The following is a 66,270-nucleotide window of genomic DNA, read 5'->3' on the forward strand; positions in this document are numbered from 1 at the left end:
ACACTGTTCTGAGCTGCTGGGTCTGTGACAGCTGGTTACACAGCAAGAGGAACGGATGTATTGGGTTACAACGGTGTGATGTGTTCCTGCTGTTACGAGCAATGACATTAGGTTACATTAGGCATCATTGAATATGGAATATATTTAAGAAAAGAAAGTGTAATAAAGTTTTGTTTTCATTGCCGAAGGCAAAAGGCCAAAGCAGCCAAAGGGCTTCTCTTCTGGACTTTGGTGACTGTATTTGTCAGGGTTCTACCGGAGAATCAGGACCAGCAGGATGTGTGTGTAGGGCTAGAGATGGGAAGGGGGTTGGGGGTTCCTCTAAGGAATTGGCTCATGTGATTGTGGAGACTGGTTAGTCCAAAATGTGCAGGGTGGACCAGCAGGCTGCAGGCCCAGACAGGAGCCGATGAGGCTTGAGTCCAAAGGCCATCTCCTGGCAGAATTCCTTCTTGCTTGGGGAAGTCCTGTTTGTTCTGTTAAGGCCGTGAACTGATTGAATGAGGCCCAGCCATGCAGTGGAGCATAATCTGCTTTACTCCAAGTCTACCCATTTAAATGTTAATCTCGTCCAAAAATCACCTTCACAGGAACCTCCAGAATGTTTGACCCAGTATCTGGCCGTCATGGCCCGGCTGAGTTGACACACAAAATTAGCCACCACACCAGAGGATGGGCGGGGTTGTGAACTGCTGACAGTACAGTGGCCCCAGCGTGTCTTGGGCATGTCGCCCATGGGGTGGGCCTGTCTGGGAGCGGGGCTTCAGGGCAGGAGAGTACAGAGGTGGGCTGAGGAAGGGGCAGCTGGCCTCTCCACCTGGTCTTTACCCATGAGCTCGGAGTTTTCAGTGAATGCCGCCCCGTAAGAAACACTTCGTGGAATGTGTCTTTGTGGATTAAAGGAAGAGGCCGAGTTTTGCAGTCTGGGTGAGAGTTGGACCTTTCGGGAAGCGGGCATTTAGTTTTGAATGAAAGTGCAGGATGCATCCATTTTTATATGACTTGAAATGGTTCTTAAACTTGTCCGTGTATCACGGTTCCTTTGGATGGCAATTGGGACAGTCGACTGGGACCGCTGCAGAGTTTCTACCTGATTTCTAACGAATTTCCAGGTGATGCCGCTGCTGCTGGTCCAATGTTTTACGTGATGAAATAGATCTGCAATAAAATGGGGATGTTTGGGGCACCTGGGGGGCTCAGTCTGTTGAACAACTGGCTCTTGGTTTCAGCTCAGGCCCTGATCTCGGGGAGGTGGGATCCGGCCCCCTGTCGGGCTCTGCGCTCAGCAGGGAGTCTGCTTGTCCCTCTCCCTCTGCTCCTCCCCCGTCATGCTCTTTGTCTCTAAAATAAATACACAAATAAACACAATCTTAAAATAGGTGATATCCAAGTGTTTGCATGACTGCATTTTTTCAGGGTCCCTGTGCCTTGCCGTCAGAGCCTCTCTGCTTTATCCAGCAGCTTCTGTGGTTCCGAGTATGGACACAGGGTGGTGCCATGTGCCCACGGAGTCACCCTGGATCTCCCAGGTGCCCGGGGCGGCTTTGAGTGGGAGGAGTGTGCAGGTGGCTGGTCTCTCCTACCCCAACCCCCCAGGGACAGTAGGGTCAGGTCAAGGGCAGAGATAGGAATGTGCTGGGTGTGGGTGAATGAAGGAGATGATGGTGAAGAGGCAGGTGACAGGGGTACTTGTGTCCTCCAGAGCCCTTGGGAGCTCTTCCTGGGGCCACTCCTGACCAGGACAGGCTGGAACAGGCCTGGCTTGCCTTGATCCCTGGGCCCTGCTCCCTGTCCAAGCCCTGGTTTCTCCTGCTGTTACAGGGGACTCATCTGACCCTGCACCCTCAGAGCTTGTCACTTTCTTGTTCATTGTGACCCCCCCCAACTTGGTCACCACTCTTCTCCGTGGGTCATCTCATTTTCCTTCCAGTTGGAGGAGGAGAGTCATTCAGGGCACAGAGCAGTGCTCTGCGGAGGCTCAGTGTGGCCTCAGAGCAACGAAGGAAGAGGCCAGACCAGGGTCCCCACTCCAGCAGCGTCTGTGTGCTCGAGGCAGCAGGGTCTGCCTAGGGTTTGGTTTGCACAACTGCTTCCGGGGACCGAAAACCCAGCCAGGTTGAGGTCTGCATCTGCGGGTGGGGGAGCCCCCAGGAGCTATGTGAGCACAGAAACAGGGAGCGCAGGTTTGTGCTCGGAGAGGCTGGAAAGCTTAGGCTTGTGGGAGTGGATGCGAAGGGGCTGAAGGCGAAAGCTGGGGTAGACGGAAGCTTGAGGGAGAGGCCTGGGGCTTTTCTCTCCTTTGGACCGCAGTCCCCTGCCCTCCGGTCCTGGCCTTCACCAGGGCCTCTCCATGTAGTAGCCCCCAACTCCTTCCACTCCTGCCACCCCCCCGCCCAGGCTGGGAGAGCTCGGGCGGAGAAGGCCTTCCTTAGAGCCAGTCCTGGGTGGTTGGGGACAGCAGGATTTCTCTGTGAAAAAAGAAACGCCGTAGGCTGCCTGATTGATGGTCTGACCCACGGTCTTATTCTTGACTGGACCCCAAAGGTATAATTAAAGGTTTAGGCGGAAGGGATTACTCCAGAGGAGGGGCTGAGCCCCCCTGCAGCCTGAGGCTGGCATCCGCGCGGGACTCAGCGTTGCCGGAGATAACATTCAGGACACACTCCCTCCTCCAGCTTCTGAGGGCTCGCCTCCTCTCTGGAAAACCGAGACAAAGGAAGACGGTGGGAGGCGGGGTGGGAAGCCCAGAAATGAGCCCCACATTTAGAACAAGTGTGGTTTCCAGGGAAGAACACATGTTAAATTACGTTTCCCACGCTGCATGCTGAGACCAGCAGCTCGCCATTTCTAACGAACAGACTGGGTGTGATCATACCCAGTGAGGGTGGTGACCATGGCTGAGTCTGGGCTCAGGTGGCCTGCTGCCCCCCAGCTACTGGCCTGTGTCCACGCTGATCAGGTCTGGAGACAGCTGAGGAGTTCGCTCTGGGCTGTGGACTTACCCCCGGGCATGGTAATCTAGGTCATTCTGACAGTAGAATGAAACCTGCCCTATTCCTTCTCGTCGGACTCAACTGGGTGCTCCTCAAGACAGGCCAGTGCTGGCCGTGGACCGGAAACCACATTTGTCCCTCCGACCCCAGCCTGTCCACCACCCCGACCCAATTCTCCTTGTTTCCCTACCCCAACCAGCCTTCCAACATTGACTGGAACCCCGCCAGGCACCCACGGTTCTATGATGACCCCAACAAAGTCCTTGCCCTCATGGGGCTTGTATCCCAGCTCTGAAAGCAGACCGTCAAGAAGGTATGTCTGAGGAGAGGTCAACAGAGCAGGACCCGAAGGGTTTAAAAGCATGTGGCGAATGCTCCAGTGTGGGGTGGAAGTGAAGGCAGGGGCCGGCACTGAGGGTTGGGGAGCAGGTGAGGCAAGGTCAGACCACGCAGGCCTTGAAGGCCATGGACAGGAGGCGAGGGGAGCCAGGGGCGGGGCTGAACATGGCAGTGGCAGGAGCTGGTTGCTCCCCAAGGGCTGTCCAGGCTACTGGGTGGGGCAGTGTCCGAGGACACATTCAAGGTTGGCCTGGGTGAGGGTGGTGAGTCGGTTGGTGGGGTGTGGCGTCGTTGGTGACCTGGTGTGGAGTGTGAGCAATGGAGGGAAATGAGGGTGATGCTCGGACATTTGACGTGAGCACCTGGGAAGGGAAAGGGCAGGCGACAAACTGCACGGCCTCGGGAACTCCACCAAAGCTGGGGACAAGGGTCGGCCTCAGTACACCCTAAATATCATGACTGAAGCAGCTGGGGTGTCACGGCCGAAGGAGGTCTGGAGAAGGTGGATGGAGAGATTGCAAAAATCCTGGGGCTGTCAGGGATCAGGCAGGCTCTGCATGAGTTGGAGGGAGGGCCAGGGGCTCGGCCTCCAGCAACCAAGGGCAGAGGGCTGGAGAGGCTGCTGGGGACTTGAGCATCTGACTCACCCCAGGGGCCCAGGGCCGCTGTTCTCCTGGAGGACAGTAACTGGGTTCCACAGCGAGTCACATCTGGTCACTTCCATTATCTCAGGGAAATCAGCAGCAGGGTCTCTGATAAGGGTGTGTGTGTGTGTGTGTGTGCGCGCGCGCGCGCGCGTTTGTGTGTGTGGGGGGTGTTGGTTCAGAGAGAAGGTGTGAAATAGTCTCGCAGAGGAGGAAAACACACTGTAGGTGTTTGCTGTGGGAAGAATTGAGTAAGTCATTTTCTGCATAAATAAGGGAAGAGAGGCGGGGAGTCTCCGACCTCACGCAGGGCAGGCGGGCAGTTCGCAGACCAATTACCCCCGGGGCCCGTGGGCATCGGGACCCAGCACATTCGGCCCTGGGAGCCTGTCCCCACAGGTGGGCCCAGAGGCAGGGGCCTAAGTGCCCCCTGGCCCCTGAACTCGCCCTTGCCAAGTGTCTGCTGACCTTCCCACCTGTTTGTCCACAGGGCAACTGTGAGGGTCTCCTCCGGGAACAAAGGCTGTCATGTCAGCGAGCACAGCAGAGAGGCCGCTCAGACCTACCACGTGCCGGGTCTGGGAGGAGCAGGGCTCTGGGAACAGCCGGCGTCCATCAGTTAAGAGTTGGAAGGCTGGGCAGCCCCGCCAGGAATCCCTGAGCTAGAGAATTTTAAAATAGCTCTGCACGGGGAGGTCATCTGACCCTCCAGATACTTAAGGTGCCCTCTTGACTTACGTCACTTTCCCCCTCTTGCATTCTCAAGCTCTTTGACTTCCCTACTCCTGCTTCTATGTTGAGGGTCGTTGTCACCGAGAAACGAAGGCCCTTTGCCGAGTGGGCCAAGCCTGCCTGTGCCGAGAAGAGCTCGAAGCCCCTCGGGTGCCCCAGCAGGGGCGGGGCCTGGAGGCTGCTGGCCTGAGGCTGGCTCTCACCGCTTCCAAGCAGGAGTTCTCTCTGCCAGGCAGCGTGACAGGAGGAGACAGCTGCAGCTCCCCCCTTGAGCTATAAAAAGCCCCAACACCCGAGTGAGCAGAGGGCACGCCAAGCAGATACACGGAACTTAGCTGGACTCCGGGGGAGCTCGGCTCCACTACGATGCTGAGGTTACCCTGTGCCCCCAGGCTCCTGCAGGCCTCTCTGAGGGCCTGGGTGGTTCCCAAGGCACATGTCTCCACCAAGCCGGCCCGAACACCCACGTCTCCCACGGTAAGTCTTCCGGTGCGGAGGGGTGCTGACCTGAGCAGTGGAGTGGGGCGTCCTGCACTGTCTTGGGAGACGAGGTGGGTTTGGGGGCAGGACCCAGGCTGGTAAAGGGGAGGAGGGATGTGTTCTCAGGCCCGTGGCTTCTAGAGGCGATCTCGTGCTAGAACACAGTCCTGTGGCTGAGACACCGTCCCTACTCCAGGAAAGAGGTCCTTACATCCCTCACCTGGAAGTTAGGCTCCCAAAGCAGCTGGCAGAGTCAGTGAGGGGACGGTGGTCTCTGTTTGCAGGCTCCCACTTGCCTTCTGGCCAATGAGGGTGCTAAGAGCTGAGCTGGAAGGGCAGTCGGTGTGGACGCCAGCTTCACTGTCCATTGAAGGGGACGGTGGGCTGCTCTGAGAGTCCATGAGAGCACAGGCAAGAACACAGAGCTCAGTCATCCTTGGGCTCTGGGACAGCAGACAACTACCTCTGTGTTAAGCATCAGTAAAACAAGGTCTAGAAGGTCAACTGTTCAAGGTCAGACCACGGGTGAAGCAAAGATCTGAACCCAGCTGAAGGGCCCAGTTCTGGGCCAACGTTGTTCTGAATCTGCTGGAAGGTGAAGTCAAGAGGAAGAATTGGTTTCCAACCCAGCATCTGACTCTGTTTTAGGGACCAGGGAGGGATGACTGGGCCCAGGCTCCGTTTCAGGAGGAATCCGAGTGGAGGCGAGGTGGCCAGGTGGGATGGCCTGTGTGTTTGCGTGTGTGCGTGCACACACGTGCACATGCGGTACGGGGAGTCCGTGTCCTCCACCCAGCTTCTGAGCAGGACCACCGTCTAGGGAAAAGGCCCCGCCCTTTTCTCGTATGACCCGAATCTCCGCCGTCTCTTCCGCCCCGCACCGCACCCGACACGCACATGCTGTGCCCAGGCAGGAGTTCAAGGTCGAGGCACAATGGCCTGGCCAGGCAGGCTCTCGGGGGCAGGGGTGATGGGAAGAGGTTCCGCTGCAGAGACTGGAGCCCAGGGCGGTCAGTCTAGGTCTTTGCAGAGGCCGTCCGCACGGAGGACTGCAGTAGTCCCTGTTCATGCGGACTTTGCCCCCGACACACAGGAAGTCTGGGCTGAGCTGAGGGTCCCCCAGGAGCAGAGGGGGTGGGGCAGGTCTCTCTGGACCACTGCTCTGGTGAGAGAAATCCCATACTGCAGGGCCAGGGGAAACAGGGGCAGGCGGACAGCCTTCCTCAGTGACCCAGGAATGACCTGATGTGTCATGGACTCACACGTGCTTTCCTTGACCCAGGAGCAGGCCATTGGACTCTCTGTGATGTTCCTCAGCTTCCTGATTCCCGCAGGCTGGGTCTTATCCCACCTGGACAGCTACAAGAAAGGCTCCGCGGCGTGAAGGCTCTGCAGCTCGGGCTCCAGGCGCACGACGGAGAATTGCATTAAACCCCTCCTCCACCTAGTGCTCCCTTGGTGGTTGTGTGATTTGTGTACGAGCATCCCCGTCTCTGGACACAGCACTGGGTGGAGGGCTGGTTGGGACACCTGGGCCCCAGAAGCCCCTGGCTGGGAGGGAGTGGGTCAGACACCTCTGTCAGAGGACAGGGGAGCCCTCGTCTGAGCCCCATGAGATAGGACTTGCTTCCTTGGCCCCAGTGCCCTGTATGTGTTGAGCCGCCCTTGTCTCAGGGTAGGAGAGGAGGGCTGAGGCCAAACCCCCACCTAGCCCCATATCCCATCTCCTGCTTTCTGATCTCTGAGGCCCAGGCTTGACCTGGGAGCTAAGACTGAGGAAACAGAACCACGAAGAGGACAAAACAAAGGCGTTTATTACATTCTCATATGACACAAGAGATGTTCCCACAGACGGAGGTAATGGAGATGAGCCTCCAAGTGGTGTCCCCACGCACTTTCAGGCTACTCCGTCTCATTCCTCGGGGCACATGTACACTCTTGCCTGCCTTGTCACGGGAGACCCGTGACCCCTCCCCACCATGGGCTATGGGAGACACCCACAAAGGAGGCTTCTCTGTGTGGCCAGGCATCCCGGCAGCGACAGTCCTGTGTCCACAGCAGGGAGAACAGTCCCCACCCCACCCCCACCAAGTGCAGATGTTCCCGGTGGCCACAGACGGGGAGGCGGGGGACTAAGTGAGGATGTCGTGGGCCTGGTGCTCCACCAGCATCTCCATGCTCCTCACGTCGGTGCACCAGAACTCCAGGCGGTCCTTCATCCCCTTGATCTGAGGCAAACCAGGACCACACGGGTGTTAGGACACTTAGCAATCCCAGGCGTCCAGCTCCAGCTAAGTCTTTAGGGCAGGACTAATCAAAAGGACCCCAGAGCTGGGGGAGTGGGCTGTGTGAGAGGGCGTGACCCCAGTCAATTCTTATCGCAAGGACATTTAAAAAAACTTGCATGAAAGAAAATAGGCAAGAACAGAGGAAATCCACAGGATTAAATTTCCAGCCAATATGGACACGATGGATCTGAGCTCAAACCACAGAACTAGGAGCGCATTTGACCAGAGTACCAATTTTAAGATTAAAAGGCATCGTCAGCACAACAGCACTGTAATTATGATAAGCTTTTAAATGCAGGGTTCAAACCCAAGACTTGTATTAAATTAGGTTCTCTGAAAAACCCTTACTCCCCACAGCAGTAACATATTCCCCGAAATCTCGTCAATACAGCTTTCTTCCTAACTGGCTTCCGTCCAAGCGAAACTAAGACAGCAGATACCATCCAAACCACCCCCAGGGGTGAACGATGTGTTACCTGCTGCAGATCCAACACTCGGGGCTGCACCCAGGTCATGTGAACCCGCTTATCCACCTCGTCAATGCTGCCTTTCACCAGACCCACCGAGAGCGCCTTCATCACCAGCAACTCCACCTGCGCAGAGAGGAGCTGACATGAGTCACCCCGAGGCTCTAAGTGTGGGGAACGAGACACCGTGCCTTCTGTGGTGTGGAGTCTGGGGAGCAGTGCTCATAGGAGCTCCGACCTCCCCTGGGTCCAACAACTGTACCTCGTTCACAGTGATTTTAGCACTTTTGGCAATTTCTTCAAAAGTGAGTTGTCTGTGATTGGCAGGTCGTGTGAAAGTCATCTGAAAAAAAATTTCTTGTTAACTATGTTTCCAAATAAAAATTGTCCGAGAACCGGCCGATAGGGATGATTTTGTCAATACTTGCTCCGAAAGCACAGATCTTATTCCTATCCCACAAATTAAACTTTTCCTTAACACCAGCCCTGTACGTTTACTGGGAACCGGCTTCACAGCAGCTGTCCGCAAGGGTCAGTATTCGCGCGCAGAGCAAGCGCTTGAGGCCGTGAGTCAGGGCTGTATGTGAGCTGGAGACAGTGTGGCGGCCCAGAAACGTAAGGGCCGTTTCCTCAAGAAGCTCAAATTCTGACAGGACAGACAGGAGCGTGCGGAGAGGCACGTGCGCTGTGACCGTACGACGAGGTGGGAGCTACTTCAGCTCAGACGGTCAGGGAACACCTCTCTGAGGAGGGTCATCCGAGAGGAGACTCGAATGGTCGCAGAAGACAAAAGGAAGGTGGTGGAGAGGGGGTGCGGCAGGAGTACCACTACGAGAGGCCGGGAGCCCGCGGGACCCGGTGGGCTCAGATGCAGGGTCCGGAATCAGGGCGGTGCCCGCGCGCGCTCACCTCCATGAGGCACAACAACTGGATCTTCCTCAGAAGCTGGGCTTCGTTGGCTGCTAAATCAGGCTGAGAAGCAGAAAGACATCAGTTACGTGACCTGCACTTTGAAATTCTTCCTACAACAGATGGAAGGAAAAGAAAGCCCGCACGTCCAAACACGGTTACTGCGGGGTCGCGGAGGCTCACTTTTCTCAGGACGCCATTGACGGCTGCACCCCCGCAAGCCCGTGCTCCCACCGAAGGCACGCGCCAGGCGGTGGATACTAACGCCTCAGACGCCAGGGGGCAGGACCCAGGCACGGGCGCTGCAAGGAGACTCTTGGCACAACAGGGCGAGGACGGGCCCGCCCCGTGCCTGAGTGCGTCCCAGTGTGCCGCCTGCGCGGTCCGCTCCGTGGAAATGGGGCCTCCGAGGACCACGGCCCTTAGGCTGCAGGGAGCTGCTCTGAGCGCAAAGACGTCAGAACTTCTGCAGAAAAACGGCACTGCCGTGACGACCGGAATATGCCTTCCACACGACCCGCACAGTCGCCCACAGGTAGTTCACAGGTTACTGCCGAGCAGAGACCAGAGAGAACGGGTTCCCGGACTCAAGCACGGAGGAACCCTACACCGACACAGGCGGCCCCCCACGGACACTTCTGGCACGGGAACAGACGGGTCCCTCTTCAGAGAGCCCTCTGCCCCTGGACACGGGCTCTCGCCACTCAGACAGACGCTGCCGGCAGCGCGCCTCGGAAGCGGTCCTTCCTGCCGTTGCTCCGGCCGGCCGGCGCGCTTCCCACGGGGCGCACGTTCTCGGGGACCAACACACAGACCACAGACCACAGCGGAGAGCTGGGCTTGCTTTCTGCCTCTTCACAGCCCACTTACATCTACTCAGCTCCATTATGTGTGAATTCTGCAACTTTGTTTTCAACTTTGAGAAAACTGAAGTTTCAGAAAAGTACAAAAACAATAATCCCTATCACTATGAACAACTTCGTGATATTTCCTTCTAATAATTTAAAAAATAAACTTACTACAAAAGCTCAGGTCCTCATTTACACCTCTTCTCCCTAGTCCACACCTCCCAGAGGCTCCTCTCCTCGCCCAGTGCCCTCGCCCCCGCTGACCCCTTTCCCTCTACACCGACCGACCCCACCACCCCCTGCATGGACCACTCCCGTTCCGCACAGATGGCCTTGCCTTCCCAAACCCTGGGCTGTCCCTGGCTCTCCTCACTCATTCACTTTGGCCAAACTGACCCTTGTCTGTTCAACAAATGCTAAAAGCCTTTTCCTCTGCTCAATATCCTCTTCTCATACTCTTCACTTGGCTAAATTCTGCTTACCCCTAAGATCAGACACAGAGCATTACTTCCTCCGGGCCCTCTGCGACACCTGTCCGCCAGATGGCACTCCCCTATCACACTCTGTCGGCAGCGCTGCACACCACCACAGCAACGGAGGGACTACCGTGACTAGCCACTTAACCACCTGCTCTGAGAGCAAGACTGGCCTGTCTTCATCTCCTGTCTCCCTAGTGCCTGGGGCGTAGAGGGAAGGTAAATCACTGGACAGGTGCGGGCTGAAGGAGAGCTAGGGACGCCGCAGGAGCGCTCAGCCGTTCTTCCTACGACTGACCTGCTGGCCCCAGGCGGTCTTCAGCGTCTGGAACCTCTCTACGTTGCCGCTGTTAAAGGCATAAAGGGTGTCAATCAGCCACTGCCGGTCGGTGGTCCTCAGGGACTCCAGCACGGGGTGCATGAGCTGCGAGGAGGACATGGTTAGCCGGCAAAGAACCGTCAGTCGCCCCCTTGTTAAGAAATCTGTGCCCAGGGTCCACTTACGAGTTCTCCAAAGTTAAAAACTCCCTCGCCAAGAAGTCCCGCTAGTCCCAGCGTGAAAGCTCTCTCCTGCTGCTCGGACACTACGGCAACAGCACACCTCCAGTGACACCCCCGTTACGAGATCAGTCCTGTTTGGCTTTAAAAATCTCATAAAAAAGTAAAGAAACCATTCCCTGTAATGGTTCTATCACAAAGCCTTAATGGGTTTTTTAAAAAACTTTTATCTCTTTTATTTATTTTATTTTTTAGAGAGGGAAACTGGGGAGGGGCAGAGGGAGAGGCAATCTCAAGCAGGCTCCATGCCCAGCACAGAGCCCGACGCGGGGCTCAATCCCAGGACCCTGAGATCATGACCTGAGCCCAAACCAAGAGTCCGACGCTTTCAAAGTTCTGAGCCACCCAGGTGCCTCGTTAGTCATCTCTTAGCACTGGACTACCTCAAGTTACACCTGGGACCACGTATACAGGTTCTGTGGGGAAGACATTCACTCGTTTACTTATTTCCACCTAAATATGTGACTCTATGTACATTTTCAGCTAATCGACTTCCTGGAAGCATTACCTCACATTTCTCTTCACGTCACCTCATCTAGCCTCTTCACGATAGCGTGAACGTACTTCCCGTTCCCACACAATTCCCCACTCTCCTGTGTTCCTTGCTTTTTCCAGGATGCTTTTCTTGAGATGCAGGAACTAACACTGCACTGCTGTGTTTAAGGCATTGCTGGTGTCCACAGCTTCCTCAGTGAACCGTGAGAAACATCTCAAATGGGCTCCCACACTCCTTATACTTTCCCCAAAACTTATCATTCACTTTCCTTCCATTCCTCAGACCCTTGAAGGACTTCTCTAAGGTACGCCCCTGGGTCTCGTTCAGTTTTCGCCACCAGATCCTCAGGTGCAGGGTCTCACCGCGCCCTTCAGGCTGCAGAGGCCAAGATACTGGCGTCGCCGCACTTCTCGCAAAGGCCTCTGGTTCAGAGGACAGGGGAGACTTGAGGAGGACCAGCGAAGGGCGACAGGGCACAGCCTCGTTGTCACCTGAGCTAAACGCCCACGGCAGACCTGGGGAGGAACCGACCCTTGCGTGGCTCTTCTCCACCCTCTCCCGCCTGGGCCTTCCTCACCGAGGGATGCACACGCCAGAGCAACTTCTGACAGCTGCTGGTGTGCCTCCAGAACGTGCGCCTTCGACACCGACTTTAACGGCTCCGTGTTACCTGGCAGATCCTTGATGTCGACACAGCCCAGAAACCGCAGGGCATCTTTGTAGTAGGCGGCGTGGTTTCCGACTGTTTGGTAGTATTTACTGGAGAGGTCGTAGAAACGGCTGTGAACTGACGTCACACCAGGGAGGCTGTTGAGCATCTCTTCAACATCCTCAATTGTTTCCTACGTGCAGGAAGCAAGATCGCCCTCCTTTTTAACTTAAAGCACTTTTAAGGTAATATATGACACAAAGACTGATAGGATTACGTTAAAATGGAAAATTCAGCTCATCCAAGACACACACGAAAAGAACAAAAATGAGCTACAGACTGGGCGAAGGCATTTACTGCACATGGACACACCCGAGAGTACGGCCAACACCCTAGGAAGAACTCTTAACAAACCAACAGGAGGAAAGCGACACAGAAAAAAATGGGCCAAAGAAAAGATAATAACAAGCAATTTACAGAAGTGGAGACATGAATGGAATGGTCACTAAAGCCCCAATGAGATGGCCTTTCACCTCCACCAGACTGGCAAGAATTAAACAGCCTGAAAACACCAAGTGTTGCACTTTGGAAGTGCTAGTATGGTGCTGGGGAGTGTGGGCCATCTTGTGGAAAGGCTTGACCACATTTGGTAAAGGCGCATGGCACACACCTCATTACACCTGTGCCCTCACCTACAGGCACATGTGTTGGTGTGATTCTGCCCGTGTATACACAAGGCACCGGGCACAGAAACGCTGATAACTAACAGTGCTGTTCGTGACAGGAAGAAACCCTGAATCCCTTCCACAGGAGACTGATGCCCAGGCTGCGAAACAGTCACAACAGTGTAACACCCGATAGCAGCAAGAATGAACGGCCACGCACCAACACACAGACTCTCCAACCTCACACCAAGCCAGTAACTTAAGACAATACTACACGTCACCTGACTTATACCCAATCCACAGAGCGTCAGAAGCCACACAAGCACGAGGAACACCAGACCCGCGCACGAGAGCACTGCTGGGGCAGGAATGTGCTCAGAGGGCCCCACGGCTTCAACTGTGCAGTGCTGCCTCATTCCTCGACAAAATTCTTTACATGGTATTTTATGGCTTTCAATAGGTCTTAAATATTTCAGAACAAAATGTAATAAGTATGCACGTAGGACAGGACTGGGAAGCAGTTAAGAAATAAGAAGTGTTCTTTTAGGACAATGAGAATACCAACACTTACCCAGTATTTTCTTAAATACTGTGGTTACCAAAAAAACCAAACCCAAACTCAAACTCAAAACAAACACAGGTAGTCTCTGGTTCAACAAGGTAGACTGACCACATATAAGTTGGTCTTACAGCCACCCATACCCACATCGGTCCCCCAAATCACACTAAAATGGAAATAAGAAACAGACAGGGATTAGGAGGCAGAGAGGGTCAGGAGCAGCCTGTGACCTGTCGTGGTGAGTGGGCTGACCCTGGTCCACGAGGGCCCACATGGACAGTCTGAGGCGGCCTGGACCCTCCTGCTGACAGACGTGCCCAGGGCAGTCCTCTTATGTTAAAGGGTAACAGGCCTCATAGCAGCAACTGATTCTCAGTGGTTTTGAAAAACAAAACCAAAAGCAGCATGCACGCACGCACGCCTGCACGCACAGCATGACGGGGCAAAGAACTGTCAGCACTGGGAGTCCGAGGGAGGGTATGTGAGAGCTCTTGGTGCTGTGTTTGCAACTTTTCTATACTTTAAAATCACTTGAAAAGGTAAAATGGAGAAAAAGGATTTTCCCCCTAAAACTCTAAACCACTTTGTAAACCAAAGACCAACCTCTATTATGGCAACCTTACCTTCGTGACCTGTAGGTCCCCGATGTTTAATTTTAGAGCCCCAATCGCAGTTTTACACAGGATCACTGCCTCATCGCTGCTCTTCACCTACAGACGTCGAAACAAGGGGACCTGAGAAGTGTGAGCAGGAGACGAACAGAACATCTGCACACTGGCTTCACTTGCGTGACCAGAGATGCACTGGTCTCTATAAGGTGCGTATGGCAAGTGTGGACACAAACCTGTGAGTCGCACATGTTCTCAAGATTTGACTCAGACTTCCTATTTACCTTTTCTCGAGTCTTTTCCAGAAAAGTAAGAGCCACACTGGGATCTAGAAAAGGCAGAAGAACAATGTCAAAAGAACCACCAATAGAGTATCCTTAGAGATTAGTTCCTACCAACCACAACACAGGCGGGATAATCTTTAGGTTTAGATCATCAAATATAACATAAATGTATTGTAGAATCTGGTATTTTCTTTCAAAATGTAAAAGTTCAATAATCTTGTATTTCAAAATCATTTTAATTGCCATTTGGATCTGCTCCTTTATGACACAAAGTGAGACTCACCAGTCATCTGTCTAACTACGTGAAGAATGATTTCAACCAGGGACAAAGGATTCACCCTGAAATAAAAAACACCAGTCTATGATTGTCGTTAAGCATCAGTGTTTTCATGTTTAAAGTCAAAAGCTGACAAAGGTGTTTTACCTGTGTTCAAACTCACTGATGAAGTTTTCATAGAGCTGTGGAACCAGAACATGTAGAGTAATTACAGGGTGTCTTTCATTCTGCAAAATCAAACATGACCACCAGGCCCGCCACATGGCGGGCACTGCGGAAACGGTGGTGGAATGACAGGAGACCCACATATGGGTTTATTAATCACCAACGGATTACTGAAGAAAGCTATGATTTTTTTTTCCTGGTAATTAGACCCCTGACCTTTAAGAATCTCCGAGAAACCAATTCCTATATTCTTTCTCCAAAGTATTTTAGGAAAACAGACTATCAGCTTGAAAGACTCAGTAACCTTCAGATTTTAGAGGGTTGCAGCCTATATGACCAAATTTATTAGCCATTCAGCAAACACTTGAGTACTTACTCAGACTCTTTGCTAGATACTATAGACACAGGATATGTAAAATGAAAGTCTGGCGTTCAAGGATTCCTGACCTAATAGAGCAGACTTATAAACAAATAAACGAGAGTACCATGAGTTTACAGTCGAAGAAAAAACCCCACATGGGTGGATCAACCAAAAGGAGAGTTTTCAAAGGTTATTCCAGAAATGGTGATAACTGAGTTTTAAGGAAGGAAGAACATTAGAGAGCTGGACAAATCTGGAGAGGAGGCATGGAGTTGGGAGAACATTCCGGACAGGAACAAACATGTGCAAAGCACTGAAGAAACCCTGCACCGTGTTTTAGGAGCACTTCTGAAGGGCACAGACGGTGGGAGGTACTGGGGCTTTTCCTTGTCCTGAAGGTAAGCCCGAGTCAGTGGAAACACATGATCACACGTCTACTTTATAAGCATGACTGCAGGCAGGGAGGGGAGGGTAGGGAGGGAACAGACGGAGGGACAGAGACCAGCCGAGGCTACTAGTCAAGACAGGAGAGTGAGGGAGTAACGGCAGTGAGGGCAGATGAAGGGTCCGAGAGATTCGCTGGTCACAGGGAGGGGGAATGGACAATGACCTCTGAGGTTATCGCTGGATAACTGGGCAAAATGCAAAGAGGGAGCATCCAGATAGGGTCAACTTGGATAAGGAGAGTCTGCGATTCCTCTGCCATGTGAAGACAGAAAGAGGGAAATGTCCCGGTGACAGAAAATGTGGTGTCTGCGCGCACAGAGTGTGGGATATCATTTAGCCATAAAAAGACAGCACGGACGACATCGAAGGGCGTTCTGCTTAGTGAAGTTAGACAAAGAAGGACAAATACTGTATGACTCAGTTCCACGTGAAATCTAAAAAAACTGAACTCACAGATACAGAGAACAGACTGGTGGTTGCCAGAGGCAGGGGATGGGGGGTGCAAGAAATGGCTGCAGGTGGTGAAGATACAAATGTCCTCTCATAAGATAATTAAGTCCTAGAGACAGGCTACAGCAGTGACTACAGTGAACAACACTGTGCTGCATATTTGAAAGTCACTAAGAGAGGAGATCATAAAAGTTGTCATCACAGGAAGAAAAAAAGTCTAACTGTGAGATGGATGTTAACTAGACTTACTGTGACCATTTTGCACCGCCCCTCCAAATCATCACACTGTACACTGTAAATACAGTATTACACGTCAATTTCTTCTCAAAAAAACTGGGTTAGAAATGCCCCTAAAGCATCAGTTAGTTATTTAAATCTGGCAACCAGCACAGGACGCCTGGGTGGCTCAGTCGGTTAAGCATCTGTCTTTGACTCAGGTCACGATCCCAAGGTCCTGCACTGAACCCCGCATCAGGCTCCCCGCAGAATGCAGAGCCTGTTTCCCCCTCACCCTCTGCCTGCCACTCCCCCTGCTTGTGCTCTCTCTGTCATATACATAATCTGGTACCCAGCAGAGAGCCATCTAAATAAAAGGGCTTTTTCATTACAAAGGACTATTTCAAAGATATCTTTTTCAGTAACAGAGCATTCTCAACTTTTCTTTTTTTTTTTTTTTAAAGATTGTATTTATTTATTTGACAGACAGAGATCACAAGTAGGCCGAGAGGAGGAAGCAGGCTCCCTGCCGAGCAGGGAGCCCGAGGCGAGACTCGATCCCAGGACCCTGGGATCATGACCTGAGCCGAAGGCAGAGGCTTTAACCCACTGAGCCACCCAGGTGCCCCTCTCAACTTTTCTGATACCTGTTATAATTTATGCAAAAACCCCTCCAAAGGAAAAGGAAACTCGAAATTACTACTGGTCACTTCAGATTCATGAACACTATGTACTGAAAGTTCTGTGGGCCGAGTCTCAACAATTTTTAAAGGTTTGCTTGCCCACTGAAACAGTAAACACCAGTCTGCTGACCTGCGTAAATGTTATGTTACAAGTGGGTTGAGGGAATATTTTCTGGGTAGAAAGTGATTTAAAGACAAGAAAGCAAAGGACAGAGATGAATCACGAATTATTCATCGCTATGACATAGAACCTTAGGGAGCAAATATTAAGAGAGCTCTAATTTGTAATTTTCCCACATAATCCAGAAGACAGAGTGTCCAGCAAAATCTTTAGGTTTACCAATGAATACAAGTTCCTTTGAAGTAGTAAAATGTCGAACTGGTGGGTATAAAACACAAGAAACTCTTAGGACCCCAGGAGTAAGCTTCACTGTGGGTGCGTATAAAGTGGTGTATCCAGGGCGAGTACCTCAAGCCATCAAGAACTAGTGCTGGGCTCCAATGCAGGTATAAATCTGATTCACTCAGAATCTGAGAGAAAGGCATCAAAGAGTAAGATTCTAAGAAAGATTTTAAAGAGGAAGCTACCAGTGATCAAACTGGGGGGGTCTGCAGGGAGTATGGGGAAGGCTTGAGCAGAGAATTTTGTTTTTCTTCCCTGTTGACAAAATTCTAAAAGTGCTCACTACAGAGGATTCCCCCCTCCAAGCCTCCCCACCTCCAAGTGAAGCACGAAAGAGGCTCTACCTTCCACACCCCCCAAGACAAAGCATTTGGGCAAGCAAGCAGGAATCAGTGGGTGAAGGAGGAGTGATGACCGTCACCTGTAAGATCCCTGCGGTTATCCTCCACTATTTCCTGCCCACCCCCCACCGACCTGAGCAGCAGTCTCCAAAAGTACAGTACTGAAAAAGAAGGTCTACGAACAATAAGATACGGGGCATCCTGGGCTAGAAGACAGCGTTTTAGGCAGCGACTTCAGAAGAAGTCAGACTGTATTTGAAGCTACTTGTGCCACCTACTAGCTGTGATCTGCGGCAAGTTACTCACTCTCTTGGTGTTGGCTTCTACGTCACAGGAACAGGGTCACGGCAGTGCTCTCTCCCCGTGTTGTTGTAAAGAGTACATGCACGACACCTGACACCGACGGCTGAGGAGCTGTACTGCATTAATATGAAGCCCACCTACCATTTTTAAAAGTCCTTTACATTTATACCATCTGACCTAGTGTGGCAAATCATTTACCTTAATGAGGCCATCTCCTTGGGCAAAGCATGGGTCCTGCACAAAATCAAGCACCTGGAGCGTCAGCTGATGCCATAACCTGAAAAAGATAAGGCCCTCAGACCCCCAAGCTAGTATCCGGTCCTACCAAGCACCAAACAGCATCTCCTGTGTAACAGGAAGAAAGCTAGAGCGGATGCTAACAGGCCTGAGCTCTTCTCCCGGAGAACCCTTTCCAGATGACCTCGACTTACCCTGAGGTGGGACTGAAAACAAGGATTTGGGATCACACGCAGCTACGCAGAAATCCTGGCCCTTCTACTCACTACCTCAGAGAAGGAGCTTAAAGTGAGCTTGTCGCCTCCACTGTCAACGGGGTGGACGAAGCATTAACCGGGCAGACGCGTCCACCCTCTCGGAAAGTGACAGGACGCTGGAAACAAAGTCCGAGTTCCAAGAAGGCGAATGAAGCGCTAACAGCAGAAGGCAGCTGAGCATCACCCGACGCGTACCCACTGCCGAGCGCCAGGCCGCCGGCAGAAGTCGCGCGGGAGGCGTGCTCCTGCGGGGCAATGCCGGCATGTCATTCTGCGCGCGAGGAGCGGCTGGGGGTAGCAACGACGCGCGTCTGAGGAAGCCCGGGCTCCGCGGCCTGAGGCGCGCAAAGCCCAGCACGGAACGCAGCGGGAGGCAGGCGCGAGGGCAGGCGCGGCCGAAACCCAGGGTGTAACAGCCGCAGAAGCAACAGGGGAAACACAGCGGCACGGGGCTCCCGTCTCTCCGCGGCCGGCCGCTGCGGAAGACGGCGCAGACCCAGCCGCACGGCGGCGAGGCCGAGCCGGAACCGGCTACGCAGGACGCGCGGCGGCCCGACCTCGGAAAGCGTGTTTGCTCGTCCGGCTGCAGTCGGGAGCCTGCCGCAGCCCCTCGGTCAGGAAGCCAAGCAGGCCTGGGCCCCCGCGCTCCGCCTGCGGCTCTGCTCCGCAGTCCCCGCGGGCCGTCGGCCCTCTCCGCCCTCAGGCACCTCCGGCCGGGCCTGCGCCCACTCTCCGCCCTCAGGGCCGAGCACCCTCGGCCCCTCAAGGGCCCGCCCGGGCCCCGGCGCCCTCTCTGCCCCGCTCTCCCAGCACTGGGCCCCGGGCCCTCGGCGGCGCGCTCACTTCTTCGTGTAGAGCTCCTCCAGACGGTGCCACACGGCAGCCTGGCCGGGGCCGGAGCTCTGGCTCTGCTGTAAGAAGCCAGGAACGTCCTTCATGACGGCAAGAAGGCCGGGGCCGCTCGCACGACGGAAAGGCTCGCCGCGGGGATGGCCGCCGGAAATGCTCACTCACTTCCGGCGCCGCGTCGCGCGAGGCAGGCCGGGAGCGCCCGGGCGGCCGCGGCGCGCGCTGGTCGTCCGGGTAACCGCGCCTGCGCCGCGAAAGAGGCTCGCTCCGGGGTTTGCGCCCGATTTCCCGCGCGCTCCGCCGCGCCATTCCACGGTACGAGGGCCTGGGGCCGGCCCGGCCTCCGGCCAGCTTTGCGGCCTCGGCCCTGGTGACGCGCAGGCTCTCATCTCAGATGGGGACCGTGGTGACAGCAGCGTCTGAACCGGGTCTCGCGAGGACGGACTGAGACTGCCGTGAGCGGCCGGAGCCAGTGCTCGCAGAGTTCGCCTCCCCCTCCCGGCTGAACCGGGTGGGGAGGTGGGAGAGGCGAGGGCCGGCGCCTGGGCCTGTCTCCGGGGCGAGAGGCGGGACCCCGAGGGGCTGGGACGCCGCCCCCGCTTGGCGTCCGTCCACCTGGGCTGGACTCGTGGCCCTTGGGGACAAGGTCGCGAGCGCGCGGCGGCGGAGAGTGGACATGGCCTGGTGGGCTCGGCCTGCGCTTTCCGCCTTCAGAGCCTGGGGCCCGGCAGGTGAGGGGCCTCTCGGCGCGGCAGGGCGGCCGCAGGGGTGCGTCGGGGCGGGCGGGGCCGGGGGAGGCGAGCGCTCGGGCGCCCGCGCTGCTGGGGCTGAGCAGCGGGCGGGGTTCGGTCGAGGCGGGCGCCGGCGTCCGGTGTTCTCCTTGCGTGGTCGCGGGACACTGCAGAACCGGGAAACGTGGGGTGCCCGTTCCTGCAGCTCAAAGGACATTCCAGAGGTCAGCATGGCAGCGGGTTCCCGGCTCTCGTCTGCACGTTTCGGGCGCGTGCGGGCAGCGCTCGTGTGTCCTGTCGACACTCGCTGCTGCTACTCCACTTGCGGAACGTACGTGCTTCCGCGGTCGTTCATGCGGACCTGCAGAATTCTCGTTTTTTCTTTGCGTGACTGTTTTCCTGCGAACCACCACATCCGCCCCAGCAAGCGCTGCCCCGACCCTGCCTCGCCGTACCGGGAACGGCTGGAGTCGCGGGGAGGGACCTGTCGCTGCGGTCCCGCAGGGGCAGGGCTGGGTGGAGCCGGGGCCTCGCGGTTGTTGACCATTCAGACCCGTGTCACCGCCTGTTTCCGCGGGGCACTGAGGGTCCCCCGCCGACTTCCCAGGTTGGGCGCGAGCCACGGGATTCCCTTCTATTGATGCTTCATAACGTGCTTCCTCGTTCTGTTCTGGAAACCCTCTGTGATCCGGTTATTACGGGGGACACTGAGGGACGCTGTCTGTGCTCACTCTGGGGTCAGCGCCTGGGTCTAAAGGTGTGTGGGTTTTCATTGCCCCCGACAGGGACTGTGCAGCTCGCACTTGGCTGGCCTATGTTCGTGCCCTTCTCGGCAGTAATTGTACATTTTGGGATCTTTGCTGTTAACTTTAAAAATAAAACTTGATTTGCCAAGAAAATGGGTGTGTTCAGGAAGAGCAGAAAGTGCAATCCAAGACGAGAGAGCTATGGCAAAACCATAGACAAGTTCCATAAACAGAAGACAGAAATGCCCTTCCAGAGAGGAAGGGGAGTGGGGCTTGGAAGACCGTGAGACGCGACCAGGCCTCCGGAATGAACTGGGAACTGGAAGTGTACTGGCTTCTCGTTGGCTGAGCCGCGCTCTCCTTGGCTGGGCTGTGCTCTCATTGGCTGAGCTGTGACTGGCTCTCATTGGCTGAGCTGTGGCTTGGCTGGGCTCTGCTCTCATTGGCTGAGGTGTGCGGTCCCTGGCTGGACTCTGCCCTCATTGGCTGGGCGGTCCGGATGGACGCCGCGGCTTCTTCCCGCGGGGAAGGCGGAGGGCTGCGAGGAGGACGTGGCGGGCGGGGGAGCGCCCCCTGCCGGCCTCCGCTGCGCGTTGGCTAGGCCGCCTTCGCTCCGTCTCACTGCCTGGGAATTGGACGTGGGACTCTCTCTAGACCCACAGTTGTTAGGAAACTGAAACGTCCAGTACCGGATTGTAACCGTCGACTTGATGCCGCCCCACACAGGTACTAAAAGTACCGGTGAAGAGTTTAATAGGTCCAGAGGGTCTTTCCTTCATTCCAGAAACCTTTACTGCACTGACCAGTGTCCCGGCACATTCTGACTCCCCCTGCCTGAGGACAGCACCCGAAGGCCCCCGGCCCGAGACGGCCCCCGAGACAGGCCCCCGGCCCGAGACGGCCCCCGAGACGGCCCCGAGACGGCCCCCGAGACAGGCCCCCGAGACAGGCCCCCGGCCCGAGACGGCCCCCGAGACGGCCCCGGGGAGACAGCAGCCCGGCGGTCCCCCGTGCTGCTGCTGACCAGCTGAGACTCGGAGGTCCCCACAATCCCCTCCTCCGGGTCCATGCATTTGCGAGAGCGGCTCGCGGAACCGGGAGACCGGCTGACGGAGTCGATTACGGGCTTCGTCCACAGGATGCTCGAGGAACGGAGTGAACCGCCAGATCCAGAGATGCAGAGGGGGAGGTCGGCAAGGGTCCTGGTCCCTTGTGCCTCACGGACCTTGGGGCCCAGGGGCCCGGCATGTGGTTCACCCACGGGGAAGCCCTCTGAGCACCCCTCCTCTTGAGTTTTCTGGAGGCTCCGACCCTCTAGTCTCGGTTGGTCTGCCCGGCACCCAGCCCCCATCCTTAGGGCCTTCCCAAAGTCCCCTCATGAACATTAACCCAGATGCGGTGGAGAGGGGCTGGTTAAGCAGAACAAGACCCCCACTTCACCTTCATGGCTGTGAGGGGAGTTCAGGAACTGAGGACGGAGAGCAACCTTGGTAACAAAAGTCGTGCCCTTGGCTCTTAGAAATTCCAAGGGTTGGAGGATGAAGACCAAAAACATTTATTATAAATCACAATATCACAACTTCCCTTTAATTCCTTTTGTGTTTCTCATAATGACTTGCATGTAGGAGGAGCTCAGTAAACGTTGGGCGGAGACCGCAGGGGAAGAGTTGTTCTAGGTGCTGAGGGACCTGGGGCCATTCCCAGCTGTGGGGACGGCCCGAGCATCTCTTCTCTTCCTGACCGTCTGGCCAGTTTTCACTGGAAAGCTTCCTTTGGAGACTTATCACGTCACACTCAGAAGAACTGCTTGACGGGTGCTTTTGCACAAGTCTCTGATGCAGCAGAACTCCCTTCAGGGTTGTGGGCGTCTCTGCAGGAGTGTGGGGGTGAGGGGGAAGCACTGTTTTCCCTGCTGTGTGTATTTCCTGTGCTTTCTGCTGGGAAGGGTCTACAGCTGTAGGTCTTCTTGAGCAAGACTGTAAGAATCATTTCTTGGTCTTGGCATTAGCTGCGGAGGCTCAGGGTGATAGAGTGACTTGATGAGACTGGCAGTGACCTAGGGCTCTGACTCTCCTTTGGAGGCCCTCGGCCCTGCACATACACCTTCCTTTGTCATGTTCCTCTTTCTTTTGTACATACCTTTCAGAAATCTCTTCTTTTGAAAAACCAAGGTGATGCTCCACGTGGTGGGAGAGGCAACAACACAAGCAAGTAGGCTGTGAGCCGCAAGCAAGGCCCTGACCCCAGGGTGGAGTGTGCGAGGTGGCGTGCGGGGTCGCCGCAGGGAGGGGAGGGCTGTCAGCCTGCCTAAAAGGAGCAGGGAATCAAACGAGCACAAAGTGATTGTTCACTGGGGTTCAGCAGTGGCTTCATGAAGGAGGTGGCTTCATGAAGTCCTGGCCTTGACTGTGGGAGACCTGGACATGCTGAGGTGGAGAAAGGTCTTTAAGGCAGAGGAAGCTGGGGTAGGACATACACAAGAGCCAGGCAGTCCTTTTGCTTGGCTGAAAGCGGGGGTATATAAGAGGGCAGGGTGGGGCTTGAAATTGTCACTGGGGTGGGACACGCTGTGCTGGGATGGGGAGCAGAGAGCTTCTGGGGACCCTCACTGCCAGTGTGTCCCATGGAGGGGTCGGTGCAGAGAGTGGGCAGTGTTGGTTTTGTAAGGAGCGAAAGAACACAAAAAACAGAGTCATCCTTCTAGAAGATTCGTGCTCCCGAATTGTTCGGATTTGTATGACGACGTGCTTTGGGGATGATGCTTATTTCTTGCCTAAATCACAAATGAGTAAAGGAAATGCTCCCCGTCTCCTGTTTTTATGTCTGTATTCATTTTAGATTCATCACTCATGTGAGGAGGGTTGTAAGTTCCTTTTGTTGAATCTCTTTTCCCGTCAGGGTGGAGGAGTTTCTATACTGAAGTCAGAGACGTCCTGGGGGAGGGTCATCAAGGGCCTTCCCCTGGAAGAACGGACATGGTGGCCACCCGTCTTTGGGGTGTGAGAATGGCGCCCGGTGCAGTGGGGCTGGCAGTCCTGAACCCTGGGTGAGTTGCCAGCATGATGCCAGGAGATGAGGGAGTCGTGCAGCCTGGTTAGATGCTGCACAGGGGCCCCAACAGCAGATCAGTGAACCTAGGAAGTATTCCCAGGCCCACAGGAGGTGAGGCTCTGGTGCCCTGCCTCCCACGGCTGCGGACTCACTTTCAGGGGGTGCTGTGCGCTTGGTGTTACTCGCACTGCTTTTGTTTCTGCCTGTTGCTTTCCTGGGTGTTGGGTCATTTTCTAAGTCCTGAGGCTCTGCGGAAGCTCATGACTCGTACCTTGTGTCTCACTTTTTTTCCGATGGAAGATCATCCTGCATCCCTAGCACTCAGCCATGGGAGTGTCTCGGCTCCTGGCTTCTGGGGGTGACTCGAGAAGCCTACCAGTGTTTCTCAGAGAGCCTGAGCTGAGTCTACCCACTGCCTTGTCTTTTTTTTTTTTTTTTTAATTATCTATTTATTTGAGAGAGAGTGAGAAAAAAGAGCACAAGCAGGGAGAAGGGCAGAGAGAGAGAAGCAGACTCCCTGCTGAGCAGGGAGCCTGATGTGGGGCCCGATCCCAGGACCCAGAGATAGTGACATGAGCTTCAGGCAGACACCCACTGACTGAGCACCCCAGGGGGCCCCAGCCCCCACCCACTGCCTTGTCTTGGTTGTGGGATTCCTTCGGCTGCTTCATAGTACCAGCGGTGGCGAACATTGAAGATCAAGTTTCTACTTGAAGGCAGTAAGGCAGTAAGGCAGTGTGGAGCCTTAGCAGTCAGGGCGTGAGTGTTTCTTTCTGGAATGGTCTCCAGAACCCACTTTTTCTCCTGATCGTTTTTGGTGTAAAGTCTGAGACGTTTGGCTTTCTTTAAGTGTCACTGCCCGTCTGTCACACCCGGGTGTGCTAAGTGTATGCCTCTGCAGAGAGCACACCCAGAACCCCACACAGCTCCCACACCTCTGATGTGGACCCTGTGCTCTTCGCACTCACACTGGATAGCAGAATTAAGAGACTGTACGTTCCTTGTTTGCACAGTTCCAACTGACTTGAATTTTTTGCTCCCAAATATGTTTTGATTTCTGAGTTGAGACTTCTTTCTCTTGTAGCCCAGTAGTCATCCGTGGTGAGAAGGGCGGTCATCTGGGGGGAGGAGAGGGAAGTGTATAATCGGTCTCCGTGGTGGGCGTGGCGGGAGGGCTAGCACGAGCTTACCTGTCCCTAGTCACCCGGCCACTCTCCTTTTCTGTCAGCATCACAGGTGGAAGGAGACCCGTATCTTTTTCCGCTAGTGCCTCGAGCATCTTTGGAAGAGGAGGCAGCAGTAAGAAGGAGAAGCTTTTTCTGCAGGATATAGCGGAGCTGATCCAAGCCAGAGCCTGCCAGAGGGTGGTGGTCATGGTGGGGGCCGGCATCAGTACACCCAGCGGCATTCCGGACTTCAGGTGCCCTGCAGCGCCCGGTTCTTCCCTGGGCACCTGGGCTGCCTCCTGGCCCCACCGTCTTGCTCTGGGCTCAGAGCTTCTTGCTCCTTTTTGCAGGTCTCCGGGGAGCGGCCTCTACAGCAACCTGCAGCAGTACGACCTCCCATACCCCGAGGCTGTTTTCGAGCTCGCTTTCTTCTCTCACAACCCCAAGCCCTTTTTCACTTTGGCCAAGGAGCTGTACCTCAGGAACTACAGACCCAACGTCATACACTACTTCCTCCGAATGCTCCACGACAAGGGCCTTCTTCTGCGCCTCTACACACAGAACATCGATGGGCTGGAGAGAGGTGAGCCCTCCTCCTGTCGCCGCCTGGTCACCTGCTTCTAGGCAGTGCTTACCCCGTCCTCTGATTTCAAGCCCACTAGTTACGCCTTTGTCCCTGACAAAAAGTCCCCCGTGTGTTTAAGAGTCACTGTGGAGATCTCTTTGGTGGACCCGATGTCCTGGCCTACTGGCTGGCCTGTGAGTTTTGGAAAGAGTTGAAGTTGACATTGGGAGCTTCTAGTTTAGCTAATCTGATATAATGATTTCTTTTTTAAGAAATTTATTATGAACTTTTTCGAGCACATACAAGTAGAGGACTGTGGTGAGCCCTCACGCCCTCGTCATAGCCAGTCCTTCCTTTGTCTGTGTCTTGCTGCCCCCACCACCTCTCTCAGCCCTGGTTATGTGGAAGCGCGTCTGTCCGTGATGTCATAAACTTAACCTGTAAACAACCCGTAAGTACTTCACTGGGTATCTGGAGAAGAAAAAGACTTTTAAAACATAACTACGATGTCACTGTCACAAAGAGATGACCACTAATGCCTTAGTATTATCAGACTCTGTCTAGTGATGTCCTGCCTGCCCCGCTAGCGGACCTTAACGGTGACTCGCGGATGGTCCTGACGCCGACTGTGCGTCGTGAGAGGCACTGGCTGAGCCTCTCTCTTATGGCAGCGGCGCCGATGGGTGCTGTGAGCCGGCAGCAGCTCGGCTGGGCCGCAGACACCTGGTGGTTTGAAAAACGGAGTGGCCTGGACTGCGCTTAGCGGCCATGAACACCCGTGGGGATGACCTCTCCTTCTGGAGCTGCAGCAGGACAGGCCTTGTGGGAAGGTGGGAGCGTGTGGCCGTGGGCTTTCGCATATGGAGATTTAGGACAATAATGGGGACGGTAGGAAGCCACTCGCAGCTGGGACTGTCTGCCCGTCGCAGCTCAGAAGCTGACAGTGGGAACGGGTAACTGTCATAATAAGTTACCTCTGTTTTTCTACAGTTTTCTCCCCTTGTTAGTACAGTATTTATTACAGTCTTTATTAGAGTATTACAGTCTTCCCTCTGTCAAACCCCGAGCCAACCACTTTCCCCAGGCTGCCTGCGGAGGGTTAGGAGAAGGAACATACAGGGCAGACAAGACACGGGAGAAAAACCTACGGGAGGTGGAGACGGCTCCTTCACATGGCGAAGAGGATGAGAAAGGCCGCTGTCCGGCGGGGGAGCCCCATCCCTCTGAGAGGGCAAAGCCCAGAACGGTGTGGGGGAAGAGCTGTCGCTTCGGAGAAGGCTTCCTGGCGCAGCCAGGGATGAGGCTTCCGAGCGCAGCCCCGCTTGAGCCCCAGAGCCGGCCGCCCCTACGTGGGAGCCTCAGCCGCCGCGTGGATGTCCCGTGAGACGGCGAGGGTTCAGAAGCTGCGGGGGGACGAAGTGAGGTCAGGGCTGTGGCGCTGAGGCTCTTCTCTGTCAGCGTCCCGGGGGGTTTAGTGCCCACGCAGACAGTGGCGGGCTCAACAGCTGGCAGGCGCTCCTGGCCAGGAAGAGGGTGGGGACGAACTTTGCACAGGTGTCCTTTTCACAGGATGAGTGGCTGTGGCGGGAGAGCTGCTCCCGGTGTGGAGAAGACAGAGAGGGGCGGGGTGGGGTGGCGTTGGTGGTGCTCTGCAGTTCTTACATTTTTTTGAAACCTATTGTCTTTATGTAGCTTTTCTTTTGTTTTTAATTTTAAGATTTATTTATTTGAGAGAGAGTGAGAGCATGCACGCCTGTGCCTGTGGAGGGGGGAGCAGAGGGAGAGGGAGAGAGAGCAGCTCCAGCAGACCCTCGTCTGAGCGTGGGGCCTGCCTGCCTCGGGGCTCGATCCCATGACCCTGAGACCGCGGCCTGAGGCGAAATCAAGAGTCAGTTGCTCAATGACTGAGCCATCCAGACACCCCTATAGAGTTTTTTCACTTTTCCTTGGTGTCTGTAGAGTAGAAAATGTTTTCCTAGGTATCAAATGTAATTTTATCTGCACTTACACCAAACTTGTTGACAGGCTTTGTTTAACCATGATTTGGCTCCACCTGGGAGCCCTCATCCTCGCGCTTACTCCGCTCAGGGGGACGTTATCTTCAGGTGGTGGAGGCGGCGACCCCAGGCTTGCACTGAGGGCTGGGACTCTGGCAGGGGCCTCCTGGCTGAGAGCTCACCCTGGAGCTGGTGGCTCTTAGCTGTGGTTTGCATTTCAGTGTCTGGCATCCCTGCCTCGAAGCTGGTTGAAGCTCATGGATCCTTTGCCTCTGCCACGTGCACCGTCTGCCGAAGGCCCTCTCCGGGGAAGGACATTTGGGTGAGTTGTCCTGCTGCCCCTTCTCTCTCTCCTGCACTTCGTGGTGGGAGTGATCGGAAAAGTGGCATTTTATAAGCATCATCTTGGAAGGACAACAGGAATGGTGTGAAACGTTTTTCTTTATTTTTAAATTGGAAAAGTAATACACACTTGTAAAACATAAGAAATGTGTAGGGGAAAATGTATCTCCCTTCAACCTATAGCCCACTTGTAACAGTTTGAGGTATAATGCTCCAAGCCTTAAAAAAAAAAAAAAAGCATACATAAATGTACTTGGCCGTATCCGTGGACCTACACCACAGAGTGACTATACTGTTTTTAGTAATAGGATTACTAAGAATTTTAAAAATTTATTTATTTGAGAAAGAGAAGGAGAGCGCGCGAGTGGGTGGGGGGTGGCAGAGGGAGGGAGAATCTTAAGCAGACTCTCCACTGAAGGCAGAGCCCAATGTGGGGCTCGATTCCATGACCCTGAGATTATGACCCGAGCTGAAACCAAGAGTCAGACACTTAACTGACTGAAGCACGCAGGCACCCCAGTAATAGGGTTGTTAAGTTTAATATTCTACGAACTGCTTTGTTATAGAACAAAACTTTATGGGTATCTTGTGTCAGTAAGTACAGTCTGCTTGCTGTTTTTAGGGACTTATATTAAATTTAGCCCTTTACCTACTGTGGGGTATTTCCTGATGTTTGTGATTTTTGCTATTAGGGATAATGCATCCATGACACTTGTGCTTGTATCTTGTGTCCCTCTGGGGGTAGTTCTGTAGGATGGGTTTCTTCAGGCAGAACAGGATAGACTGGAGAATCTTAAATAAAGATGAAACTCTGAAGTATTGCTGAGGGTTAGGACCCTGTCTTTTATTTTTTAATGAGGTCAGTTTCACAGAACTGTCCGATGAACATCTGACAGTGCACAGTTTGTTGGCACTTGACATATTCCCAGTGTCGTGCCACCACTGCCTCTCTCTGATTCCAGAACATTTTCATCACCGCAGAGGAAAGCTCTGTACCCCCAACCGGTCAACCCCCCCGACAACCCCTGGCGAACACTGGCCCTTTTCCAGAAGTTCAGAGCTGGATTCATATACGTGCAGCCTTTTCAGTCCGACTTCCTTCACTTAGATGCCTTTAAGGTTCCTCCTGTCTTTTCGTGGCTTCGCAGACCACTGCTTCTGAGTGCTAAATAATATTCCCTTGTCCGAATGGACAACAGTTATCTGCTCATCGACTGAAGGGCATCTTGGCTGCTTCCGTGTTTTGGCAATTATGAGCAAAGCTGCTGTAAACCTCCCCACGCAGGTTTTTGTGTGGACGTGAGTTTTCGGCGCTTTTGGTAAATACCAAGTGAGAGCGTGTTTAGTGCCTTCCGACGTGGCTGCCCCACTTTGCATTTCTGCCGGCAGCGAGTGGGAGCAGCGTTTGGTGTTGTCCGTGTTCTAGACTTTGGCCGTGGTGGTAGGCGGATGGGGGTCCTGTTTGCTCTCGTGTACAGTTCCATGAGGACACGCTATGTGGAGAAGCTTTTTAGATGCTCATTTGCTGTCTGTACATCTTCGCTGGCGAGCTGTCTATTCGGGTCTTTGGCCGATTTTTTAATTCAGTTGCTCATTTTCTTATTGTGGAGTTTCAAGAACTTTTTTCGTATTATGGATAACAGTCCTTTATCAGATGTCTTCCATAAATATTGTCTTCCCACTTTCTCGACAGTGTCTTTCACAGAGCAGGGTTTTTAATTTTAATGAGGTCTAACATACTGTTCTTCCATGAATTGTGCCTTTGGTGTTACCTCTGAAGAGTCATTGCCAGCTCTTGCCCTGGCCCTTTGTAATGGCAGCGGAAACAAAGGGCTGGGGGGCTGGTTGTTTAGGGGCCGACATTTGCTGGAGGTGAAAATTGAGAGTGGTCGTGGTCTTTCTTTGAGGTGAGTCATCTAGGATGCCAGCGAGCTGGTTTTCCGAATTAACTAAGTCCGCAGTGGACAAGGTTTCCTATAAGATGATGGTTCAGCTCCTTAGTAATGCAGTTAAAGGCTACCTGGGTGGATTTAGCACCTAGAGGAAGAATTTTCTTTGAAGACAATGTGGAGTCGATCGTGATGGTCATGAACAGGTTCATCAGGCTTCTCTGAGCAAGCCTGAGTCTGTTCCAGTCAGCAGGCTCAGAAAAGGGTCCTGTAACTGCTCGATGCTGCTTGCAGCCCTCTCGGGAGCTCCCGGGTGCGACCCAAAATCTGCCCCCATTGGCGGAGGGCAGGGATAGACTGAGGAGGCGGCCACTCCAGGTTCGTGGGTGTCCGTTCTAATCATCAAGGGAACGGACATACAAGGCTTGTCCTGGGCAGCAGTGGGACGGCTGGATCCCCACATCCGACTCCAAATCTTAAAAAATGTATGAAGAGGCTGTAACTGGGCTCAGCCCTGTCTACTCTGCACGTGTTCTCAACACCACACCACATCACCTTCTCAAGGCCGTGTCCTTGGAGCAGCCTCTGCTGTTCCACACAAAAGGAACCCACGATCCGAGGATGCAGGAACGGAGTGAGGAGCTTCCAAGTGCTGGGGTCCAGGTCACAGGTCAACTGGGGGTCACATCTCTTTGATGACCTTCCCCAACATCTGGAGATTTCCAGCGAGTGTTCTGGTACTTTGCCCAAACTCAGGCATCTGTTTCTCTAAATCCCTTTCAGGATGCTCTCATTGGGCTGGTTTTATCCAGCGTTTGGCCTGACCCTCACCGACAAGCATATGGACCGATCGACATAAATCTGAGAAATCAGATCAGTAAGTTTGAACGACCGCGTTCCGTTCTTCAGCAAATTCCGGGGGTCCTCAGTCACTTTAGGACACTCTTGCAGTATGGCTCGAAATTCAGCCTTGGTCCAGGCAACACGAGCAGCCTGGTGTTCACCTGGGCCCCAGCAGAGTGAGCTTCAGAAGTGGCAGGTATGAACAGGTTCAGGAGACGGAGGAGGCGGGTGGGGAGAGGTCTGGAGGTAAAGGGAGGCTCAGCGGAGGGTTAGAACGAGCGGTGGGTAGAAGGGAGGTGGGGACTGTGCGGAGGGAAGAGGAAAACGGCTCCAGAGGCGGGGCCGGAGCGCAAGGCCCGTGGGAGACAAAGGAGGTGGGGAGGGCTGGCCTCAGAGGCTGCGTGGACTTCTTTCAGTGGTTTGCCTCTTTGGAAAATGCTGTTTCTAAGTTAACGAACCAAAGAGGGGAGCAAACTTTGAACCTTAAAATGTTCGGAAGCCTCAAGGTACCAACTAAAGTAACACAGCTGTCCGATTCAGTTGTGAGAAGAGTGAATTTGGGGAGATGGCGCGTTCCCCATCATGGCCATCGAAGTCGTAAATTACTTTTGGTGGAGTCCGTCCATTGAGTTAAGAATGCACGTGAGGAGGGAGCACAGTTTTGAAACCTAGGGCAAGCTGGGGCCCCAGAAGTGTGGGAGTGTGGGGGCAGTGGTGTCCTTGAAGCATTGGACCCCCGGGACCCCCTTTCCGAGAGGCTTTTCCCTAGAGGGAAGAGAAAACTTTCCAAACAGTCCAGTTCCCGTAGGAGCAGCCTGGCTCTAGGAAGGAGTCAGACCCAAGGTCAAGCGAGGACTGGGAGAAAGGACAATGCCGTCTAAAGGTCTCGAATGAAGCCTGGAGAGCTCAAAACACAGCCCAGGAGAGAGCTCGCCCCGACCCCAGGGTCGGTGAGAAAGCTGAGAGCCCGACTGGGTCTGTGGGGCACCTGTTTGCTCGCAGCCTCAGAACCTCTGGGGCAGCGCCTGCATCCCACTTCTGACACCAAGTCATGTTTTCCTTAAAAGCAAAACTGCCTTCAGCAAAATGGACTTATTCAGGAACAGTAGAAAAATGCATTTTGGGACAAGCAAGCTACAGCAAAACTAGGCAAGTCCAAAAAACAAAGGAAAGGAACATTTGATGGAGAGGAGGGAGGGAGTTGGGAGGGGCCGGAGAAGCAGTTCAGGGGAAAGATGGTGTCTTGCTAGCTGTCACTGGGATGGTTGATTTGTTGTAGACGGTGGTACACATCTTCCCCTGTTGGGACCTGCCTTGATGGTTCTTTGCTGTTGAGGGTTCTTCTGTTGGGTCTGTAATTCACAATTCTTCATGTGATTGGTGGTGAGTAGTAGGGTTCCTTCCAGCCTCCTGAATCCACATTAGCAAGGTCTCCCTTTATTAATTTTCATAACGTCCGGCACCATTTGTTGAAGAGATGAGATTTGGTCCTTTGTCAAAGATCAGTTGACTGTGCAAGTCTACTTCTAGGCTCTCTGTTGTGTCCCACTGGTATTTTCACCTGTTCTTACAGTCATGCCACAGTCCCGAGTCCTGTAGCTTTTTATACTAAGTCTTTTTTTTTTTTTTTTCCAAAGATTATCAGACAGAGATCACAAGTAGGCAGAGAGTCAGGCAGAGAGAGCGGAAGGGAAGCAGGCTCCCTGCTGAGCAGAGAGCCTGATGTGGGGCTTGATCCCAGGACCCTGGGATCATGACCTGAGCGGAAGGCAGAGGCTTTAACCCACTGAGCCACCCAGGCGCCCCTTTATACTAAGTCTTGACGTCTTCTCTGTCATTCTGTGTGTTGGGCATTCTGGTCTTTCTGTATAAACTTAGGATCAGTCTGCCACTGTTCTTTGCACCTTTGTAACCTCTTCTCTCTGTCTTTGGAGTTTTGCACTTTTATCATGGTTTGTCTCCTTATGGATTTCCTTTTGTTTACTTATTCTGCTGTAAATTTGTAGGGCTTTCTGAATCTGTGGTTTGAGACCTTTCATCATTGCTAGAAAGACCCTTGGCCATTGCCTCTAATGCCTCTCCCACTCCCTCTCCTCCCTTGTGGAGCTTAAACTTCCATGAGACCTTCTCAGGCTCCCACTGTGGCTTTTATATGTGTTCTGGCTTTCTTCTCTGTGCTGTATTGTGAATAATGTCTTTTGATCTGTTCTCCAGTTTATCAACCTTCTATTCTGTTGTTCAGAGTAAAGCTCTTCCACTGAGTGCTAATTCTTCTTACTTTTTGTTTGTTTGTTTGGAAAAGATTTAATGAGATGCAAAACCTCAATCAGCAGTAGGCTCATTCCCAGGTCTGAATTACTGGCCCCATTTTTTTCTTCCACATTTTTATTTAAAAACTAGTTAGTTAATATATAGTGTAGTAGTGGTTTTAGGGGTACAATTTAGTGATTCATCATCTACCTACAGTACCCAGTGCTCATCACAAGTGCTTTCCTAATTTTTGGTACTTCTTATTACTGGGAGTTCTCTTTGGTTCTTTTTCAAATCCACTACATTATTTTTTATAGTTTTCTACCCCCATCAGATGCTTCAAAGCTGTCTTATTTTGTTTTAAAGCACTGAACACAATTTCGCCTTAATCTGTGTCTGATAGTATCTGAAGTCTTTGCGTAGACTCTCTTGGGTCGGCTGTCTCTGCTGGTTCTGGCTGGGCTCAGCTTGCTAAGCTGAGGCCAGGAAGGTTTGTCTTAGGAAACTGGTGTCCTCTTTCTTAGGCTGCCTCTTCTGAAACCCAGCCCAGCACATCAACGCAGGCATTTTAGGGCGTAGTGATGGTTTGTGTCCACCTCCCCATGGCCTGCGGGGAAGTGGTCTGTAGTAGTGGTCCTTAGAGCTTCAGCCTGAATGTCTGCCAGGCCTAGGACGATGTCATGATCGCTTTAGCTAAAGTCAGGGACAAATTCTATATCACCTTTCACATTGAATTATGCCTAGTGGAGGCCACATGCCTGTAGAGTACCTCCTGAGGGCTGTGTCATCTACTGAGTATTTCCTTGGCATCTCAACGGCTCTGATAACCGCCCCAGGTGCATAGCTTCATGTGACACGTGCGGCATGTCCTGTGCCTTCAGGACCCGCTCTCGAATACTCCACCTGGCCCCCAGTTTTAGGGTGCTCTGTGAATCAAAATGGGCAAAATGTCAATAAATGCCAAAGCTGGGTTCATTATTCAGTTATTGTGAATGTTTGAAAATTTCTTAGTAAAGGCGATCTTTTTTTTTTTTCCTAAGTTTTTACTTAAGTCCTAATTATGTAACATACACTGTTGTGTTTGTTTCAGGTGTACAGTTTAGTGACTCACACGTCCGTATGTCCCCCGGTGCTCGTCACAGCAGTGCCCTCCTCAGTCCCCATCCCCCAATCAGCCCATCCCGTGCCCCCTCCCCTCTAGTCGCCATGAGTTTGTTCTCATGTTGTTAGTTAACAGTGTTTCTTGGTTTGCCTCTCTCTCTCTCTCATTCTGTTTTCCTCGATATTAAGAGCCAACTTTTTTTTTTTTTTAAAGATTTTATTTAGGGGCGCCTGGGTGGCTCAGTGGGTTAAGCCTCTGCCTTTGGCTCGGGTCATGATCTCAGGGTCCTGGGATCGAGCCCTACATCGGGCTCTGCTCAGCAGGGAGTCTGTTTCTCCCTCTCTCTCTGCCTGCCTCTTTGCCTACCTGTGATCTCTGTCTGTCTAAAAATTAAATAAAATCTTTTTTCTAAGATTTTATTTATTTATTTGACAGAGAGATCACAAGTAGGCAGAGGGGTGGGGGGGGCAGTGGGGGGGGGGAGGAAGTTCCCTGCTGAGCAGAGAGCCCCATGCAGGACTTGATCCCAGGACCCTGGGATCATGACCTGAGCCAAAGGCAGAGGCTTAACCCACTGAGCCACCCAGGCACCCCGAGAGAGCCAGCTTTTAAAGTGTGTTGTGACATCGTCTTTGGCCCATTTTCTGTGTGTGTTACACAGGCTGACGTGTCCGTGGACAGGATTCCCCGCTGCCCGGTCTGCACTGGCATCGTGAAACCCGACATCGTGTTCTTTGGGGAGGCGCTTCCCCAGAGGTTCCTGCTGCATGTGGTTGATTTCCCTATGGCGGATCTGCTGCTCATCCTTGGGACCTCCTTGGAGGTTTGTCAGCAGGTCCAGAGGTGGACTGAAGTGTGTGTGCGCGCGTGTGTGTGTGTGGTGGGGGAGACTGGAAGGATGGGGCCCAGGAGGTGGGGCGGCTGGGGAGGGCACCAGGTGCTCTCGGAGCCTTCTGGCGTCCTGACTTGGGAAGGCGAGGAGGGCCGGCTGGTGAGGAAGCAGAGGTATTCCTGGCCTAGGGAGCGGCGGTCTGGGCAGAATGGGGAGGAGGGAGGACACTCAGCTTCGGGGGTGCTGCCAGTGTGGGTGGGGCACTGTGTGTGAGCAGAAGGGAGAAGGGAGGGATGTGGAGGAGTAGAGCAGGACAGACTTGCCAGGCCGTATTGCAGAGGCCGATTTTGTGCTAGAAGCATTGATGGACTTGAAGGGGTTGAACTGGGGACATGGCTGGTGCCCCGCAGTGTCCCAGAGACTGTTGGGGACTGGGGCTTGAAGCAAGATGTCCAGGAGCCTGGTGCTCACGAAGTCAGAGCTATGGGCACATTCAGACCACGTGACTATGAGAGAGGGCAAGCAGAAGGACTTGGGGACAGGAGAGGGAGTGGTTTGGCTCTGTCTGTGGGCACTTGGGCCATTGGTTGGTAAGGAGGTATGTGAGGGGGCTGCCGAGCTCAGTTCTGCACGTGTGTGTGAGGTGCCTGGGACACACCCATGAGCACATTCCAGAAGCTGTTCTCCATCTGGACCTGAAGCTCAGGACTTTGTGAAGGACGTTACAAGAGCAATAAATGAGCCCCTGCACCGAGCTCTGCCTGACTAGATGTCGGCACCACAGGGCACCAGGGCCAGGAAGGCCTGTGCTCAGAGCTCCCACCAGCCCAGAGGCCTCGAATCCGGTGCGCTTCTTCAGCAGATGTGCCTGCTGTGGGCCGGCCCTGTGCTAGGGCTTTGGACAGACACAGTAGGACGTTGCAAGCAAGGGACGGTGTTAGGTGGCAGTGTGAGAGAGGAGAAATGACAGGTGGGATGGGAAAGCTGGGAAGGGCTGTGAACTGTGTGTAATATCAGCATGGTTGGCTTGTGTGGCCGTGTCGGGAAGGTGAGCCTGGAGCTGAGGCCAGGAGATGCATGCGTCAGCAGAGGTCTGGCAGCAGACACCACCACACAGTGGCCCGTGGCCACAGGCAGTGAGTGATCAGAAGGCAGTAGGGACAAGGTCTGACCTCCTGACCCCGCGGGTGCCGTGGTGGGCAGAGCTGGCAGAGACCCCACAGGTGGCAGGCCGGGTGGTGATGGCGGCTGGCCAGGGACACTGCAGAAGGCGTCAGAGCCCAGGTGTGTGAAGGAATGGTGGGTGGGAGAGCGTGGACGCCCGCAGGGCTCCAGGGTTGTGACCTGAGTGAGACTGCAAGAACAGAGCTGGTTTCCTGAGAGTGAGACGCCAAGTGGGCAGGTTGGGGAACTTGCCCCCAGACACACTGACTCGAGTGCTGTGTCAGACCTGTGATGCCCATACTGGGCCTGGATGGAAGGGGGAGCTAGGTGGGGGGCAGAGGGCCGGGGGCAGTAGTAGTTAGCGGTGGGTGGTGCGGAGTCTGGCCGCCGCCCTGTGCTGGCCACCAGCAGTGGACACTGGGACCGCCAGTCCTCTATTTTTTAAGTGAAATGAAAATAGCCTTTTTCTCTGGTTATAAAAGTACCATATGCTCCCACATTATACAGACATGGGGAGTGAAGCAGAGAGTCCCTCCGGTGGTTTGCTTGTCCTCACAGGCTTCTCTGCTGCACAGATGTGGGCTCTCAGCAGAGGCGGGGCAACACTGTGCGCAGAGACCTCCTCGGTCAGGTGCGGGTATGTGGTCCCCGCTGGGACCCCCAAGCAGAGTTCTTATCCACGGGCACCAAGGAGTCTGCAGTGTTGCTCAGACTTTATCTCCTGTGCCACGTGGAAGAAACAGTAACACACTTGATTACAGACCAACCCTCTGGGTCCCACTGAGGGGGACGCGTGTCAAGCATAAGGTGCTTTCTAAAATCTGAAATAGTCTGAACTCTGGAACACATCGAGCCCCAAGAGTTTTAAGATGAGGGATGATGGATGTGTAACAATTTATTTAAGTAACGTTCTATTGATGGACAGCAGAAACAAATGGTGTAGGATCTTATATTCAGAATAATACTGTAGTGAGTGGTTGTGTGTACACGTTTGCACATTCATGTGAGCACTTCAGTTAATATTGAGAAGTTACTTTCCAAAAAGCTACACTAGGTACATTGCCACCAGCCGTGGAGGAGAGGCCGTTTCCCACATCCTCAGCAACACCAAACGTTATCTGTCTTTAAGTGTTTTTTTTAAAAATCTATCTTTAAGTTGTTATCCGTCTGATTGGTTAGAAATAAATGTGTGTGTGAGAGAGGAGGAAAGAGAGAGAGAGGGGAGGGAGAACTAACATTTCCGTAGTAAAGAGTGAAGTTCATCTTTTCGTGCTAACCACTGTGTTTTCTTTGGGTTACATATTTATACCTCTTGCTCATTTTTCATTGGGCTGTTTTCTTAGTCTGTTCATAAATTAACATATAAAGCCATAAATTATATAAAGTGTTTATAAATTAGTTTAGCAATCAGAAATAGAAACTGTCCCATGTTGTATGTTTGCAGTTTATGGTAATGAGGTTTAAAAATTATTTTTCTACATCATATTTTTATGTAGATAATAATGTGATACTTGGCCTTATCTGACTTATCAGGCCTAAAAAGTTCTCTGTCTTTCCTTATGAAACCTAAATTCCCTTGAAGAACTGTTCTGTGTACATTTAAATCACTCATTTGAAATTTTTTCAGTGAAAGCAGGAATTGAGTATTTTCCTACCAGATAATGAGCTAGTGTCAATGCCATTTATTTCATCTGTTTCTTGTATTATTACTCGTGATTGGAAATTTCACTTGGGAGCTGGATGAAGAAGCCCAGAGGTACCGAGTTAGGAGGTCTGGATGGTGGAGACTGGGGAGAGGTGGGGCACCCACCCCTGTGGGCCGCCCAGGAGCCCCCTGTGGGCCCAGGCGTTTGCTCCCAGGGAGAGGGAGCGGACAGGCGAGATGCTGCTGGGAGGAGACGGTGTGTGATGGGGCAGGACAGGTAAGAGTGGGTACAGGTGCTGGAGCCCAGATGCACCTGGGCAGGGAGACCTGCGGAGGCCAGAACGTGTGGGAAGCAGAAAGACGTGGGCCAGGGAGGCACAAGAAGGGAGGAGCCCAGGCCCTGAGACCGAGCAGACCGCACGACTGGACGAGGTGGGACAGTGGTGTGTTTTCACTGTGTCCAAGGCCTCACGGCAGTCTGAGCTGCCCTCTCAAAGGCTCAGGCTGTGGCATGCAGTATCCTGGGAGGCTTGGAGGGTGGGCACTGTGCTCCTCACGTGTGGGCGATTTTTCAGGTAGAACCTTTTGCCAGCTTGTCTGAGGCCGTGCGGAGCTCGGTGCCCCGACTGCTCATCAACCGGGACTTGGTGGGGCCCTTTGCCTGGCGTCCTCGCGGCACGGATGTGGTCCAGCTGGGGGATGTGGTTCAAGGCGTGGAAAGGCTGGTGGAGCTTCTGGGCTGGACGGAAGAGTTGCAGGAGCTTGTCCAGCAGGAGACGGAGAAGGTACGGACCGTCAAGCAGGTCCTCTGAAGAAGGGCTGTCTTCCTCACTGCCCAGGGGTCTGGGTCCGCCTGATTTGGAGTTCTGGCTGGCTGAAAAGGGACAGACATAGCGGATATTGGCTATTACTCCTGTCCCGGCCACTGTCTGGGGCCTTCTGTGACTCATCATCACCGGGTGGAGATGAAGACAGTCGCAGAGCTGCGACTTGGTCCAGGCGGACTGGGCGGCGCTCACTGCAGCCTTGCCTTTTGTCCCCTAAATAAAGCAGCATCAACAGCTCTAGGCTCAGGTGCGATTCTGAGATGAACTTTGAGGAGCTGAACTGGTGTGCTGGTATGGGACGAAGCCCAACCTCGGGATGCTTTCAGGAGGTGGTCAGTGCAAGGGCTGCTGGCCTGTGACGACCTCCTGAGGGTAGAAAGCCAAAGACCCCTGATGCTCTCGAGGTGTCAAACCTGTTCCAGGTGAAGTTTCCTGTGAGAGTCAGTTAAGCATGTGTGGCCCTGGTGTGAGTGCCTGTTGTCTAAAGGAGGCAGCCTTGAGTACCTCGAGTCCAGTTGTCTCCAAAAGGATCATGTGACGCGGCCCTGGGGCTGAGGTCTTGGGAAAGCCTCGCCCTTCAGCTGTGAGTGCCTCAGGGCTCAGGGCTGTTGGGTGGGGACTGACCAAAGCCCCCAGCCTCTGGCTGCAGCCTGGTTCCTTACCATGTTGAACCAAAGAAAGAAGAATTTGAGGCTTATTGAGGCCAGGAGGCTTCGTGCTGTTTCCACACATCTTAGACATTGTGGCCACTGCTTTTTCTGGCTCTCCTTTCCAGAGTTTGGCTCTAATGGCTAAGATGTAGGCTGATACCGCCCCTTATCTCATTGTAAATGTCAAAGTTCGGCCGCTGGGTGGTTTTGTGGAAGTAGACAAGGCAGGTAGCACGGAAGCCTGGACTTTCCACATCAAGAGAAGAGGCGGTAAGTGGCTTGGTCGGATCCGCCTGGCAGCTTCGTGGATCTGATATCCTTTTTCCATACAAGACTGAGTCATGTGACCCCCTGGGATTTTTTGGAAGCTGTCCTACAGGATTTGACTTGGGCAATTTTACAGTCTTATGGAAATTTACATAAGGTGGGTTCCGGTGTTAGGGGTTTATGTATATAATGAAAGAGCTGCTACCCAGAAGTCAGTGTCGGGGGAGGAGCTGCAGTCTGTCCTGGAGTCACCTTCCCCAGTAGTGCCGTTTCTGAGCATTGAGCTTTAGCACATCTCACCTGGCTGGCCACCTGGATTCGCCCTGCGGGCATCATGTTACTTGGGCTCAACAGCACCATCGGCAGAGGCAGAAAAGCTTTTATTTTATGAAATAGTTTGAACCCAGGCCCTGAGGTCTGTGGGTCTGATTCCCTTTCTCCTCTGTTCCAGCTCCGTGGACAGGACAAGATAGAGTGATGGTGGGTCCCCCCTCCCCTTCTGGGACCGGAAATGGTTCCAAGAAGTCCCTGCCCACCTCTGAGCAAAGAGTCTTGGCTGAACCAGAACCTGCGGCCTAAGGAAGAGGGTGAGGCCGCCCGGGTCCTGAGCTCCGTGCCAGTGGGTCATGTCATGCTCCGGCTGTGGGCCACCCCAGTTGCGGGCGCCAAGCTGCCCGGCGCTTTTCTGTGGTTTGACTCTTCAGTCTGCTGAAGCTCTTGATGCTGGAAAAAAGCTTTCTCCTGACAGTGACCCTCTGGAACCCCAACGGACCAACAGGACGCCCAGACCGGATCTGCTCTGTGTCTGGGTCTCCGTCTGAAGGGCAGGCTCAGCATCTCTGTCCCTTAGACTGTCTGGGGCAGAGGGGCCACAGCCACTCCCAAGGCGTGGTCCTGGGTCCCAAGTAATAGAATCGAGTCCTGTAGCACGCTGGCCTTCTTAGTAGGGTTATTGTTAGTTGGAGAAACTTTGTTCATTTCTGGCATGAAATAAACTCTTTGGTTTCCTCAAAGGAATGCAAGTGTTAATGATGTGGAATGGGGACCTTGGGCGAGCATGGACATTCCCCACAATGGAATAACCCAAGGATGGAGAACACGCCCCCGGCTCCACCCTGGAGAGGGGCCTAGTGCTGTTTCCCATGGAGCCCCAGCACCCCTCGCCATCGCGCCCCCTCCGCTCTACCCTGATGCCGCTTGCCTCAGCCTCTCCCCCCGAAACTCTTCTGCTCTGGCAGCTAACCAGCACCCCAGTCCCCACTCTGCCCCGCAAGACCTTCCCAGTAATGCTCCCAAATTAACCTCTGTGCTGCGGAAGGCGCTACTCACTTAGAAACCTCGGCTTGCCTCTGGCCTGCCCATACTTCCTGCACAGGCTCCTTCTGCTGGGGTGGCCCCAGGCCCAGCTTGGACAGCACCCCCAGGCCCACCTTGCTGATCCCTGGCTCCTACCTTGTGTGTGGTCCCTCCTTCTAGGCATGGTTTCCCCACCCGTGGCACATGTAACAGACAAACTCAGAGGGGATCTGGGGACTCCTCGAGACCAGAGAACAGGACTAACGGTCTAGGAAAAGGGCCAAATTCTGAAAACCCAATACACACGCTCTTGCTTGAAACTCTTTATTCCAAGATGATGTTTTCTGTGACATGTGACATTTTGTGGCAGGTGACAGAAATCCAAACTTAGGGCTTAGGAGGTACTTAGGAGGTACACTTCCCTTCATATATTTATGGTCTACACCAGTGGGAAGGTCAGGAGTCCACCGTCACAACCAGTGAGAGCTTGGGCGCTGTGGACACTACAGCAGACAGCTGAGCGAGGACCACGGATGCGTAAGAGGCTACCAGTCCTGAGCTCAGTGGGGACGGGAAGAGCAGAGCGTACCTTGTAAATACGTTTCTGACATTAGTACAGCTCTAGCCAGTTCTTTTCCTGTGAACCGCAGCGCTTGCTTGGCTTGGAAGCTCTGGGAAAGCCTGCCAGACCTGGACATGCTTGTGTGTGCCCACGCTCAGCCTGTCCCCAGGCAGCAGCCTCTGCACACATCCTCTCGGCACACGCAAGACTACTGCATCTGTGGGAATCAAGGCTGAGTTCCCAGAGTTACAGGGGGACAAGGCCCTCATAGTCCTAAAGATAAGAAATTGGACCAGAGACAAATCATTAACAGAACTTGGGAAGTAAAGAGCAAGGGTTCTCCAAGCTGGAGAGAGGGACGTGGCTTCCCCGGGTCGCGGTCCCAAGACATCTCCGGAGGCAGCACCAGTTCTGAAGGGAGAACAGAAGACTGCTGTCCTCAGTCAGGGTCAGAGTCGGGTTCCGAAGAGAGCTGCCCCTCCAGGGTCTCGCAAATGGCATCCTGCAGGGAGGTCAGCTGACCCCGGGGACTCATCCCCATGGGCTGGATGACTCTGTGCCTGTGAGAACAGCACGGTGAGGTGGGGAAGGGGCCTGGCAGAGGGCGGGGAAGTCGTGCTCACCCTGACTACTTCCTAGTGCTCCACCGGGCTGTTGCCATTTACTGGGGAATCCCAACTAGGACCCAGTGGCTTTGGGACCTTAGTCTTAATTTCTCCAGATCTCAATTTTCATCCCCTATGAAACAAACACCACCAATCTCAAGTCTAAGGCTTTCCTGGGGCATTTCCTTTGTTTGAAACATCAGGAATGCAGCCTTGCCTAAGCCCACCTCTGACCCCACCTCTTGGGGCTCACAAGACTGGACACAGGCCTGGAGTCCTATTCTCCCTTCTCCCAGCCGTGGGCCCCTCCTTGCCTCACCACGTACCTGGAGAGCTTGTCAAACATGTTCACCAGCTTCATGGCCTCATGCTCCTTCTGCTCCTCCGTCATGCCCTCCATGGGGTTGGGCGGCTTTTCCTCCACCCTCCCGGTCACTGGGTTTATGCTGCTTCCCAGGGGAGGGGGTGCAGGGAACGCATTAGTGACTCTCTAGGACAGGAGGCCGCTGCATGGGGTGGGTGGAGTCCCACACGTTCTGCTTGGGCCTGGACTGGCAAGAAACTCATTCTCCTGGGGGCGGCAGGAAGCCTCCCTCCAGGAGCAGCAGTGGACCAGCTCCTACCACCCGGATCTCCTGGTCCCCCAACTGCCCAGCCACCTTCAGTCCATGTTCTCAACAAAACGTCCTGACGTCAGGGTGTATCACTTATGGAATCAGTGCCTAACTCGCAACGTCCTGCCCACCTGTTTTCCGGTCCCACCCGCCCCTGGCTCCATCTGGCTGTGGGAACAGGGACCAGGCTGAGTGAGGGAGCCAAGGGTGTAGGGGCACACACCTGGCCTTGGCTTCCTTGTACTCATCCGTATCCGTGTCCTCGTCCTCCGAGTACTGGCCCTCAGGCCGGCCCCCCGCCATGAGGCCCCTGGCAGCCAGGAGGCCGGCGGCATTCCCGTAGCCCGTGTACTTGATGAACCGGGGCACTGAGGGGCAGGGGAGAGGTCAGTGTGTGAAGGTGGCTGGGAGGGACAGGCGGGGGGCTGGATCCCAGCACTCACCACTCTCTGAGCACAGGACAAACAGGAACTCGGCGGCCACTCTCTTCACATCGGTGTCCAGGTGTGTCATGAGGCGAACGAGCTTGTTCCGCAACAACTCACCAACCTCGGGCCGGGTCCTCACGTCCCGCAGCGGGGGCAGCACCTGGGGAGGCAGCCTGGGCCTGCAGAGGCTGGGGTCTGTGATCGGGGGGCCCAGCTCCACCCCCCGGCCCTGCCCATACCTGTGCTTTCAGGAACTTCCTGGCGGGCCGGTGCACGCGGGCACACTCCGTCAGCACGCTCAGCACGGGGGCCACGCTCTCCTTTAGCCTGTGCGTCTGCAAAAGAACCTCTGTCACTGGGGCTGTGCCCCTACCTGACTTGAGGTCGGGGGTGGGGTGGTGACTGATACACACACACACACACACACACACACACACACACACACACCCCGCCCCCGCCCCAAAGGCCTAGTCCTGGCAGGAGACATTCAGGAAGAGGCCTTGCCACGGTCAGTCAGCTGAGGGGCCGGGAATGGGCAGTGCGGATCTGTGTGAGCTTCAAAAGGGCCACGACGGGAACTTAACTGAGAAGTGCTCATGTGTGCTCTGCGACTTGAACAAGTCACTCAGCTACGCTACTCTCCTTACCTTACACCAAAGTTGTTCGTGGCCTTTAGCACACCAAGGACACACGACCTGTCCTCAAAAAATAGTGGCCAAAACACAACAAAAATCCCTCCTCTGTGGGCTTCACAGACTCAGACAGCAAAGAGCTCCTGGCCTCCCCCCACTTACCTCCCTGGATCCCGAGCCTAGCCGCAGAAGTGGTAGGGACAGTCACAGACATCACATTCGATGCACGTGACTGAGCTCACAGCACGCGTGAGCAACATGGATTCCCAAGGGGTCCACCCAGTCTCACTGCAGTGCGACCTGCAGCCTGCGTGATGTCTGCAAGCTCCCAGAGGAGCTGGTTAGAGGTCTGGCCAGCCAATGTCCTGGGTGCAGGAGCCGCTGGCTCAAGATGCCTCTAGGTCCCCTCAGGGATGCCAAGACACAACTGACACTCGTTCCCAAGAGCTGCTGAATATAGCAACAACAAGACTCTTAAGCCACAAGCAAGGACTCAAAAGACATCCACAAAAAGCTGTAAAAAGTAAGTTCTTTGTTTGACTTAGAAAACTCATTACGATAACCAAAAGAAAAAAAAAAAAAAAACCCCGCCAAGAACGCATGTGTGTGTCTGCGCACATGTGAGAGACAAAGAGAGAGTGTGTGTCCACGCACACGCGCGCCCACGTTTCTCAGAGTCTGCCAAGCTGGACCACAGAGCAGCCGCAGAAATCACCCGAATCACCCCGCCAGGCTGATCTCCACTTTGCAATGTGGACTGTTAAAGCAGCGACCATGGCTGCCTGGGAAGGTCAGAGCCACTGAGGACCCCCCACATCAGGTCCCTCTGCCCACCTGGTGCAGACGCTTCTCCAGGAAGCTGAGGAGAACACGAATCACATCCATGTTAGCTCCGAGGAACTCCAGGGAGCCTTCGCGTGGCTCCAGGGTAAGGAGAACATCCAGACACTTAAGGGGCAAGTTCCCCAGGAGGTTCACCGCGTGCCTGAGGACAGATGGGGAGGAGAGCTTGCTGAGTCCGATCCCCAGCATAGGTACAACCCTTGATGCCCCCGCAGAGGCCACACATGGGAGGAACTAGTGACTGGAGGCTTGGCGACCGGAACCAGAGGCCAGAACTGAGGGCAGGACTGACCACGGAAGTGTTTCCACTCGGTGGGGTGAGCTCCTAAGGAAGGGGGCACTGTCTGCAGATGCCCTCCCTGCCAGGCTCCGTCTGGGCTGAAGCACCGCAGACCATCTCTGGAAAACTAGAACCTGCCTAGGCACAGGTCACGAAGACGGAGAGGAGGAAGCACGCAGGAGGTGAGCACAGCACCATTAGTCACTACTACTCCGCTTCCAGAGAGACATTGCCATCCTCAGATCCGTACCCCTTGTCCTGGCCACATGCTGACGTCGGTCCCAGCCAGGGCTGGGAACCGCTTGGCAGACATGAGCACACCTCCCTTCCATCTAACAGGCCCCCCCTCACCCGTGGAACTCCTCCGTGCGGTCTCCAGCAGCAGCGACCATCACACAGTGCCGCAGGATGGTCCCCAAGTGCCGATAACGGGCAGCATCTTCCTGACCGAAGAGAAAGGGGTTCCCGTGAGAGGAAGCCCCACTCCGGGGTCATGTGCACAGACCACGACTCTCCTCTCCTGCACACCTCACCCCTTGTCCTCTTCTACACACCCTGACGACATTTCCTCAGTCCAGTGTAAGTCCTCTAAGGACAAAGACACAGTGCACTCCAGCCCCACGCTCACGGCCTCTCTGTGTCCCAAACGCCCTCCTGCCAGGCTGCAGGAGCCACACAGCCACACGTACTCCATCTCTCTTAGAAACGTTCTTCGGGCCCTCTGCCCAAAATGTGCATCTCCTCGCCTCCTCCAGACAGGCTGAGAACTCCACCCGTCCTCTCCCCATCAGATACCCGGAAACCGGCAGGTGCCCTCCAGGCAAACAGAGCCAGGAAGCACCCACACGGTGAAGCCCTGTGGGTTCAGGTCCGTCCTCACCTCGTCCACCTCTCTCTTGATGGAATCAAAGGTGATGTTGAACAGCACTTTGAGGATCTCCATGGCCCGCTCGGTCTCCTGGGGAGGAAGGAGCTCCGGCGGGCTCTCCTCGGGGATCAGTCCCAGGGTCAGCTCCAGCGCGTCAGTCAGCAGGCGCACCCCCTGCAGGTCCTGAAACAGCTGCTGCCGCACGTCCGTGCGAAGTGCCGTGAGCAAGAACAGGAGGCGCAAGTCAAAGAACTGGACGTCGTGCGGGAAGCTGGTCTGGTGGCCCAGCCCCACGCGCTCTGCCAGCCTCACCACCAGGCGGGCCTCTGCCGCCAGCACCTGTGCCGCGGGGCTGCTGAGCACGAGGTTGCACAGGCACTTGAGGGACTCGAGTACAACGTCCATGTCCAGAGGCTCGGGGACCGACTCCTCCAAGGCGATGCCAGCATAGCCGGCGAGGGCCTGCAGGCTCTGGCGGCTGGTGAAGGGGTCCAGGCAGCTGCGGTCCCGGGACAGGATGCGGATGCTCTGCAGCCAGGTGACACGGCGGGAGGGCGGCAGGCCCCGCTCCAGGACCGAGCCCAGCAGCTCCGCCAGCCTCTGCGGGCAGGGAGAAGCGCGGCTGCAGCAGGCCCCTTCCCCGGGCCACCCGCGCCTGCCCCTTCCCCCCGGTCCGCACCCACCTTCCGGTCCTCCTGCTGGGCGTCCTCAAACGTGAAGCTCTGGGAGTTCTGCGGGGAGACGCGGGCGCTCAGCGGGTGGCGGCGTGAGGGCACAGGCCCCCCGGGCCGACAGCGCACACCGGCCCTCGGGGCGTGCACCCAGCCTCTCCCCGTAACTCCTCACGGCGCGGCGCGCGCCCCGCCGCCCGCCCCTCGCCGCGCACACACGCTCAGGGCCGGCCACGACGCGGGCCCCGCCCCGCCCCTCCCCGGCAAGGACCCCGTTCGCGGCCCTCGCTCACCTCCCGGTTGTACGTGCGCAGAGCCTCCATAACCACGTCCTCCTCCCCCGCCTCCACAGCATCCGCAACCACCCGGGGCTCCATGGCGCCCGCGCGCTCCCGCGCCGGGCAGGCGGGAGAGACTTCGCTCACCGGCGGCCGGCGGAGTCCAGCCGCCCCGCCCTGCCCCGGCGCGCGGGGGAAGCCGGGAGCGTGCGCACCGCCCCGCGGGGCGGGGCCAGGGCTGCGCGCGGGGGACGCCGGGACTGGGTGCGCCGCGCCGCGCCGCTGGGCGGGGCGAGGGCTGCGCGCGGAGGACGCCGGGACCGGGCGTGCCGCGCCGCAGGGCAGGGCAGGTCCAGGGCTGCGCGCGGGGGACGCCGGGACTGGGTGCGCCGCGCGGCGGAGGCGGGGACTGTGCGCGCCGTGAGGCGCCGCGGGGCGGGGCGAGGGCCGCGGGCTCCTTAAGGTGGCGAGCTGGGTCAGCTGACTGGAGCTTGGTTCGGCCGGCGGGTCGGCGGGGTTTTCAAAGGTCTTACTGGGTGACTGTTAGACCTGGGGGCCCAGTCGCCCCCGACCCTCCTAGGGATCCCTGCTTCTTGGGCCGGAGCTGCCCGCAGGCCAGGACCCTAGCCCGCCGCGCCGCCCTCCCGCGGCCCTCTTGATGCGCAGCGCCGAGGCGGGAAGGACTCTGCAGCCCCGGACCCCTCGGCGTGTTCAGCGGGGGCTTGAGGGCCTGCTGAGGGCCAGCTCGCTGCGTTCGCAGGGCTCGTGTCCCGAAAGGGAAGACGAGGGAACACGGACATCTGGGACTCGCGGTGGGCCGCAGAGGGGTCCGGGTCGAGTCCGCGCCATCTCTGCGGAGACGCGCGAAAGGAAGGGATCTGGGGGAAGGTCATTCAGAGCAAAAGGAGCGGCCGGTTCCGAGATGGGGATGGCCGCGGTGGGCGAGAGAACACGTCCCTGCAAGCTCCACGAAGGCGGAGAGTGCGGAGGGGTCAGGTTGAAGGCAAAGCCTGACCGTGCGCCGCAGCGTCCCGGGTGTGCAGCCCAGGCGCAGGGTGGCCCGGCCTGTGTCCTCTTCCGAAAGGCAGCGAGATGGACGCTCCGGCGTCCGCACGCTGTCGGGAGCGCTCCACGGCACGGCGCGTCGGCATGCACCGTGCAACAAGCCCCTGTGGCCGTCGGCGCCGCGCCAGCCCCACTCCCGGTGCCGAGTGCGGCGGCAGGAAGCCCTGGCTCTTCCCGTCCCCGCACGCCCACCCCCGTCTGGCTTCGTTTTCCTGCAGAACGCGTCACCCCTGCATCTTCGGCGGCGCTCGCCGTGGCCGGCACTGGTCTCCACCTCGTGCCACAAGCAGCGGCCGCGGCCTCGATGCGCACCGCAGCCTGGGCGGGGGCGAGCGCCCGCGGCGACCCCTATCCAGCCTCCCTCGCGGCGCAGGGGTCCGGGAGGGCTCGCGGGTAGGACCGGACTTCGTCTTCCGCGCGATTGGCCGGTAGAGGTGTCTGTCCACGCCCCCGCGCCGTCATTGGCAGGGAAAGCACCCACGGCCCGCCCTCCCCCCCGACCGGACGTGGGCCGGACTCCGGCAGGAAGTCGGCGGCCCGAGCGGAAGCGGCGGGGTCGGAGGGTCCTTCCCGGGACTGCGCCACGTCCGCGGGGGCCGTGGTCGGGCGCGATGGCGGACTGGGCTCGTGGTGAGCGCGGGGAGCCAGTCGGATGGCGGCGCGGCCGCCCGTCCACGGGCCCCGGAAGCTGGCGCTGGGAGAGGGGGCTTGGCGGCCGGAGAGCCCCTGTTCTCACCCGGGGAGCGGGCCGCCGGCGCCCGTGTCGCCGGGCCGCTGGGACTGCGCGGTTGGGCGAGCGCGGAGCGGTTCGGAGGGCGTCGGCGTCCCTTTCTGCGCGGTGCGCCCCCGGTGACTCGTGGGGCTGTGCCGCGGCCGGGTCCGGCCCGCCGAGCCGTCCGGGCCGCGGGGGAGGCGGTTCTGACCACCTGAGGGGACAGGAATTCGGAATTCCCAGGCCTCGCACTAGTCCCGTGTCAGGGCTCAGCACGGACCGTGCTCCGGGTGCCACGTAGGGTGTGGGGTGCAGAGGAGCGCAGACCTCAGTGGACCTCAGCCCGTTCTTGGGTGTCGCGGAGCTCTCCTCCCCGTTGTTCCTCCTCGGTCGCTGGTCGGCTGCTCCGGACCCAGCGCACAGGTCGTCCCTGCAGGGCCCCTTCTGCGGCGTCCCCCGAGAGCCAGAGTTAGTTGTTTTTCGGAGGACGGGTCCCCTGTATCCTGGTGACGCCTGTGGAGGGAGCGGACAGGTTCTGTCACAGTCTCCGAAAGTGCCGGTAGGACTGAAGCCTTTGGGGCACCTGCCCGTCGTGGCTTGGCTGTGTTCACCGGCGGCCTGCTCACAGGGCAGGCGCTCACACGAGCCTGTCTGGTGAGGCCCCTGCGCCTGACCCCGGCTGAGGGTTGGACCTGCGTGACAGCCGGGAGCCCCGTCCCCTGAGACTTCCAGCTTGTTGGATAGCGCTGCAGTGAGCGCCCTGGGGCACAAAGGGCTGAGGGGCACGGTCCAGGGCTGGGCTCACAGGTATACGTGCCCCCGCTGACTCTCCCTTCCCACAGCCCAGAGCCCCGCCGCGGTGGAGGAGATTCTAGACCGGGAGAATAAGCGGATGGCCGACAGCTTGGCGTCCAAGGTCACCAGGCTCAAATCGGTCAGTGGTGGTGCTGCCTCATGTCCACCTGGCACTCCGGAGTGGGGACCAGAGGGAGGGTCGCGGCTGGGAAGGGTTTCAGGCAGCTCCCATCTTCCTGTCTTCTCCACGGCAGCACTCATCTGTGAGGTCCAGGGGGCACCTGGATCTCCTGATCTCTGCTGGTGGCACTGTGCCTGGCAGAGTTGTTGGCAGGGTCTGCTGGTCTCCTGGGGGGTCAGGTGCCATGCAGTGTGCCTTCTCTGGCCTGACCTTGTCCCCTCTGTGTCCTGACCAGCTGGCCCTGGACATCGATAGGGACGCAGAAGACCAGAACCGGTACCTGGACAGCATGGTAAGGGTCTGCAGTGTGCACGGGCATCGGGGTCAGCTCTGCCCCGTGCTGCCTGCTGTGCCGGCCCCTGGTGTTGCTCGTGGCCCCTGCGTGGCAGTCGTGGAGGTGCTGCCCCTGTGTGACCTTGCTGGGATTCCTCCCTCAGGACTCGGATTTCACAAGCATGACAGGCCTGCTCACGGGGAGCGTGAAGCGCTTTTCCACAATGGCAAGGTCTGGGCGGGACAACCGGAAGCTTCTGTGTGGTATGGCCGTGGGCCTCATCGTGGCCTTCTTCATCCTCTCCTATCTCCTGTCAAGGGCAAGGACTTGAGCCACGAGGAGCTGACTTCTGTGGGTGCCTGGGGCAACCGGGGCCTTCCCCTGCCTGGTGTCCTGGGCTCCAGAGGACCCACCTACAGAACACTCCTTTGAAACGATGGTCGTGGCTTGGGGATTTTCTTCCTGGGTGGCCGGAGTTCCCGGCTGCCTCTGACCGAGTGAGCTCATGCTGGCTGGCCCCATGCCCGTAAGGGTCTCTCTCTCTTGCGGAAACCAACGCCCACCCACCTGTGCTGCTGTGGGTGTGAGAGGGCAGTCAGGCGTGAGCAGAGCCTGTGGGAATCCGGGACACGGCTACCTGTGGCCAGCAGCCCTTCCCTTATCCCTTGGGGCTTTGACATCTTGGGGCCCTGCCCCATCCACATCTCTGGGTAAGGCCACGTCTGGTGCCTGAGGTGCCGACACAGGAAGGGGGGTTTGGTGGTGAAGTTGGAGCACCATCGCCTCAGCTCAGAGATGGCCACTACTGTTGGGGGCTAGACGTGGCAGCTCAGCTGGGCTGCTGGGCAAGGGCCGGTCAGCCTCAGGGCGGGGCAGGGTGTTGTGGATGAGGAAGTGGTCTGCAACCTCGACTGGAGGCACCGGGCTCTGATCCTTCTGGATCTCACAGTCTTGTGTCGGTGGGCAGAAAGTCCCGTTTTCTCAGGGTTCACGGTCTGGCCAACACCAGACCGTGATTTCCGGGAGACCAGACGTCTAGAAGCAGTTCCCTCTGGCATCTCGGAGTCAGGCAGGGTGTGTGTTGGGGGGAGGCGTTCTGTGGGTCAAGACAGGAGGCTTCCCTACAAGGGTTTTCTCCGTAGGATGTGCGGGTCACTTTGAGGGTCAGCGGGCAGCTTCCCCTCCACCACGTGAGGCCCTTCGACAGTGAGCAACCCTTACTGAGGGAACTGAGTCCCTCCACCAGCCTCTGCAGACTGCCCTCCGTGCGTGCCTCTCCCTGGGCCCTCCCTGCCCGCTTGGCCGGCCCCATGTTCACACAGACAGAAACACAGAAACACAGGCCCAGCTGGGCCACAGGCTTCCTACCCCGTGGTGCGGTGTCGGCGCCCTCATTGTGCATAAGCACACGTGAGAAGCGATCGGTCAGCTGTGCGTTCTTCTCTGTCCTTGTTGCCGTGTCCTGCCTGCCCGGTCACTCCCCTGACTCCCAGAGGACTGTTGGCGCTGCCCCACACTGCCCGCTGTGCAGTCCCCTGTGTGACTGCCACACAGTGACTGCACCTCGGCTCCAGTCACCTCACTTTCACTGCCCCGGCTCCCTGCTCTCCCTTCTGCTATTCCTGTCCCTTGTCCGCCCCACAGGCCTGGCCTCTCCTCACATGGTCACCGTAGCACCCTTCTCCATTGTACCTGCTGGGCCACTCAGCCTCCCAGAGGAGGGGAGCCTACTTTCCTCCTCCCGAGTGCTCTGTTCTGACTTGCCCCGGCCCCTCCGGGTGCTCGTTCTCATGCGGGGAGGTCAGCTTACCTGCCTCCTTGTCTGGGGGGCTTTGCTGTTTTCCCTGACACCTTGACATTCCTTCTCAGGCCCCCGTGGTCCTGCCTCCCTCCCCAGTCCCCACGCACTGTGGCTTTGAGTTAGCGATCTCATGTTAAGGCTTGCCACGGGGGCATGGCCACTGGTCGGCCACCAAGCGTACTAGGCCTTTGTAGTGTCTCTATTTGCACCCACACGCTGCGTCCCTGCCCAGGCCTGTGCCGCTGAGCTCTCTTCCTGATGACGTGGCTCAGCTGTGGGAGCTGCACCACGCTATGGGTTCGATGCGGGCTAGATTTTGTGTTTTGGGTAGTCTTGACGGGGGCTTTCTGCTGTCCCCCGAGACCTCAGGCTGCTGTGTCCTCTCCTAAAGCCCCATCTGCCTCCCCACCCCCGCTTCCACAGCTCTTTGTGGCCCTTCCCGCTATTTGGGGGTCTGGGTTTTAGTTCCTTCTGGTTTACCTTTCCGTTTCTCATTCTGGTGGTATCGGGATGGATTCCACGGTGGGGGCGTGGCAGCTCCGCCGCGTCCTGTGCGGCCTTCCGCCCTCCTGCCCCGTCTGCGGCGCTCACGTTACTGCTGTGCCGTCTGCTCACGGTGGTCCCTGCCGCCGCTGAAAGAAAGAGGACCTCGGGGCCCAGCCTGTGCCAAGCGAGGACACACACTGCCAGGCTCTGTCCCACAATTCAAGGACAAGACTTTTAACCATAGAAACCTGGAATAAACAGCTTCGTGATGAAGTAAACAGTCTTTGGGTGTCCTCATTTTCTTGGGTGCTTGAGCGTTTCATCTGGAGCTGACCCTGGTCCACAGACTGGCCATGGACGCTGGTGGTCTGGACCCCACATCCTGCCCTCTCTGGTTCTACCGTGTCCCTCCCACCCCCACCTCAGGCGGGTGGTCCCAGGCTTGTCACTTTCTCTGCCGAGTTTGTGTAACTCACCCCCAAGGGTTAAATGAATAAATGTGAGGAGCTCAGAACACAGCCTCATGTGGTGAGGGGCAGCAGAGTGAGGGGTGAGGGGCAGCAGCCATACTGTGCTTCGTTCCGCTACGGCTGGCGGGCTCACAGGGACGGCAGGTGGGGGGTGTCCGCCCTGCGGTTTTCACAGTGACCTTTCCCCAGGGCTGCGGTGAAGTCCGCACTCCACTGCCCAAGGCCTGGCCTTGCGCTCCGGGTAGCCTCTGGAGACGCCTGGCTTTGGCCTCACGCAGATTCCCCCTTCCCAGCCCACATCCTCGTGCTTCCTGTGTTGCCGTTGCTCTTCACAGATCACCCGAAACCTTAGTCGCAACTACAGTAATTCCTGTCTCACGGTTAGGGTGGTTGGCATTCAAGGCGGGCATGGTGGGGATGGCCCTCCGCCTAGAACATTAAGGCCTCGGCTGGCAGACGGAGCCTGGGGCTGTTGTCCTCTGAAGGCTTGCTCAGGTGCCTGCGGGCTGAGGGTGGCGTGCTGGCCGCCCGGATGCCGCGGCCTCACCGAGCGCTGAGCACGCGCCCCCGCCGCGGTGGCTGGTGCTGGAGGGAGCAAAGGGAAGGGGCTGCCTCTGCTCCACAGAGGGGCTGTCTCCTTTGTGGGTCCTACAGCCTAGCCTCAGGTCATGCAGTACTGCTTCCTTGAGGGTGGGCACGGATTCTAGTCCAGATTCAGGGGTGGGGCACAGAGCTCACGGCGGGGGGGGGGGGTCTGTCACGCAGGGAGGAGGCCCCTCGGAAGGAGACAGGTGCCGGTGTGACCATCCTCGGAGTGTAGGACGAGATGTGAAGTACAGGCCGGAGGCAGAACTAGGAGGGCAGGCGTGGCACGGGGTCCAAGGGTCCCAAGCCCCCCTCTCTGCTCAGACCCCAGTCCCTGGGAGCCAGGAGAGGACCCAGCCACTGAGGCAGGAGCCCCTTTTCTGGGAAAGCTTGATTCTACAGCCAAGACCAGTTCGTCACTAATGCAGTCTGTGATTTATTAAATATCTGGGCACAGCAGGAAACAAGATAAGCAAATGGGAAAGCATAGAAAAAGGAACTGGTCACGACTGTCCAAACGAGCGCGCTCTGCCCTGCAGGCCGCAAGCCCACCTGGTGGAGGCAGTGTCCCGAGCCCACACCCAGAGGCCACACCCAGGGCGTCTCCGGCGGGGGCTGTGCTGTGCGGAGGCTCTGGGCAGCCCGCTTGGGTGGGCCCGGGGCTATTCCACATCCACCACCAGGGGTGTCATGTAGTCGGAATGTTTGATACCGAAGGTGACGACAGGGGCGCAGGGCTTGGTCACTGTCACCTGGGAGAGGAGAGGCTGTGAGAAGAGTTGGCATTCCTGCGCCGCCCGACAGGCTCCACCGTCCCCGTCCCCGGGGCTTGAGCTGCTGGCAGTAGCTTCACTGTCCCTCCTGAGCCTGGGCCAAGGTGACCGGCAGCGAGTCCACGCCTCCGGGTTTAAACACTGAGGCTGGTGCATGGTGAGTGCTCAGCACACTAACTGCCCCTGGTTTCTGGGGAGGCAGAACCTGACCCTGGGGCAGTGGTGTGCCCCGGATGCCTAGCGTGCTAGGGCTGCATGGCCACTGGGACCCCCACAGGCCCTTCCCCGCCACACCCACTCTGGGCGTGCTCCCCAGCTACTCAAGTCCTCTCGCCTGTGCCCCCCCAGGCCGTACCCCTGCAAACCCCCCCACCCCGGGGTTGTGTCCCCAGTAACCCAACCATTCTGGCCTGTGGTCCCTGCTCCCCAGGCTGTGCCCCCACCCCTCTGGGCCGTGTTCTTCCTGGACCTTCTCAGGACTGTGGGCTCCTGGTCCCGGCTTGAGGGTCTTGTCCCCTGGGGGCTCCGCTCGGGCTGCCATGGTGTACTGTGGAGCCTTGGGCTTGGTCACCTGCACGTCCGTCTGGCGGTAGGCTGCAGGACCTGGGGTCTAGGAGGCGAAAGACGCTCAGAGAGCCTCAGCCTGCCCAGGCATGCTACTCCTGGCGGGAGGGGGGGTGGTGCCAACATCGGGCCGTGGGCTTCTCGCTTGAGCCACTGTGTGTCTGTGTGTCAGGGGTCCCTGTCGTCTCCACAGAATAGTCATCCTGTGGGGATGACCTCTTCTGTGTGGGACGTGGCCCTTCCACGGCAGCCTCGCTCTGGAAAAGATACCCCTGTGTGTGCCAGTCCCAGGCTGGTCGCTTTGGTGTGTGCCAGAGAAGCCCCTTTCCAGCTGGGACTCTGTCCTGTGGTACTTGATGGCCATGGGATGGGTGGGCAAGGTCAGCAGTGCTGGGATGCCACCTTGGCCTTCTCCCCAGGCTCCTCAAGCTCCAGGGCACATGCCCACCCCAGGGCCTTTGCACTGGCTATTTCTGCAGCTGGAGCCCTCCTCCCCCAAATATCTCACAGCTTTTCTTCTTCCCATCTTCCTGCATGCTGCTTTATCAAAGGCTGCTCCTTGTTCTCCCTGCAGCAAAGGCCACTCCCCTGCTCAACCCTCCTCCGCACTATCAGCCTCTCTACCCCTGTCCACTGTCTGCCTCTCCTCACCCCTAGACTGGAACCTGGGGTGTGTGTGGGTGGGGGTGCGACAGGGTGGCGCCAGGCATGTGGCAGGGCCCAGAGGATGAAGAGCTGACCGGCTTCTGTCTGGTGGGACCTGGGGGACGGGGCCAGAGGGGCCACCCCTGGGGGATGAACAGTGCTGTGCCCTGGCAGGGGGACCCTTGCCTTGTGCAGGTCATCACTGAAGCTGCCCAGCTTGCTGCGACCCTTGATGGAGAAGGAGGGCTGGGAGGCCTTGCCGACAGTGTGGGGCCCCATCACCACAGGCAGCATGTAAGCGGCCGGGCCTGCGGGGCGCACGGGCATTGAGTCTCAGGCTGGACAGAAGCCTGCATCCAGACTCTGCACTGGCTCCTTCCCTGGGGCCTTTTGCCTCCAGGAGAGCGGCCATCAGGCTGCCCTGTCCCCGCGCCCCCCCTCCGGCGCCCTTGCCAGCGTCCCCAGCCCAGCCGGATGTTGGCTGCCAGGGCTCCTGCACACCTGGGGTGCTGTCCACTCGAAAGGTCTTGGTCCGGGCGGAAATGGAGTGGCTGGGTGCTGAGTCAAACACGTGCTTGCTAGATTTCTCTGGAAAGTAGTCACCTGGCTCGGGAAAGGAGGGGAGGGTGTGCTGGGAGGGAAAGGACCATGCAGACAGGCTGCGGATCCGGCCCAGGGGGTCAAGGAAATCCCCCAACACTGCAGGTGCAGGGCTTCCCGGCCCCCGTACAGATGGTGCCCGAGGTTGGTCGGGGGTGTCTGGGGCTGCAGGAATAAGGGGACAGCAGCAGCTTTGGAGGGAAAAGGGCAGGCTCTGTCGTGGTCCTGGTGCCGGGACTCAGGCCAAGAAAAGCTCGGGTCAGAATTGGGCTAGAGGGTCCCCTACGCTGCCTCGGGCCTGCTGGTGTCCCTTGTGGGGCAGATGAGGGGACAGGAGGCCCAGGACGCCTGTGTTCCCTTATTGCCTCGCCGTAACAGGACACACAGTGGCCGTTGGCAGGGTTGGGCAGGGCTGCGGGGGCCCCGGAGTCCCTTACCAGGGCCAGGGGTCGTGGTGGTCTTGGTGCGATAGCGCCCCAGGATGGAGTAGGCAGGGCCAAGGTCCTTGCCCGTCCTCAGTATCTTGGGGTTCACACTGTAGCGGGGCCCTGGGGAGCAGTTCTCTGCCAGGAGCATGGGGGCCCCCCGGAAACTGTAGGCTGGTGCACGCAGCTTGGTGGGCGTGTGCCTCACAAATCCTGTGGGACAGGGGCTCTGAGCAGCCTGGAACCAGACACCATCCTTGTCCCCACCCTATTGGCCCCAGAGGGGTTCATGGGCTGCGAGCCAGGGATGAGCCCTCAGCCCCACCCCACACACCCACCCCTCAGACCCCCCAGACCGTCCCTACACTCTCCCTGGCCCTGCACCAGCCTCATTCCAGGCACTTCCCAGATCCCCTCAAATCCTCCCCAGACCCATTCCAGGCTCCCAGGCACTTACCCGTGGTGGGTGGAATCAGGTACTTGGGCCCTGGGCTGCTGTAGAGGGCCATGATGGGCCCCCGGGGGCGATGGGGCCTCCAGGTGCCCACCCATACTTCCTCCGCCATGGCTGGCTCTGTCCATGGAGGGGAGGGTGACCAGGTGCTGGGAAGACCCGACTCCTAACCCCATCCCTGCTTTGTCCCCACCGATGGGCAGAATTTCAGGCCACAGTCTCCTCAGTGAGGTCTTGAGCTGGGCCCAGACTTAGAGAACTTCTGCTTAGAGTAGGGGGCCTTCTGTGCCCCCACCAACCCCCAAGAGGAGGAGCGCCAGGCCCTTGTGTACATGCCCAGAAGGACTGTCTCTTCCAGCCCTCACAGATCACCCCTCCCTGGTTCTAAGGGGCTCTGGGCAGGTTCCTCCTACTCAGAGGACTCTGGGCGCTGCTGGGCAAGGAGCGGTGGGCAAAGGTGGGAAATTCTTGGGTGAGACTGTGCCATGGCGGGGCAGGTGGCTCCAGAAGGGTCCTCACCTCTTTGGTCCAGGAGCTGCTCTCAGAGCAACCTATGGACCAGGCCTCCTCAGAGGTGGTCCTGTCACTCTGGCCTCAGTGCCAGGGAGTTCCCGAGAAAGGGGCATGGAGAGGAAGGCCTCTTCCTCCTTCTCCTCTCCCTGGGGGGCTTGGAGAATTGGGGAGGGGTCCTAGCCCCAAGCTCTAGAATGTGGCTCTGTGGGACGGTGGGTTCTAGATCACCATCTGTGTGATGGAGACAATGGCCTCTGCCCAGGGAACCCCCACCCTCACCAGGCACGGTTCAGGTTGGGACTTTGCTCCACTCCTCCTTTGTGATGGGAGGGGCAGAGGTTTGGAGGACAGGAAAAGGGACAGCAAGGTTCTGTACTGGACATGGAGGTCACGGGGCCCAGAACTGGAGTGGCGGGAGAGTGAAAGTTGTGAGGGGCAGAGAAGAACCCAGTCAGCCCGGCCCCCGGTGAGGACCACTGATGGGGGGGGAGGAGAACTGAGACACAGGAAGTCTCCAGCAGTCGGGATCTTGGGATTCAAGGTGAGTGTAGGGTTGGTGCTGGCTGGGGCGTTGGGGTGGGGAGCTGCTGCTCTCCCTCCCGTGCCCCTGCTGGCTGTGCCCGCCCCTCAGAGCACGGCTGCCCTCAAGAGCAGATGCACTTTCTCCTTGACTTTGTCCAAGTTCCTCTTGGGGCTGCGGCTCGGGTCTGTGCTTCTTCCAGGTAGACTCTTTTCTTGGGTGACTTGAGGGAGACGCTTTCAACCTCTGACCTGCGCTTTTGTGCGTTTGTGCATATTCACGGTCTTGGAATGACAGCCTTCCGGTGCAGCCCCAGCCTGGCCTCCCAGTCCCCGCCGGCCACGTCCTCTGCCTGGGGCCCTTTGCCCCTCCCCGCTCTGAGGCTCTGCGCCTGCAGCCCACCACTGCCTCTGCAGGCCTTCCTGTGTCCACCCACCCGCCTGTCTGTCTGTCTGCTTCGTCCGCACGGGTGTCTGGTGGGTCTGCCCTCTGCGTGGGGCTACTTGTACGTGCATGCTCTGTGGGTGCGCCCCTGTGTGTGTGAATTTCCGTGTGCGTGTAGTTGTGTCCCTGAGTGTGGGGAGAGACAGGAGCCCGGAGCGGAGCTGCAGGACGCTTTATTGATTGAACAGTATTAGGGTAAATTCACACATGGGGAAGTGGTAATGGGACGACGTGGCCTTGGCTGCTTGTGTAGCTGGTCCTGTGGCTGCTTGGAGCCATGACTGGGCTCTGCTAGGCCTCATCTTCACTGCCCAGCACTTGCACCTGGAAGGCAGACAGGTGTGGGCCGACAGGGCTGGGGGTCCGGTCCTTGGTGAGCAGTAACTAGAAAGCGCCGTCTCTATTGGGCAGGCAGGCCCAGGCCAGCCCCTAGGGGACAGTAGCCTCTGGCCCATTTCAGCCAGTCCTCTCCTACTCCTCCTAGCAGCTGGGGAAGTGGTGCGTGCACCTGCGTGGGTGTGTGTGTGCACTTGTGTGCAGGTGTGCCCATGCATGCGTGTATGTGTAGGGGAGGCTGAGGGGCTCTGTGGGGAGTGAGGTCTGGGATGTCCACTCCCACCTACTGCGGCCGGTCAGGGTGTCTGTAGGCGCGTTCGGCTGCATTGGGGGATAATCAGGAGCCATGGCATTTGGCGGAGGGCCAGCAGGGTGGGGCTGTGGGTCCTGCTGGGGCTGTGGGCATTTAGGGACCTGGGTGCCCCCACCCCCCAGCCCCGGTACCAGCAGCTTGACCAGCTCCGCCTTGTGCATGGGCTGGAGGTTGTCTATGCAGGACTTGAGCTCGGTCAGGGCGGCCTTGGCGTCTGCATTGACGTTGTACTTGCTCAGGGGCCCCTCGTAGAGCTCCTCGGGGGACCCCACCAGCAGCGTTTGCAGGAAGTCCATGAAAAACTCACTGCTGTCCTCCCCGGTGGCCAGCCCTGTGTGGTGAGGGAGGGATGGCACCAGGACAGGAGGTGGCCTTCCCGCCCACGACCCCACACTTCCCAGAACTCCAGCCTCGGCCTCTAGACATTCCGCATCCCTCCTCACCTCCCCCAGATCTTCCTCCATGACAGCCCCCACCCCTACCTGCCCACGGACCCCTCCTCTGCCTCCTCCCTCCACTCTGGGTTCCCTGGCATCTCTAGGGAAGGAGTCCAGCCCCTCACGCAGCTGGGACTTCCCCTCCATGTGGGGTTGGCTGACCTGGGGCTTGGAGTGTGGGGGTCAGGCTGGGCTAGGTTGGTGACTCTAGGGCTGGGGGAGAGGTTGGAGCTGGGCTGCACGGGGCTGGGCTTGGCAGGGGCATCAGGGTCGTTGCCCACATCCGTGTTCTGTGATGGAAGCTGGTCGGGCCCCTGCCAAGGCTGTCGCCCTCCCTGCGAGGGACTTGGTGCCTGGGTTTTCAGCTGCCCAGGCCCCCCTCTATCCCCCAAACAGGGGCCCTGCGGACAGAAGCACAGACTCACCCCAGGAGCAGAGCAGGACGAGGGCCGCCAGCAGGAGGGTGCTGCTCCCCTTCATGGCAGACAGCGGTCCCGGTCCCTTGGCAGCTGCCTCGGCTGGCTTTATGCCTCACCTGGGCTGGAGGCGGGACAAGCTGCCCGTCGACACCTGGGCAGCCAGGGGGGCGTGTCCTCACCCCGCTCCCTGGGTGTCAGCAGTGGAAGGGTGGGGGCACCGTGGGAGGGGGATGTCAAGTCAGTGGGGAAGGACAGGAGGGGCCAGGACGCCGAGGCCTCTGACCATGCCTGCTTTGTGGCTGAGAGTGGTGGGGTCTGGGGTTGGGCTCAGGTCTTTCTTTTGTGGGTCCCCCCTCTGCTTAACATGCCTGAGGGTCTCCCCTGGGGCAGGGGCGGGGGCTTCCTGGGCCTGTGGATCTGGGTGGTGGGAGATGGGCCCAGGGCCACAGGAAGCTCAAGTGGACAGTAGGGTCCAGCGGGAGGAGGTGGGCCTCAGAGAGCCAGACCAGCCTGGGGCCTGGTGGGAGTATCCCACCACTGGGGGGGGCGGGGAGGGAGCCTCCTGCTGAGACACAGCCTCCTGCAGCAAGACCAGCCCTGGGAGCCGAGGATCGGCGGGGGTGGGGTGGGGTGGGGTGGTTAGATGTTAGAACGGAGCTGCGGCCCAGCCCGAGATGTCTAGGTCCCCAGCCAGACCTGCCCAGGAGCCACCATTCCCTTTGGGACTCTGGCCCTCTCCTGTCCCCTGCTGCCACCTGGTGGCTGATGGCGTCCTCGGGTGCCCTAGAGGACTCAGGGGTTTAGCCCTCGAGGGGCTCCTCATTCAGCATCTGGGGACGGTTTCCACCTTCCCCAAAGTGCTCTGGCTTGATTACTCTGGTGTGTGTGTCACCCTCGGTCACCCTGTCCCTCACTCGTCTCTAGCTGGGCCTAAGTCTGTCACAAACCACAGCCCTTGTCCTGTTGACAAGGTGTATTCTGAATCCTCTTGGCTGCTGCCGAGTAAGACCCAGCGATGGTAATCTACTTACACACAGATTTCAGGAGTATGGGGCAGAGCACGTGTACTGAGGTCACCCGTAACAGCCATGTGGCCGCATCGGTGACCCTGTGCTCGAGGCCACATGGAGCCCCTGTTCCCAGGGGCCCCAGGGATCACGGATTCTGGCCTGGCCATGGCCTCCACCTTTGCTCTGCGGGACCCATCACCTTCTTCATTTAATTTCATTAGATTATTGAAGTACAGTCGGCCCAAGATGTTACATTAGGGTTAGGGTTACAGCTTAGTGACTCCACAGCTCTGGGCATTACTCAGCCCTCCCCACAAGAAGCGTAGCCCCTGTCTGTCCCGAACAAAGTTCCTACCATGCCACTGACTATTCCCTCTGCTGGGCCCGTCTCCACCGCCCCCCCCCCCCACCTCGTATTGGTCTCTGGCCTCCTGTTGTCTCACTGGGCGGATGTCTAGCGATGCCGGCCCCGGGCTTCAGCGTCGCCCAGAAGCAGTGTTCCTGGGGGTACGGCCTGGACCTCAGCTGGTCTGAATCCCTGCAGGAGATTCCGACAGTCAGGGCCGGCTCTGACCGACGCCAGCCTGCCCAGCTCTCTCCTTCTCTGTTTTCCTACCAAGTCTCCAGAGCGTCGTCCCTCCCGGAGGTGGACTGGGTGCCCCCTTGGCTGTGTTTGGGTTGTGGCTGTTGTTCTTCTCTACACCACAGCCCCTGGAGCGGAAGTTGCTGGTGGTTGCCCTGCCAGCCCTTCCTGGGCTGCCCGAGACACACGCTCCAGCCACCTCCCAGCCCAGGAGGATGGAGAGCAGGCCTCCTCCGCTGATGACTCCGATTACCAGCGGTGGGGACTTCGCTTGCACATCTCTAGTCCATCACCCCTCAGCATTTATTCATGCTGTAACATGACCCCACTTCAAGCAAACACAGCAGAACACAAGGGTCCCCTGGACCCTGGTGACGGAGGCCTCCCTTTGGCTCCACAGACTCTCACCACGCCCCTGTATCTTCCTCAGTGCCCGGGGAGGCTCCCGGCCTTCTGTTTTCTGGTTCGGTCTGGCTAACAATGGGGGACCGACATGTTCAGCATCCATTAACTTTACAGGGATGGATCTTTATTTGATCAAAAATCATACTCAAAACATTCTTCCCCCAAAGCCCACATTCTGTGGGTTCATAAGGTGTTTGGTACAATTTTCACAGATGTGCAAATACCAAGACAGTATTTGTTAATTACGGTATTCATCTTCATGATCCGCAGAGCCCCTGTTCTTCTAGTGTTTGAATGATTCCTTGTGCCTCATGATCTTCTGTGTCCTAGTGAAGCTAAGTGGCCTCCTGTTCCTGCACGGAAACGTTAAGCCCATTACATATTGAAGGTGTCAGGCAATTTGTCGGACTGATTCATGGAGTCAATGAGCTGGGGGAGAGAGAGGAGCTCCTCTGTGGCCAGATGTTCTCGGCTGGACCCATCCCCTTACAGCCATCGTATCTGAAATTCCATCGGCATCTGCTCGTGATGAGCCCCGTACGATGCACGAGAGAGAGCATAATCCTGAGTCCAACACATGCACTGGTGTGCAAGCCACAGGCTCACTGCCTCTCCAAGCACACGGCTTGGTGAGCTGACGTTCCTCAGGAAAGGCATGGCCACTGAGGAAAGCAGGGTGTTGGCTGAGGTCCTGGTGCCTGCTCGACACTCTGGGATGCTGGGAGCCCTGTTCTCATTGTGGCTGTGCACACAACCCCAAACTTGGTCTCCGGACTCTGTCGGTTGGCAGTATAGCTGTGCATGGTTTCATAGGATTCAGAGCTTACAGTTTTGTTGGCAATGAGGCTGAAAAGAAATTTCTTATTTTGCATCATCACTATATTCGAATCACACATATGCACGTCACCTACAACTGGATTCATCAGGTTTTGGTGAAAAATATTCTAGTAGTTGCACTAGTTCTGAGTTGGACTTGTGTGCAGGCAGTGGTGTCTGGAAAGCTGTGCCGAGCGAGGCCGTTTCTCTGTGGCAGACACACCCAGTATTTTCCAGCGCTGACTTTGGTGCTCCAAGCCGGTGACACCGCCTTCTGTGACATCGGAGGCTGCTTGTGCTTGTTTGGGCTTAGCAAACTCAAGTGCCATTTTGTCAAAAGCCTTCGAAGTATTTAAGTTCATACATGTGACATATTGGAAATCTGGTTCTGTTGGCTTCTAAGCTCAGCACCCTTTCTTTCAAGCAATTTATTTGGTTTTGCAATTATTATGTTTCATACGTAAATGCCGCCGGAGTTCTGGTAGTTTCAACGCCTCAGCTGCCAGGCTACCACCGCCAACGGCCCACAGGAGTTGTAGCCTTGCGCCGTTGACTAAAATGGAGCCAAGGAAACAGAGTGTTCTTCCAAGTTCAAAGAACATGAACTCTGTCTTCATTTCCTTGTCGTAACAGTGTTTACTGATAATCCTGCCCCATCCGGGAGAGTAGCGCCTCCTCTTAACAGTGGGAATCTCAGGCAAGGGTGCTTTCCTAAGTCAGCGTTTAGCTATGAATCAAGAAACGGAGGGCACCTGGATGGCTTATTCAGTGTCTGCCTTCGGCTCCACTTGGGTCATGATCCCGGGGGCCTGGGAATGAGCCCCATGTTGGGCTCCCCCCTCTGCCTCTGTGCTCTTTCACTCTCTCTCTCAAATGAATAAGTACAACCTTAAAAAAAACACCAAAACCAGATTAGGTCAGGGTTAGGGTTAGGAATTAGGGTTAGGGTTTGTGTTCATGGGGGCGGTGGACGTGCCTTGGCTAAGATTTTCATTCAAAACCCTCCCGCTCCAGCTCCGCCTCAGTCTCCCGCACGGCAGGGTTTTCCTTCTGCGTCACTGACTGAGTCTTCCGGTGTTGGTCAGGGTTCCAGAAGCCCCTGTTTTTCAGAGCTAGGCTTTGGGCGTGGGTAGTACCAGAGCCATGACTAGGGTCAGGGTTGGGGCCCAGGAGCTTTGTGGGTCTTATCTGCTGGCAGTGTGGGGACCTTCCAGAGGGCTGATTTGGGGGGAGGGTTATGGTGAGGGTGAGGGTTAGGGTTTGTGTTGGGGGGCGCTGAATTTGTGTGGAAGGGTTAGGGTCTGGGTGCCGAGAGCTGGGAGTGTAGGGACCTGAGGGCCTGGGGCGGTGGGGTGGGGGTGCGGAGGGGTTGGGGACCTGTGTGCGAAGCCGGGGGCAGTGTAGTCGGGGACCTTAGGGGCCAGGGGCGGGGCGTGGGGATGGTCGCCTGGGTCGGTGGACATGCAGAGTCACGGCCCCTCTGTGCTTCTAGAACCAGGCAGCCCGAGTCAGAGTGGGCAAGGGGGACAAGCCGGTGACCTACAAGGAGGCCCACACACGGCACCACATCGCCCACCGCAAGGGCTGGCTCTCGCTTTACACAGGTGTGGGGTCATGGTGCTGGGGGCCTGCGGATGAAGTTCTTGGTCGTGGCTGTCACACGGACACCGGGTAAACACGTGCGCAAAGCCTGATCCAACTCCTCGTTCAGAGGCCTTCATGCTCAGGTTTCATAGTCCCACCTCACCGTGGGACTGGGGCAGAGCCGTCACCCTGCACACTCCTTCCCCGCTGAGGGCGCTGCCTTCCTGCTTCCGCTCGGGCTGTAAACAGGTGTTCTTTTCCAACACCTTTTCGAGGTCCATTAGTGCCCATGTGTGGAGTTTCAGGCTTTCTGTCAGTGGCTTCACTGCCTTTTTTTTTTTTTTTTTAAAGATTTTATTTATTTATTTGTCAGAGAGAGAGAGAGAGAGAGAGAGCGAGCACAGGCAGACAGAGTGGCAGAGGGAGAAGCAGGCTCCCCGCGGAGCAAGGAGCCCGATGTGGGACTTGATCCCAGGACGCTCGGATCATGACCTGAGCCGAAGGCAGCCGCTTAACCAACTGAGCCACCCAGGCGTCCCGGCTTCACTGCTTTAAAATAGCCCTAATGCTGACGTGTGAAGCACAAGAAAGGTGTGACCTACACTGGGGAGAAAATATGGGTGTTCATAAGCTTCCTTCAGGCATGAGTTCTAATGCTGTGGGCAGAGAGTTGAGGGTTAAGCGTCATATGTATTAAACAAGGGGTCTTAAAGCAGAAACACGTGGGAAACAAGGTTACATACTGATGTGACTCAAACCAGGGCATGCAGAAACCTAACCCCGTAGAACCCCTAGGAGCGAGGGTTCGGTGTCCCCTAACTCATTGCTCATGCTGACTCCATAGAACATAACTACTGGGACTAATGAGGATCAGCTGTGTTTTGTTCAGTATGAGGCTTCTCAGCTTGGGTGTTTTGAGATCCATCTGTCTAGAAAACTTATAATACAGATTCCTGTCCCCCACCCTTTCCAGGTTCTGGCTCTGAGGTCTGGGGCTGGGTGTGGAGACGCTTCACACATACTGAACTTTTGAGGTGTAGGAATTTCAGGATCTACTTTGAGAATCCACTGGTTGAGGCTATGGCCCTGGCTGGTGAGAGAGCTCCTGTCCCCAGTCTCAGAAGTAGCTTGCGGCCTCATCTCTCTGGGCCAAGGGATGGCCAGTGCTTCTATCAATGGTCCAGAAAGAGTGGAAAAGGTCTAGACAGGAAAGGATCATCTGAGTTTTATGCCCCACTAAGGCTTCCGTCTTCCCTTTGGTAAAACCAGGATAACCGATAATCCCTACTTCACAGGCTTTGTTTGTGAATGTAATGAAATAATGTACTTTGAACTTTCAAGTGTTACTCTTTTCATTCCACTTGTAGAACAAGAGAGAGGAAGCCAGGCTGGGGGTGACAGGCCTTGGATGTTCCCGCTGGAGTTTGTGCTGGGTCTTCGAGGTCCCTTCTCCTTTCAGGTAACCTGGGTGGGGAGGACCATGCTTCAGAGCGAAGAGTGGAGGACGTTTTCCTCTGGAAGTTCATGCTGGGCACTTTCCCAGCATGTCTGGCCGACCGGCTGGTCCTAATGCGCCGGGCTAACCAGCTGGAGATGTGTGCCCTGGTCCTGGGCAGCTGCCTGCACACAAGTTCTACTTCCTGGTGGGCTGCAGTGAGACTCTGCTCTCCCGTCCGTCTGCACCTCCAGACTGTGCCCTCCAAGGCCATGTGTAAGTACATCTGAGACAGTCACCTCGTCTGCATCAGGCTCTAGCCTGCGAAGGACAGAGGCGTGTGGGGGAGGAGTGAAGCAGAGACGGGGAAGTACATCCCCTCACTATCTCGAGGATTCCTTTCCAAAGCTGCTGTTGAATAAATGAGCCTTCCTGTTGTGTTGTCCTTGGTTTGTCTTCCCTCCTTGGAGAAGAGCGCTAGAGCAGGGTTCCTTCGAGGGTCTCCAGGGCTCCGCAAAAGGCTGCCGGTTGTTTGAGGCTTGGGTAATAGCCACAGTGCGGAGTCTCTTGTCACTTTACCAGGAACTTTACCTGGAGCTCTGTCTTCTCTCAAAGTGGAAAAATCCATTTTTGGTGATTATAAAATAACCAACACCAATTTTTTAAATTTGAAAAATTGTAGCCTCCATTCAGCTGTAAAATTCTTAACCAACTATCAATAAACCAATTCTTCCTTACCTTGTAAGGGCCTATTCAGCCAGAGCGGCCCCACCCTGTTGAACGGCCATTTTGTTGTAAAACTTAAATTGACTCTGCACCCCACCCCCCCGCCCCGCCCCGGGGGGGGGGGGGCGGGGAACGTACTTAAAAACAAGTCCCGGAAAACAGTCCCAGGTAACAAAGCCCAAATACAAGGGTGGGTCAGGGCAGGTGGAGGTATTCAATCAGTGGGGGTGCAGACTCTCTCCCTAGCTACCAAGGAGTATGGGCGCCGCCCTTTGGGCACCTTTTGGGCGCCAATTCTGAACTAGGTGATAGGCTGGTTCAAATGTCTACTATAGGGTAAATTGTAATTCAATTGGTCACCTAGCATGACTGTGCAGCTTTCTCTGTGTGTTACAACTTCATTGGCCACCTGCGTGTGGCCAGGCCCAACCACAAGGCCTTTGCTCTATAAAAGTTAGTCTGAAAAGCAGGGAGGGGTCGCCCTCTCTGTAAGGGGGGGGCCGGACCGGTCTGTTTGACGGTCGGTCTGATTCTTGATGCTTGGCGCGAATAAAGCTTTGCTTGACTTTCGCTTTGTATCAGTCTCGCTCCTTGAATCACGGACCCATTATTGGGGGACCCAACAACCTTGAAAATAATTTAAACAGTATGGACATGTGTCCAGTCAGCCATGAAACTTCCTTGTCATTCTTGCACAGAGAGAACTGTGAACGCTTCATTTCCAGATGCACTTTTCCCTCCAGAAATACCTTGATGGACACTCATCGCTTA

At 56.5% G+C, this 66,270-nt stretch overlaps 6 protein-coding genes across 15 annotated transcripts; 2 read left to right on the forward strand and 4 right to left on the reverse strand.

The window, feature by feature from the left end:
• Positions 1–6,979: 6,979 nt before the first annotated feature.
• On the reverse strand, positions 6,980–19,151 carry PSMD13 (proteasome 26S subunit, non-ATPase 13). 2 transcript variants are annotated; one of them, XM_080831613.1, is made up of 14 exons: positions 18,979–19,151; positions 17,840–17,918; positions 14,420–14,454; positions 14,279–14,334; positions 13,996–14,039; positions 13,727–13,813; positions 11,901–12,072; positions 11,593–11,745; positions 10,681–10,760; positions 10,475–10,600; positions 8,853–8,915; positions 8,206–8,286; positions 7,953–8,069; positions 6,980–7,416 (listed from the first exon to the last, which is right to left on the reverse strand). In XM_080831613.1, exons 1-14 carry the CDS (start codon positions 19,071–19,073, stop codon positions 7,321–7,323), a joined length of 1,284 nt encoding a protein of 427 aa, XP_080687739.1. In that variant the 5' UTR covers positions 19,074–19,151; the 3' UTR covers positions 6,980–7,320. The 2 variants fall into 2 exon arrangements, with proteins under 2 accessions (XP_080687739.1, XP_080687740.1); XM_080831614.1 differs by lacking the exon at positions 11,593–11,745.
• Positions 19,152–19,159: 8 nt separating this feature from the next.
• On the forward strand, positions 19,160–40,068 carry SIRT3 (sirtuin 3). 6 transcript variants are annotated; one of them, XM_080831616.1, is made up of 8 exons: positions 19,160–19,715; positions 23,360–23,507; positions 24,780–24,932; positions 25,029–25,261; positions 27,462–27,562; positions 34,328–34,489; positions 37,883–38,092; positions 39,503–40,068. In XM_080831616.1, the coding sequence occupies exons 1-8, from the start codon at positions 19,661–19,663 to the stop codon at positions 39,527–39,529; spliced, it is 1,089 nt and encodes a 362-aa protein (XP_080687742.1). In that variant the 5' UTR covers positions 19,160–19,660; the 3' UTR covers positions 39,530–40,068. The 6 variants fall into 6 exon arrangements, with proteins under 6 accessions (XP_080687742.1, XP_080687744.1, XP_080687743.1 ...); XM_080831615.1 differs by having other exon boundaries at positions 19,225–19,715; positions 24,741–24,932; XM_080831618.1 differs by lacking the exon at positions 37,883–38,092 and having other exon boundaries at positions 19,165–19,715; positions 24,741–24,932.
• Positions 40,069–40,659: 591 nt separating this feature from the next.
• RIC8A (RIC8 guanine nucleotide exchange factor A) lies at positions 40,660–46,645 on the reverse strand. Of its 3 annotated transcripts, none has more exons than XM_080831622.1 (11): positions 46,144–46,343; positions 45,863–45,910; positions 45,492–45,779; positions 45,192–45,371; positions 44,663–44,754; positions 44,023–44,173; positions 42,796–42,891; positions 42,572–42,716; positions 42,352–42,496; positions 41,841–41,960; positions 40,660–41,469 (listed from the first exon to the last, which is right to left on the reverse strand). In XM_080831622.1, exons 1-11 carry the CDS (start codon positions 46,225–46,227, stop codon positions 41,349–41,351), a joined length of 1,470 nt encoding a protein of 489 aa, XP_080687748.1. In that variant the 5' UTR covers positions 46,228–46,343; the 3' UTR covers positions 40,660–41,348. The 3 variants fall into 3 exon arrangements, with proteins under 3 accessions (XP_080687748.1, XP_080687747.1, XP_080687749.1); XM_080831621.1 differs by having other exon boundaries at positions 45,192–45,374; XM_080831623.1 differs by having other exon boundaries at positions 45,192–45,779; positions 46,144–46,645.
• Positions 46,646–47,137: 492 nt separating this feature from the next.
• Positions 47,138–51,725, forward strand: BET1L (Bet1 golgi vesicular membrane trafficking protein like). The gene is made up of 4 exons (XM_080831624.1): positions 47,138–47,823; positions 48,748–48,839; positions 49,117–49,173; positions 49,319–51,725. The coding sequence occupies exons 1-4, from the start codon at positions 47,805–47,807 to the stop codon at positions 49,484–49,486; spliced, it is 336 nt and encodes a 111-aa protein (XP_080687750.1). The 5' UTR covers positions 47,138–47,804; the 3' UTR covers positions 49,487–51,725.
• Positions 51,726–53,159: 1,434 nt separating this feature from the next.
• Positions 53,160–56,070, reverse strand: CIMAP1A (ciliary microtubule associated protein 1A; the record flags this gene model as incomplete). 2 transcript variants are annotated; one of them, XM_080831625.1, is made up of 6 exons in its annotated part: positions 53,160–53,249; positions 53,740–53,880; positions 54,666–54,787; positions 54,981–55,082; positions 55,517–55,717; positions 55,962–56,070. In XM_080831625.1, the coding sequence occupies 6 exons, from the start codon at positions 56,068–56,070 to the stop codon at positions 53,160–53,162; spliced, it is 765 nt and encodes a 254-aa protein (XP_080687751.1). The 2 variants fall into 2 exon arrangements, with proteins under 2 accessions (XP_080687751.1, XP_080687752.1); XM_080831626.1 differs by lacking the exon at positions 53,740–53,880.
• A 1,656-nt stretch (positions 56,071–57,726) lies between these two features.
• Positions 57,727–59,001, reverse strand: SCGB1C1 (secretoglobin family 1C member 1; the record flags this gene model as incomplete). Its single annotated transcript, XM_080831627.1, has 3 exons — positions 57,727–57,759; positions 58,216–58,415; positions 58,947–59,001. The coding sequence occupies 3 exons, from the start codon at positions 58,999–59,001 to the stop codon at positions 57,727–57,729; spliced, it is 288 nt and encodes a 95-aa protein (XP_080687753.1).
• Between the last annotated feature and the right edge of the window lie 7,269 nt (positions 59,002–66,270).

The sequence above is a fragment of the Martes martes genome, assembly GCF_963455335.1.
Source record: "Martes martes genome assembly, contig: scaffold_212, whole genome shotgun sequence".
NCBI classification, from domain to species: domain Eukaryota; kingdom Metazoa; phylum Chordata; class Mammalia; order Carnivora; family Mustelidae; genus Martes; species Martes martes.

What these genes read in the sequence shown, in the direction of transcription:
- PSMD13 (XM_080831613.1), bottom strand. Translation starts at nt 19,073, where the DNA reads ATGAAGGACGTTCCTGGCTTCTTACAGCAGAGCCAGAGCTCCGGCCCC. An exon ending in GAGGAGCTCTACACGAAGAA is followed by an intron (nt 17,919 to 18,978) that starts GTGAGCGCGCCG and finishes TATCTTTTTCAG; the next exon opens with GTTATGGCATCAGCTGACGC. An exon ending in TCTGCAGCCTGAAGGGCGCG is followed by an intron (nt 10,761 to 11,592) that starts GTGAGACCCTGC and finishes CTGTTGCCGTAG; the next exon opens with TGTCCGAGCAGCAGGAGAGA.
- SIRT3 (XM_080831615.1), top strand. Translation starts at nt 19,661, where the DNA reads ATGGCCTGGTGGGCTCGGCCTGCGCTTTCCGCCTTCAGAGCCTGGGGC. An exon ending in AGCGGCATTCCGGACTTCAG is followed by an intron (nt 24,933 to 25,028) that starts GTGCCCTGCAGC and finishes TCCTTTTTGCAG; the next exon opens with GTCTCCGGGGAGCGGCCTCT. An exon ending in TCCTTGGGACCTCCTTGGAG is followed by an intron (nt 34,490 to 37,882) that starts GTTTGTCAGCAG and finishes GCGATTTTTCAG; the next exon opens with GTAGAACCTTTTGCCAGCTT.
- RIC8A (XM_080831623.1), bottom strand. Translation starts at nt 46,227, where the DNA reads ATGGAGCCCCGGGTGGTTGCGGATGCTGTGGAGGCGGGGGAGGAGGAC. An exon ending in CGCACGGAGGAGTTCCACGG is followed by an intron (nt 44,174 to 44,662) that starts GTGAGGGGGGGC and finishes ATCTGTCCTCAG; the next exon opens with GCACGCGGTGAACCTCCTGG. An exon ending in TGTCCTGTGCTCAGAGAGTG is followed by an intron (nt 42,497 to 42,571) that starts GTGAGTGCTGGG and finishes CCTGCCCCTCAG; the next exon opens with TGCCCCGGTTCATCAAGTAC.
- BET1L (XM_080831624.1), top strand. An exon ending in AGGTCACCAGGCTCAAATCG is followed by an intron (nt 48,840 to 49,116) that starts GTCAGTGGTGGT and finishes TGTCCTGACCAG; the next exon opens with CTGGCCCTGGACATCGATAG. An exon ending in ACCGGTACCTGGACAGCATG is followed by an intron (nt 49,174 to 49,318) that starts GTAAGGGTCTGC and finishes TTCCTCCCTCAG; the next exon opens with GACTCGGATTTCACAAGCAT.